This window comes from Myotis yumanensis, unplaced genomic scaffold (genome assembly GCF_028538775.1).
Source record: "Myotis yumanensis isolate MYYU_CA2020_CCGP unplaced genomic scaffold, mMyoYum1.0.hap1 SCAF_23, whole genome shotgun sequence".
In the NCBI taxonomy this organism is placed as follows: Eukaryota; Metazoa; Chordata; class Mammalia; order Chiroptera; family Vespertilionidae; genus Myotis; species Myotis yumanensis.
Window position 1 is genome coordinate 28,363 of NW_027223774.1, and position 66,576 is coordinate 94,938.

The following is a 66,576-nucleotide window of genomic DNA, read 5'->3' on the forward strand; positions in this document are numbered from 1 at the left end:
ACACGCAAATCACCTCAAAAGCCACTTCTGGACAAACGGGGACCAACGCCAGGGCTCCATCCAGCAAAACGGCACCTAGCCCTCAACCTTGGGGACAAGAAGTGCCTCGCAGGGCCTCCCTTTCCTCATCAGGACACTCACCAAAGGGGATCCCTACACACAACCTGCACTCTCTGGGGACACGGCCTCTCAGCCTCACACACAACACAAAGCATGGACTGCTGCTGACAATCAGCTTCAGCGGCTGGGACACATGCCTCCTCACTCCTACATGGTCGCATCTCACTTGCCCCACCACACCTGTCCCTCTTCATCTAGGCTCCCACGAAAACGGACGCCGCTGAGCACACCCTACCCCGACGGGACCACAGGATACCGTTCACCGGCCCTGGGACACACACACCGCCTGTCCTGGCCACACACCACACAACCTTCAGCTTCCTGACATCACTCGACAACCAACCACCTGACCTGACTTGGCTCCTCACAAACGTCCCTGCCATCGGGCCTCACAGGCACGCACCACACTCGGCCCACTCTCCCAGCCCACATGCACCTCGCCCCACCGGACAGGCTTCGTCCCACACAACAACCAGCGCCAGTGCTGCACCCTCTGCACACACACCTCCACGGAAACAAAGGAAGAAATAACAGCCGGCTCCCTCCGCAAACACAAAACCTCACCCTTCCTTCCCTTGGCAAACCTAATAGCATGCAAACAGACACAACTTCCAGCCGCACACCACCATCGCCTGCCCTTTCCACAGCCACACCCACATGGCCTGGCCTGCAGGAGCCACAAACCTCCACCCTCATCCCCTCCACAATGGCCCATCCACAGATCCATCGACCTTTGGCCCAAGGGAACCCCAGCGCTTGCAAACAACAACGCCTTGCAAACACATTCCTGGGAAAAATCTCCAATGGCCTCTCCTGTTTGGCTTTGGAAAGGGATGAAGACTCACCTTCTTAGAAACTGTCAACGTAAAAAAACCATTGAAACATGTAAAGAATTTCTGTGAGTTTATTGAAGCCAAACTGTCGACATAGGCCAGGAAGCAGAACCTCAACGAATTGAGATAGTGCTCCGGAGAATGGCACGGTTACATCCATATTTATACGTGAAATTCACTGGTGAAACATTTAAGGGAAGTCACAAGTGACCCAGACATTTCAAGGGTGTGTTATCATAGATGCAAAAAGACAGATGGGCTCAGTTACAGTAAAGATTGACCTTCTCAGTGAAGATACTGGCCTAGGACGTAACTGCCCACCATAACTGCTTTTACTTAAACTTTCATTTCAGACCATCCTTTGTGGTGATTTTAGGTCTCCAAGGCTGCAAAACTGCCGTGCAGGCCTCTCCTGAGCTGCTCAGGTCAGCATGTGGTCCCTTTCGTCCACACCCCCAATGCCAGAAAAACACCTTCACATGCTTCACTGGGGAAGCCCATCCTTTTCTCAACCACTCACACACCAAGCCTTGGCCACCTCACCCATCACACAATTCCATGGCCCAGCGACAAACCAACCCTCCACAAAACTGACTCCTCGCAACCTGGGAGACTGCTGGGCTCACTTAAAACACGCTGGGCTGGGGGGGAGCAAAAAAAAGGCACACACAGCACAATGGACAGGGAGGTCCACGGGCCTCAGGGCAAATGACAAATGGGAACACACCCTTCTCCTTAGCACCAGCTGAGCTGCGACGTGCTCACACTCAAGGAAACCATTTCGGGAGATGGGGGGCGGGGGGGATGCAGGCAGGCTTAGGCATTTGGAAACATTGGGATCCATGCAAAAAACACAGGGGCACACACTAGACAACGGAGAGGGCCACAACACAACCAAGCCGGGGGCGCTCGCATCTCCATCACACAAGGGAACGCCAACGCTCGCATTTGCATAACACAAACCAAATGCAAATACCCCCACAAAGGTCAAGATTTGCAAATAAAAAGACAACGAAGCCCTGCATTCAGATGCAAAACAACAAAGCCCACACGGAAGCTGGGGGCGGGGGGGCCACCTCACTGGGCCCAGGGCAAGGTCAGCCTTGCAGCCCAGGACTTACTAGGCACACGGATGGCCAACCTTGGCACCTTCCTGTGTCGTGTCGGCATTTGGAAAAACCCCAACTGAACTCTGGGGCCATGTCACATACAGACATTTTTGGATAGTGGCAACCATAGGAAAATAAACACTTCTACTTTTCATACTGACTTTATGGATTTAAATGCCACTTCACAAACAAAAATCGAACAAAAAAGGGACTAAGCGTGTCACCTCTCACACGTGTGTCAGACTTTCGCCATCACTGGACTAGGGGAACCAACTCCAAGGGGAATACGGAACCAGCACAGGGAAGAGCACCCACCACGATCTGCACCCTTCACAGGACACACAGAAAAGGAACCCACTGGGACCCTTGCCACTCTCCCTACCTGCCACTCTGCACTTCTTCTTAAAGACACCTCCACAATGGCTACAACACTTTCTGCCCGGGAATTCATTCTGCCATTCCGGCTGGCAAAAAACACGGCTTCCACGACAAAAAGGATGGAGCCACAGCATCCCCGCTTTCACACACACGCTACAAAGGGCCACCTCTGCCCTCACGGCCCACTCAGGACCCTCACATCTATTGATGTTCTTGGTGAACGGAGGCGCAGAGATGAGTCGGACGACAGGATACGGAGAAGCAGAGGGCTACCGCTCGCTCAGGCGAATAGCAAAGATCCTCTGATCCCTCATGGCTTTTATTGGGGGTGAGCACAGCAAATAACAATGGAGTACAGCAAGTGACAAAGATTAACAAACATGCTTTATGAAATCATCAGAGCTAAGTTATACATTACACTATTAATTTCCTATATTATACAAAGACCCTTTCCACCTGCAGCAGTGCGCCCTCCCTTGAACTTTCCATGCCCTCATGGACTATTCATCACGTCAAGGAAAGTTCTGCCTCGGAACAGTAAGTCTCACATGCAAGACTTTGTTCTGACGCGGCCCGCTTGCAGGCTCACGCCTTCTCCCAGCAGAGCGTCCTCTTCTAGTTAACTTCTTTCCACTTTACCGCTACACACATCCTGCAGGGATGATCACAAGCAAATCTCTCCAACACCAACACACACACACACACACACACACACACACACACACACACATTCCTCCTCGCCTAACTCTTGGCTCCACCTACTGGCCACGAAGGGACACGCCTTGACAACCGCAATCCTCTCACCAACATGCACACAGACATATGGCTTCCCACACAGCTTCCTGGGAGGAACTTGACAACACGACCATGCTCTCCTCCCTCCACACTTCCATTCCAAGGAACAGACTCATTCTCAATGCCTCTGCTTTGAAAAAAAATTCTTCTTTCTGGAGCGTCCTAGTCGCACAAGGAAGGAGTGCAAGAAAAAAACACCGTACTCACATGGACCTTGCAACAAACATGGCTTCTCTTGCCCCAGCTCATTTCAGACACACTGAACTAGGCATAGCAACTTCAAAGGATTCACAACATTCACAAGCCAGGACACACGGATGCGTGCTCATCACAGTCACACTTAGCATGGGGAAAACAACACAACAACCCTACTTGAGCGCATGGACACTTCAACGGCAATGCCTAGGCATGCCACGGGCTCAAAACAGGCACACCAAGGCATCTTTATTTACGCTTACAGTGCCTGGGAACGGTTGCAAATTCACATCTTTCACAGAGAAGACTACCACGAGCCCATGATGCTCGCTGCATCAGCTTCACACATGCACCTGCTACAATCAACACTCTCAAATTTCTTGCAAATGCTTGCCTCTCTAGGACCATGGTGGGCAGAATAGGTTCTCAAAATACACCAAACACCCCAAGGACGAACTGGAGGCTCCACCATCGCGGCCTCATGGCCAAGGACTCATTGCCTCAGCCATGCCTGCCCACAGGGGAACAACTCACATCCTCAACGCACCTGCTCACCAAGCCAGGGCAGCGCTCTCCGAGGCCTCCCTCTGCAGGCCTGCCTGCCTGGCCACAAACACCTCACACATCGACACACGACACTTCACTCCATTCAACCACAAAATCGTAGACCCCTGGACAGCCTCCAACACTTTCTAACATTTCTTTGCGGCCTTTTTTCTACAGACCTTGGCTGGGACCTCACATTTCAGCACCAAGGACAGAAGCACAGTGTGCTTCCCTGCCATGGCCACAAGAGGGCGGCACACGATCGCTTGGCCGCACCAAGGCTCTCACACGCAGCGTCCTTTCCTCTTGGCTCCTCCGACCTGCTCTCTTGCCGCTCCTAAGAAAAGAAAAACGCTTCACAAGGGCTCAACACAAAATGGCTCCTTTACAAATCGGCGCCTTCTCAGGCGCCAGGCCACAACGAACCACAAACACAAACCCTAACCTTTGGCTCCCTTCCTGGAATGCAAAGGGCCCAAGCAAAAACATGGACAGCCTTTTTGCTTTTCAGCAACACCTCTCGGGGCCTTCTTTCGACAAAATACAACATTCAAGCAATGACCCAATTTTCTTGGGGTAACCCTCAAACAACGATAGTTTCTTCTTGCATCTTTCGGAAATCATCCAACACAGGCATAAACAACACAAAATACACATACAAACATCCACCACAGGGAGTCACCTCCAACATGACTTGACTCCTGCACTCACAGGGGACCAAACCCCAAGCCCACACACATACCATACCCTTCACTGACAATCACACAACGGAACCTCACACACGCACCCACACACTCCAACCCGTCACCATGCCAACACGGAAACACATCTGCTTCCTGCCTCACCACATTTATCGCTGCAACAACAACCCGCAATGCCTAGGCTCTGCCTCCACACACACGGAAAGGGGACCACGCACTTCACGACACTCACAGGCAACTGCTAAGCTCCGCAAGGCTGCTCTTCAGCCTGCACCACGTGCTGGCTCCTCAAAAGTCTGCCCACACCAAAGGCTCACCAATGGCCACCCCACCCCTACCACTGCAAAACATTCACACTGCTTGCCACCTTTCACTCACCTACTCTTTCTCCGGGTCCCACCCAAAACCACTTCTTGGCAAGGCATGTCCACGCAAATCATCCAAGGACACATCTTCCTCATCAGACACAATCCATACATGCTTTCACATCATTCAATAAAACTTCTAGGCTGTTCTGTGACAAAAAAAAAAAAAAAAGAGGAACCAAGCAACAATTACACAAATGGACTTACCTTCATTAGGCACAGGCCCACGGGAAAATGTCTCTCAATTTCAGCCTCAAATCGCAAACAAACTTTCCTATATTTACACTACCTTACCCTCTTTCTCTCCCCAATAGGGGCTCTTTCCGAGGCCCTTGGCAAGTTCTTCAAGGGCCCTATGTGCTCGCACTTTGAGACCTCGACCCAAGACTTGGCCTCACACCTGCACTGATACCTTCGTCTGGAGAACATCGAATGACCTCTCTCAAAAGGGAGTAGTCTTATGTTCCTTATGATTGAACCCAGCAAGCATGGACACAAGCCACAAATACCAGGCTTCACATTTCAAACACCACTTTCTAGATAAGATCAATGCTTCAGGGGGGCTCCTGTGGGCAGCCTTCACACCTCCACCTAACACCTTCCTTCAGGATCCCATTCCCCTCCTAAAACCACGTATCCCAGGCACATTTCTTAGGAACACATGGGGGACAATGGAGCTGGACATGTGGAATGAAGTCAACTAGAAGACCAACCACCTGACCTGACTTGGCTCCTTACAAAGGTCTGCCAGGAAAAGCCGGGGGCCTACAAGTGGGCCACGTCAGAACAAAGTCTTGCAAACTAGACTTACTGTTCAGAGGCAGGACTTTCCTTGGCGTGATAAATAGTCCGTGAGGGCATGGAAAGCTCAAGGGAGGGTGCACTGCTGCAGGGGAAAATAATCTCTGTATAACATAGGAAATTAATTGTGGCATGTATAACTTAGCTCAGATGATCTCATAAGCATGCTTGTTAATCATTATCACTTCCTATACTCCATTGTTGTTTGCTGTGCTCACTTCAATAAAAGCCAGAAGGCATCAGAGGGTCATTGCTATTTACCTGAGCGAGCGGTAGCCCTCTGCTTCTCCTTATCCTGTCGCCCGACTCATCTCTGTGTCTCCGTTCACCAAGAACATCAATACTAAAGGAAACTTTTAGAAGCAGAAACCCGTGCTGATTCATTCAGCAACTTTCTCAAGCCAGCACACTTCCAAAGCCAAACTAGCTAGGTTCTCTCTTTATTCTCCTGTGTTTATACCATTTGATTTTAATCCTATCCATTCTATTCCAAAGGTTAGGACGTTTGTTATCTCCATTCCAAGGTCACCACTCTACTCTTCTGTTCAGCTACAAGGAAGTAACTGAAGGAGATTATCCTAAATAAAGATTATGTAGTTTAAGCATCATTGTTCCTAGTTGAGGTGATTAACTACCCGCCTGGCACTTATTTAAGGAGTTTGACTGATTTATTCCCTTCCTTACTCCTGTGAATCCCTAACTCCGGGGAAAAATTCCCACCTGGGGAAACAACCTTTCTCAGAGAGGTGACCCTGGTTAAAACACATAGCACTAAGAAGAGGAGCACACTATGCCATATGCGCCAGGTCCCTTGAAACATATGCTGTGCAGATGTTTCTTCCCTGCAGCGACTCTGTCAGGCAGCAAGGATGGACAATCTTCTGGCAGATGAACTTGTCTTGTCAAACAGGAAATCTCTCAGAGTAGGGCCTACAGCTGCTGGTGCTTATCCTTCTGCATTGGCTTCATGCTCTCTACAACATCCAGGGTTTGCTTCTGAAAACAACTATTTGAAGCTCGATCCCCAGTGTGGGGCTTGCAGGAGGCAGCAATTCAGTGATTCCCCTTCTTCATTAATGTTTCTATGTCTCTCTTCCTCTCCCTTTCTCTCTAAAATGAAAATAAAATCAATGAAACATAAATGCTATCACAGTAGACAGATGTTTAACAATATCTAAGGTTCATTTAATAATATTTATTGAAGAGATCAATCAATATTATTAAGTGCCAGCCATTTCTCAAAGTGATCCTCTGATCCACAGGTGGGGAACATCCTGCCTCAGGTCCATATAAGGCCCCCAAAATCATTTGGTCTGGCCCTCCCAAGGCATAGGGGTCATTTAAAGGCTTGACCAAATTGCAGCAGCCTAATGGTCAATAATTGCATTTCATGTTGTATGGCCCTCAGATGATGTCTTAAATATCCAAATGGCCCTTGGCAGGAAAACAGTTCCTCTCCCCTGTAATCTAATGTATTGACACTTCAATATAGTGCCTGGATTAGACCCACAGGGAACACTCCCTAAAAATCCAATTAGTTTCCCTTTCCACCACTGAAAAGAAATCACAAATTCTCCAATACTTGGGTACTTTTATCAAATTTACAAAAATGTCATCAATCTCATGTGTAAAAAATGATTCTTGTGAACACAATTGTTTTCTTCCCACTGGTAATTAGAGGAGCATCTTTTCCTGTTTCTTTGCTCTTTAATTTTCTTTGCCATAAATAAGCTCTTCATAAAATTGTTCATATTTCTATTGCATGATCCATTAATTTTATGATCTGCAAGTATAGATTTTTCATTGCATTCTAAAAACAAATTACTTTCTGACTAAAATGACAGATATTACATGCTTGCAGTAAATTCCCTTCATGTTCTATAATACAGCAGAAACACTCTATCTACTAGCAAGTACTAAAACATTATTGTTGGCCAAAAGGCAGAGCTAGTCTCCTTCCAGCCTCTGGTCATAGCTTGCTCATCCATCCGTTAGTACATCATCTTCTTTATGTGTGTTTCTATTTAAAGACATCTTAGTTGTGACTGGCTTTTTTCACTTAGCATGACATTTTAAAGTTTTATGTATGCTATATTCTAATGTATGGGTATACCACATTTTGTTTACCCATTCATCAGTTAATGAGTATTACAATTGTTTCTGGTTTGAGGCTCTTATGAATAACTGCACTGTGAACATAGTGTACAAGTTTTTGTGTGAACATGTTTCCATTTCTTTTTGGTTTGTACCTAGAAGTGGAACTTCTAGGCCATCGGGTGACTCTGGTTTTCCAGCGTGGCCCCGCTATTTTACATTTCGCCCAGCAATGTATCTAGGGGTCCGATTTTTAAACATTCTCATGAATGTTTTTTTATTTTATTTTTTTAGTCTTTAATTTCTTTATTAGTTAAGGTATTAAAACTGTGTCCTTATCCCCCTCCAGTAACCCCCCCCCCCCCCACCCCCCGCCCTCCACCATGTTCTCATCCCCCTGTTGTCCATGTCCATTGGTTTGGCTTATATGCATGCATACAAATCCTTTGAATGATCTCTTCCCCTTACCCCAACTCTCCCCTACTTTCTCTCTGGGGATTGATAGTCTGATCACTGCTTCTCTGTCTTTGGATCTGTCCCTGTTCTTCAGTCTATGTTGTTCTATGTATTCCACAAATCAGTGACATCATGTGGTATTTATCTTTCTCTGAGTGGCTAATTTCACTTAGCATCATGCTCTCCAGTTCCATCCATGCTGTTGCAAATGGCAAGAGCACCTTCTTTTTTACCACAGTGTAGTACACTATTCCATTGTGTAGATACACCAGTGTTTTGTTGTTGTTGTTTTTTTTAATATATTTTATTGATTTTTTTCAGAGAGGAAGGGAGAGAGATAGAAAGTCAGAAACATCGATGAGAGAGAAACATCGATCAGCTGCCTCCTGAACACTCCCCACTAGGGATGTGCCCGCAACCAAGGTACATGCCCCTGACCGGAATCGAACCTGGGACCCTTGAGTCCGCAGGCTGACGCTCTATCCACTGAGCCAAACCGGTTAGGGCTGTTGTTGTTTTTTACTGCATTTCTGTGAAATGTCCCTCCCCCCACCCCCGTAGGCATATCTCTGGAGGCATATTCCTACAGAAAGCAGATTACTGACTGCCAGGAGCTAGGGCGGGAGGATCAGGGAGGGGGCACTGGGAAAGGGAGGTGACTGTTAATGGGTATGGGTTTAAAGTCCTACAATTGGCTCGTCTCTGAGGGGGCGTGGCTGGACTTTAGGGCGGACCAAGCCAGCTTAAAACCCCCGCTGAGGCGCGGTGACCCACTCTGTGGTAGCTGTTCAGCGTGGAGGCATGGAGGAGTGCGCTTCCCTCTGCGGCTTGGTCTCTTCGTGGGGATGTCGGTGTCGTCAGAAGCGCCAGCGCCCAGCTGAGATGGCAGCGGCCGAGGGCAAGCTTGCATGCACTTTGAAGATTTCACCTTCTGACCAGGTTACCCACCTTTGTTTGTTTTTTGAATCCTCACCCGAGGATATTTGATGTTTAGAGAGAGTAGGGGAGAGAGGGAAAGAAAGAAATAATCGATGTGAGAGAAACACATCAGTCGGTTGCCTCCTGCCCAAGCCCGGACCAGGGCCAGGCTGGGTAGGGGCCAGCAATTGAGGTCGAAATGAACCTTAGACCAGTGGTCTCAACTTCCTAATGCTGCGACCCTTTAATAGAGTCCCTCATGTTGTGATGACCCCCAATTTCATTGTTACAAATTGAACATAATTAAAGCACAGTGATTAATCACGCAAAAAAAAAAAAATAAAGACATCTTAGTTAATATCTACTTTTTATTTATTAACATTGAACTCATGGCCAATAGCAGAAGAGCTCATTCCTTATGAAAGCTTCTCTAACAGATACATTATCTCCATAAAATATAGCTAGTGCTTTGGCACTGTGGTTGCAGGCTATTTTAAACAGCAGGGGGAAGGCAGTCAATCTAGGATGATCACTCATCATTGATCTTTCTCTATTCCTTTCTGAAATAGTAGAAATGTATATTTCTAAAAAACCCACTGTGGCCCTGGCCTGTGTGCCTCAGTGGGGAGAGTGTCAACCTGCGAATTGAACGGTCCCTGGTTCGATTCCCAGTCACGGCATACACCCGGGTTTCGGACTCGATCCCCAGTGGGGAGGGGGGGGATACAGAAGGCAGCTGATCCATGGTTCTCTCTCATCATTGACGTTTCCATCTCTCTTCCTCTCGCTTCATCTCTGAAATCAATAAAAACATATTTTTAAAAAATACACTGGGTTTCAACACAAAAGTTTAAGTTGAATTTTTTTCTCCCGGTACTAACACATTCCCATGGTAACCCTGCATCTGGATGTGCCATCAATAATGGCAGCCTCCAGGGGAAGGACTGTCTCAGTAATGCCCGCCTCTAGGCTACTGATTGCCTCGATCATTGCAGCCGCAAGGGTACTGGCTGCCTCAGTAATGCCCCACAGAGGCCGTTGAGTCTAGTGGGAATAACACGTTCTCCCGATACCCCTGCACCTCGCTGTACGGACTGACTACCTCCATAATGGTGTCATCCAAGGGACTGGCTGCCGCAATCATAGCGGCCGCCAGGTTACTGGCTGCCTCAGGAAAGGACACCTGTCCGGTACTGGCTGCCTTGGTAACGGGGGCCGCCCCAGGACTGACTACTCCAATCATGGCAGCCTCTAGGTTACGGACTGAATGAGTGAACGCACAGCTTCCACAGTCAGTGCAGCAACCAAGGCCTCCCTTTGCAGGGCTGGGACGGGAAGTGGTGCAAAAGCCAGACCCGTGACTTCAGTGCATCCAGGGAAGGAATAATCACACCCTGGACAGCCTCGATGATTTTGTAGGGTTTTCTGTGAATTATTTTTGTTATTTCTTTTTGGTTTTTTGGGTAGAATTTTTCTTTTTTTTAAAAAAATATTTTATTGAATTTTTACAGAGAGGAAAGGAGAGAGATGGAGAGTCAGAAACATCGATGAGAGAGAAACATCGATCAGCTGCCTCCTGCACATCTCCCACTGGGGATGTGCCCGCAACCCAGGTACATGCCTTGACCGGAATCGAACATGGGACCTTTCAGTCCGCAGGCCGACGCTCTATCCACTGAACCAAACCGATTTCGGCTTGGGTAGAATTTTTCATCAAATTCACAGGACATTAGCTAACATTTCAGCACCACGGCAGAAGCACAAGGTGGTATTCTTGAATGGCCACAAGAGGGCAGCAGAGGATCGTTTTTACAAAGGAATTGGCTGACATCTTCCTTTTGGGGGGCGGGGGGGGGGTCTCGCTATGTTGCCCAGGCTGGAGTGCAGTGGCTATTCACAGGCGCGATCCCACTGCTGATCAGCAAGGGAGCTTTGACCTACTCCGTCTCCGACCTGGGCCGGTTCACCCCTCCTTAGGCAACCTGGTGGCCCCCCGCTCCCGGGAGGTCACCATATTGATGCCGAAGTTAGTGCGGACACCCGATCGGCATAGCGCACTCCAGCCCAGACCTCCTGGGCTCAAGCGATCCTCCAGCCTCAGCCTTCCGAGTAGCTGGGACCACAGGCGCGCGCCACCGCGCCGGGCTGACAGCTTCCTTTAAGGCAGTGGTTCTCAACCTTCCTAATGCCGCGACCCTTTGCTACAGTTCCTCATGTTGTGACCCAACCATAAAATTATTTTTGTTGCAACTTCATAACTGTAATGTCGCTACTGTTATGGATCCTAATGTTAATATCTAATATGCAGGAACATAATTAAAGCATAGTAATTAATCACAAGAAAAATATGTAATTATATATCTGTTTTCCGATAGTCTTAGGCGACCCCTGTGAAAGGAACGTTCAACCCCCCAAAGGGGTCGCGACCCACAGGTTGAGAACCGCTGGTCTAGTGGGAATCCCTGTTTCCCAGAACGAAACTCCCCGCCTACCGCCTGGTTCCTCTCGCTAAGGAAGCGAACACATGCGCATGGAAGACAGTCCGGGACCCTGAATACCATCGGGTGGGACACAGACTCGGTCAGGCGGCAGGAAGGCCGCGTCACCCCAACACCTGCCGGGGCTGGGGGCTCCCGGCCCCCGGGGTCCCTCCGCGACGCCACAGGAATCCAAGCCCTGGACACCGCCCAGCCGCGCCCGAGCTGAAGGCTTCTTGACAGACACTCCCAGGACCCTGGGCAGCCAATCACCGCGGGGGGTTGGGGGCGGGGGGCGGGCTCTTTCCACAGGATTCTGCCCTTGACTGGCAGGAAGGCTGCACCCAGAGCCCCGCCCTTTTCGCGTTTCTGACAGCCCATTGGCGGGCAGGGCCCGGTGACCGCAGCACTGATTGGCGGCTGCCGCTGACGCTCTGGAGGCGGGAAGCTCCCCCCTCGCCGCGCCTCACACCGGAGCGCGCGGGGCGGGAGCGCGGGTTTGAGGGGACCTCCGCCAGGTGGGCAGCGCGGCCAGAGACTGACAGGAAAACGGGGGCCTCGCGTGTGAACCCCTTTGCCGCCGGCCTTCACCCCCACTCTAAGACCCCGGGTGTCCTCCCGAGAGGCTCCCAGGACTGTCAGCCTCCAGGGACCCCAAGTCCGCTAACCCGGAGGACCCCCGGTGTCCGCGCCAGAGGAACGCTCAATCCCCCAAAGCTCAGACCCCAGCACACCCCGAGCCCGGGCTCCCTGACCACGGCACCCCAGAAAGACCACATCCCCAACTCCGAGACCCGGAACCCTGGAGCCTGTCCCTGACACCCCAAATCTCTGCACAGGAGCCCCAAATCCTCTCACCCGAGCACCCAAATTTCCTGGCCAGAGAGACCCGGATCCTGTCCCGCGGGGCCCGTCTCCTCAGCCGGCGACGTCTCTGCCCCTTGAGGCGCCTCCTCCCGCGTCCATTGCTCCCGGATCGCGGGTGCCATTCCGAACCCGGTTCCGTCCCGACACAGCCCCCCAGCCATCAGGGGGCCTCCACCTCCACCCCCAGGGCGCTCAGACCCCCCGACCGCGCCCCTCAGACCCCCCAACCGCGCCCCTCATTCCCCCGACCGCGCCCCTCAGTCCCCCCACCTCACCCCTCATACCCCCGACCGCGCCCCTCAGACCCCCCAACCGCGCCCCTCAGACCCCCCTGACCGCGCCCCTCAGTCCCCCCCACTGCGCCCCTCAGACCCCCCACCTCACCCCTCAGTCCCCCCCACCGCGGCCCTCAGTCCCCCCCACCGCCCCCATCAGTCCCCCCCGACCGCGCCCCTCAGACCCCCCTGACCGCGCCCCTCAGACCCCCACCGCGCCCCTCAGTCCCCCCCACCGCCCCCATCAGTCCCCCCCGACCGCGCCCCTCAGACCCCCCACCGCGCCCCTCAGTCCCCCCACCACACCCCTCAGACCCCCCCCACCGCGCCCCTCAGACGTCCCCCCCACCGCACCCCTCAGACCCCCCCCACCGCGCCCCTCAGACCCCCCCGACCGCGCCCCTCAGTCCCCCCTGACCGCGCCCCTCAGACCCCCCCGACCGCGCCCCTCAGACCCCCCCCACCGCGCCCCTCAGACCCCCCCGACCGCGCCCCTCAGACCCCCCGACCGCGCCCCTCAGACCCCCCCCGACCGCGCCCCTCAGACCCCCCCACCGCGCCCCTCAGACCCCCCGACCGCGCCCCTCAGACCCCCCCCCACCGCGCTCCTCAGTCCCCCCCGACCGCGCCCCTCAGACCCCCCCCCCACCGCGCTCCTCAGTCCCCCCCGACCGCGCCCCTCAGACCCCCCGACCGCGCCCCTCAGTCCCCCCCGACCGCGCCCCTCAGACCCCCCGACCGCGCCCCTCAGTCCCCCCGACCGCGACCCTCAGTCCCCCCCGACCGCGCCCCTCAGACCCCCCCCACCGCGCCCCTCAGACCCCCCGACCGCGCCCCTCAGACCCCCGACCGCGCCCCTCAGACCCCCCCCACCGCGCCCCTCAGACCCCCCGACCGCGACCCTCAGACCCCCCGACCGCGACCCTCAGACCCCCCCCACCGCGCCCCTCAGACCCCCCGACCGCGCCCCTCAGACCCCCGACCGCGCCCCTCAGTCGCCCCCTGAGACGCCCCGGCTGCACGGGAAGGAGGCCGCCCCCGGTGGGTCTCAATGGCCGCAGCCTCGGCCTCTGGTCCCGGGTCCCGGGTCCGGTTCTGTCCCGTGGGGACGCCCCGCCCGGCGGGAGCGGGTCCCTCAGCGCCTCCTCCTTCCACAGGCACCGCGGCCTCGGGCTGGGGTTCGGGTGGCGGCACCATGAACCCCGACAGGGGCCCGCAGGAGCGCCCCGAGGAGGAGGCGGGGAGAGCGGGGCGCAGGCCCAAGGTGAGGGGTCCGCGGGGGGTGGGGGCGGGGGTGAGGAGGTGGGGACGGGGCGCCCCCCTCGGGCCGGGGCGGACGGACGCACGGACGGTCTCTCCTCCAGTCCAGGGCCGCCTGCAGGGACGTGTCCGCCTTCTTCTCCCGGGAGGAGTGGGCGCAGATGGGCGCCTGGGAGCGAGCCCGGCACCGGAACGTGAAGAGCAACTACGAGGCGCTGCTCAGCATCGGTGACGGGGCCGCGGGGGGTGGGGGGGTGACGGGAGGGGGTGACGGGAGGGGGTGACCAGGAGGGGGTGACGGGGCCGCGGGGGGTGGGGGTGGCGGGGGGGGGTGACGGGACCGCGGGGGGTGGGGGTGGGGGTGGGGTGCTCCGTCCAGGGCGCCCCGGGCTCCGCGCTCCCGGCCGGCGCTGACTCTGCGGTTCGTTCCCTCAGCTCTTCGCCCGCAGGACAGACTTTCTTTCTCTCCTTCCAGGTCTCAGGGCCCCTCGCCCCGCGTTCATGTGTCGCCGCGGGAGGACCGCCAAGCCCCGGGCCGAGGACTCCGAGGACTCGGATGACGAGTGGACCCCGAGGCCGCGAGGTGAGGGCGGAGGGCGCGCAGGTGCCTGACCCCGACCCGGGTGCAGGTCGGGCGGCCTCTCGGGAGTTACCAGGGACGAGCAAGAGGCAAAGCAGTTACACAGCCAGGGGCTGTTCACATAAACCCCTTTTTATTAATAATTTATTAGAGAGAGAGAGAGAGAGAGAGAGAGAGAAACCTCCATCACTGCCTCCTGCGGGCCCCCCACCGGGATCGTGCCGGGAACCTGGTCTGGGGCCCTGACGGGGATTCATCCGGGACCTCACGGTTCATAGGTCGAGGCCCAACCACTGAGCCACACTGGCCAGGTTCATAGAACCTCTTTAAATGTGTCACAATAATTATATACAGATTTAGTGTTGACACTATCACGGAGGTCCCCCATTTCTCCCCCTTTGCTCACCTCTACCCAGACCCACCCCCCAAATCTATAATAATAAAACCATAATATGCAAATCCAGGGAGGATCAGCTGAAGGACCCACCAGATGACCAGGCTATGACACCCACTGGCGCCAGGCCAGCCAAGGCCTGTGAAACGCAATCGGTCCGGCACCACCATCCCCCATGATGCCCTGCAGAGGGAGGCCCAGGCCACTAGCCTCTGGGTGATCAATGGGGGCTCCCCATCACCCCAAAGAGGGAGGCCCAGGCCACCAATGCAGAGCTGGGGTTGCTGAACGGGGCCTCTCTCTGCAGGCGATAGATCCCAGGGCTCCCAGACTGTCAGAGGCCAGCTGAGGGATTCCCGCCCCCGCTCCCGGCCACGCCCCCAGTGCATAAATTTATTTTGTGCAATGGGACTCTAATACATAGATAGATGATAGATAGATATAGATAGATAGATATAGATAGATAGATAGATAGATAGATAGATAGATATAGATAGATGATAGATAGATAGATAGATAGATAGATAGATAGATGATAGATAGATATTTGTATAGATATATAGATAGATATACAGACCATATATATTTTAAGCTGTTCTCTCTCCGTGAGCACACCCACCCCTCTCCCTCCGCCCTCCTTCCCCTCTCTACTCCACCCCCCCCCCCCCCCCCGCCCCCGACAGGTGTGCATCTCCTAAACTAAGAGACTCAGGAGACTTGCACCAGGGAGTACGGGCAGCGGCAGCTCATTCAGGCTAACCCCCTGAACCTGTCTCCAAGGCGCATTTTCTATGACTTTCCAATGAGCCAAAGCCACCCGCCTAGGCTGAACTCTTTGCTATAACCTTTCTAGAGCAACACAGCAGCCCCGCCTAGCCTCTCTCCTGCTGCTGCTTCTATCCTAAGTCCTTCCTTGTTTCAATGTCCCCAGCTTTAATTTTTTTTTTCTTCTAAAATTTTTTTAAAACATCAATCAGCTGCCTCCTGCACACTCCCCACTGGGGATGCGCCCACAACCAAGGCACACGCCCCCGACTGGAATCGAACCTGGGACCCCTGAGTCCGCAGGCCGACACTCCATCCACTGAGCCAAACCTGTTAGGGCAATGTCCCCAGCTTTAATAAACATTCTCTCAAAATAAAAATAAATAAATAGCCCTGGCTGGGTGGCTCAGTTGTTTGGAGCATCCTCCCATACACCAGAAAGGTTTCGGGTTCCATCCCCAGTCGGGGTGTGTATGGGACAACTCATCGATGTTTCTCTCTCACATCCATGTTTCCCTCTCTTTCTTTCTATTCCTCTCTCTCTCTAAAATCAATAAACATATGTCCTCAGGTGAGGATTAAAAAATAATAATAGAGGGAGATAAATGGTGATGAATGAGTAATAAAATAATTATATATTAATAGAACATTAATAAGTAAGCATACAAAAATATAAAAGTGAGTAAAAAAATAACTAATTCAGAAAAGTTGTCATCCCATAGAAGGAGGAAGGTCTGACAGGTGAGCCGTGCTCTAAGACCTGCATGGGGGCATATGGGAAAAATATTGCTCATGGCAGTTAGGGGGTGGGGTTGTGGGCCAGGGTAGGAAGTAGTTCATCGCTGTATCAGGTTCCATGTCAGCCATGGCATCATCTGCCAGGTTTCATGAAAGTCTGGTTGGTAGGGTCCGTAGTTCCATGGGTCTGAGGTTGAAACATAGCTGAGGTCACAACGTTATCTCTAACTTCCCCGAAACTCTGTTTCTGTGGTGACTAGACCTGAGTCTTTGTTCCTAAGACTGTGTGATGCTGAACAGAATCTAGTGATTGGGGAAGGTGGGCACAGTCCATATGTGCAAAGGAGGAAGGATAAGAAAGAAAGGAGGCAAGGTGGTCCTGGTGCCATTGGACTGGACAAGGCCAGTGTGAAGACAGAAGACAGAGAGGAGAAGGGGCCAGGTTGCACAGTGGAATTTCTTTGCAGTTACATGACCTTTATTATACTTGTGTCATGAAAGGACAATTTTTTTTTTGGCTTTTTAGGGAAATTTTATTTTTTAAATCCTCACCCAAGGATATTCATTGAATCTAGAGATAGGAAGGAAGGGAGACAGAAAGGGAGACAGAAACATCAATGTGAGAGAGGAACATCCATCAGTTGCCTCCCATGTATGCCCCAATAAGGATCGAAGCCGCAACTGAGCCGCCAGGGCAGGGCTAGGCCAATTTAAATATATATATTGAACAGAGGATGAAGTACAGATGGGGTTTGGTCTGTTTTTAAACATTTAAGAAAATTAGCTGATGCTCCCAAGAAAAGCATAAGCCTAATGAAACATCAAAAAACATTTTCCAATCATCCTTGGTCTGTCCTTGGAATACTCTCTAATTCAGAATTCTGAAAGAATAAGAATCTCCAGATTTTGAAACAATTGCCAACCAAAACTGATTTCTCACCCGGCAGGCGTGGATCAGAGATTGAGCATCAACCTATGAACCAGGAGGTCACAGCTCAATTCACGGTCAGGGCACATGCCCAGGTTGTGGGCTCGATCCTTGGTGAGGGGTGTTCAGGAGGCAGCTAATCCATGATTCTCTATCATCATTGATGTTTCTATCTCTCTCTCCCTCGCCCTCTCCCTTCCTCTCTGAAATTATATATATTATTGATTTCTCAACATCTTTTAGCTAAACCTTCTTCGGTGGCCTTCAGAGTGGAACAGAATAAACATCAGAAGGTGAGTATTTCCCAAATCCTGTTGAAAAGAAAATCTTCCTCCTGGATGCAAATGCAGGGAAGAGGAGGAAAAATCACAGTGCACCCTAGAAACTGCCACCTTCCTTTCCTGACCTCTTCAACAAAATAACCAATATCATCTTAGTCCTTAATAACATCAGCAACAATAGTAGCTACCACGGGTTTTATCTTCACAATGCTTCAGACTCTAGGAATTCTACGTGAATAAACTCACTTACACCTTACCACAACCCTCTGAGGTAGGTACTATAACTATCACCATTTCTGAAGAGGAAACTGAGGTTTCAGACATATACAAGTGTTTGATTATATGTCTGAGATCACAGTATCGGTGGTCGTGCAATCTAATCCATAGCTTCATCTCTAAACCACTTACAAGCTCATTAAAATTTCCATAGTTTTATGCACTTTCCACTGTCTTATCCATCCATGATTACATCTTTCACTGACTGCTGATTCCAAACGCTATGCTGCAGTGAGAGATGCACTAAGACTTCCGACTCACGGAAGCTCACTGACATCTAGGCAGTTTGCACAGTGCATGGTCCCACATGAAGAGGGACATAGGAGCCCCAGCATCAGAGCCTCCCGGTCAAATAAAAGAAAGCATCTCTCAACTGTGGGGAGCTTCAGGCTTGACGATTGAGAAACAATAAACAATAAAGTGACTTAAGGACTTCATAGAGATGACACACTATTCAATAGAAGCTCACCCATCTGGAACTGGTTTTAAATGCTCATTCCAGTAAGAAGAAGTATGGCTTCTTTCTCTGAGCTCTAATTAGGCCAGTGTCATCTTGTTTGAATCATTTGCTCTGCCTGCCTACCTCTGCATTGTGAGCTCTTTGGTTCACACCAGATTCTTCTCAGAAGTCCCAGGCCCAGCTCAGAGCCCCCTGAATGTTTGCTGAATGAGTGCTTTCAAATTTACAAATTAAAATAGAATAGGGTCAAAGAATAATAAAGATAATTTACATGTGATTTCAAATATAGAGATGGCTGAGAGGTACATTGATAGCAGGACTGTAATCTCACATTCATACTATATCAAAGAGCTCCCAGAACACTTTGTTGAACATTATATTTCATGTTCACTATATCATTAAGAATTAGCATGGTATAGGTCAGGAAACTGAAGAGAACTAGCTAGTAGCACAACCTTATTCAAACAGAATTGGTGGGAACCAACTAATCTAATTACAAATATTCTTTCCATGATATAGTACTTTGCACATTTTAACATAATTTTCTTTATTGTCATGATAGGTTTCTGCCAGCCATTTCTTTTTAAAAATATATGTTTTTACTGATTTTAGAGAGAGAGGAAGGGAGAGGGAGAGAAGCATCAGTGAGAGAGAAAAACATGGATCGGTTGCCTCCTACACAGACCCCAACCTGGGATCTAATCTGTAACTGGGGCTTGTGCCCTGACTGGGAATGGAACCGGCAAACCTTCAGTCCAACCAACTGAGCTACACCAGCCAGGGCTCTGCCAACTATTTCTTTCTTTCTTTCTTTTTTTCTTAATCCTCACCCAAGGATATTTTCTCATTGATTTTTAGGGAGAATAGAAGAGAGAGGGAGAAATAGAAAAAAATATCGATGTGAGAGAGACACATTGATTAGTTGCCTCCTGCATAAGCCCAGACCAGGGCCCGAGCCAGGGAAGAGGAGCCTACAAACAAGGCACTTGCCCTTGATCGGAATCAAACTCAGGACCCTTCAGTCCGCAGGCAGACACTCTATCAACTGAGCTACACTGGTTAGGGCTCAACTATGTCTTATTCTCTTCCCAGTATCCTTCACTCTCACTGTTCTATAAAGAAAGATCCTTAAGGCATGGGTTCTAGTCTTCGATTCAAAACCCACATTGGCCATTTCTTTTTCCTCTAATATTCATACTTCCCAGGTATTTCAAAGAGTTGTTGAAGTGTTCATTAAAGTCATGTATATCATAAACACTACATAATTAAATAAATGCGTGTTACCTTTTAATATGTGACTTTCACATTGAAGGCAAAGTCCAGGGCGCCATTAAGTAATGAGTCTAGTTTGAAGGAATTGTCAGGAACAGCAAATTTGTTGACTGCAAGTGGCTCAGAGCAGACCCAGAAACCAGTGCCCCCTCCTGGAGAAGCAAGTACCTCCAGACAGCACCCTAGATCGAAATTGGGTAAGTTAAATACTTTGGAGATTTCAGTTCCACTACTTCCTCTAGAAAGGCCGATCAGTATAGCCTAGGTATGTGGGGTGGACTTTGCATAGGCCTGGATTTGAAACTGGATTTGAAAGCTTCATTAACACTGAAGCTTTGAGCTAATCTTACAACCACTCTGAGCTCCTGAATGCTAATGTGTAAAGTGAACGTAAGGAAACATGGGTCACATATAGTTTGAAAGCATTAAATTAAATCTCAAACAATTGACAGATGCAAGTTGTCCAATAAATCCACCTGTGATAATAGCAACCATATTCTCTTGGTGTTGTGTGCCCAGGTCTTTACTCATTGCCTAACACATAATGTGCCCTCAATACATACTTTATGAATGACTAAAGGTTGGGAGGTTGAACCTCATAATGGGATCATCTAGAAACTAAAATTGAATCAGCCATCGGTAGTCAGTGTGGAGTGCTAGTCTTTTAGTTAACGGAGGAAAATACCAGATACTATAATAGAACAGGTGATCATTTGATGGGAGGACATTGTGTGTTTTCTGACAAGACAGGGACTCATGTTCCAGACCTCATCCCCTCAGTCACCTGCCCTTCTCCCATGTAGACCTCAGGAGAAAGGAGATCGAAGTGAAGATGTATAGCCTACGAGAGAGGAAGTGTCGTGTCTACCAAGAGATCAGTGAGCCCCAGGACGATGACTACCTCTGTAAGCTGACCCTCACCAAGGAGCATGTTATGTGTCCTTGATGCAATAATTTCACCTCGTCTCTGGGTACCCAAATCATTACCTTCCTCTCGTGACCGGGGGTACAGGATTGAGGCTCACTGATGTGAGCTCTTTCTGAAGCTCTTCATGTCCAGGAACATGCACTGTACCCTCCCTAATCCCTGTTGCTCTTGCCTCCAGATTGTGAGAAGTGTCAGAACTTCTTCATTGACAGCTGTGCTGTGCATGGGCCTCCTACGTTTGTAAAAGACAGTGCCGTGGACAAGGGGCATGCCAACCGCTCAGCCCTCACTCTGCCCCCTGGGTTGAGAATCAGACCATCAGGCATCCCTGAGGCTGGGCTTGGAGTGTGGAATGAGGAATACGATCTGCCGGTGGGCCTGCACTTTGGCCCTTATGAGGGTCAGATCACAGAAGATGAAGCCATAGCCAACAGCGGCTACTCCTGGCTGGTGAGAAGTTTACCTCTTCCCTGTCCTCTGGCTTCCCACGTCCCTCCTGTGGCTTGGTGGGCCCCACCTTCTACGTGCTGGGACATGGCTGGGGACAATATGGTTAGTTAGTTCTGTGTACTGAGCAGACTTTGCATGAACATGGAGCTCCTCTCTAAGGATCAGAGGGTAAGTGGGAGCAAAGTGGTACAGACTCCTCCCTTGTGTGGCTCCTGCTTAGTGAACAAATCAACTCAGACGTGTAGATGATGAGTAAGAAAAATATCCTGTGATCACCATTGGCAGTTGAATCACCATGCAGGCTGAAAGAGATTTGATGACAGTAAAGTAATTATTCTATTATGTACACACACACACACACACACACACACACACACACACAGCCTTTAACTTCTTTTCCTGAAATGCAGATCACCAAAGGCAGAAACTGCTATGAGTATGTGGATGGAAAGAATACATCTCAGGCCAACTGGATGAGGTAAGGTCACTGGGCTTCTGGATGCCAGAGAGGACACTCATGCCTCACACGTCTGTCCTTCCCATCATGCCTCCCTAATGGTCTCCCTCAGTCCTCTGTTCCCCTTTTTTCTCCATACAGTGATATTCAACATCAAGACATTTAGGAAAAGAGGAGGCATAAGTACAGCATATGTCCTCAAAATACAAGTCTCCACTTTGGGCACTGGGAAAACCTTGAGGACCCTGGATTACTCTGTGATTTATCTAATGGACATTAGTTAAACACCTGCCATGTTCCAGTTTAGAGGAAGGAATTCATTACTTACACAGATCACACAATCCATGTCCCTAGGGAGAACTTATTGCAAATGGATATGATACATTTTATTTCATAAACATTTAACTATAATTTTCCTATTTTTCAAGAAGTACCCAGTGCCCAGATAGCCTTGAACCAAGGATAGTCTAAACCTGTGAGGGCAGCCCATCATCCCAGCTTCAGTTCTAACTACAACTGGGTGTTGGAGCCTGCAGAGTAATAGTGCTCATGGCCCTTTCCTGAGGGGCTCTCTTGTATCAGGGGAGACAGATTATGAATAAACTACTATTGTTCTGTGTTATTTTTCTAAGACAGAGAGACCTCCACGTTTCTGTGGGAACCTGGGGGAGGCAACTGAATGATGCCTTCAATAAAGTGTGGGGAGACTCGAGAAAGGCCTCTGAAGAGAAGGTAGACTTGGGCTGAGTGTTGAATGATGTGAGTCCTACATCAAGCACCGAGTTCTGTGGTGTCACACAGAACCTGACTTAGAACTTAGGGAAGCTCGAGGTCACCGGGTTTGATGGGAAAGTCTGGAATGAGGCTTTGGAAATGGCATTAGGCAGGATGAGCGCTGAAAGCAGGACTTAGGGACCGGAATTCACGTGACGTTGTGACAGAGGCTCGGGCATTGAACAGAAGCTTCCCCAGGAGCGTGGGTGTGGGTGCCATCAGAGCTGAGGGCCTTAAGCGTCAGTGAGGATATGACAGGTAGTGGGAACTCATTGCCGGTGTTTTTCTTCCTTTCATCTGCCTCAATCCCAGGTATGTGAACTGCGCCCGGGATGACGAAGAGCAGAACCTGGTGGCCTTTCAATATCACAGGCAGATTTTCTACCGAACCTGCCGGGTCGTGAGGAAGGGCTGTGAGCTGCTGGTCTGGTATGGAGAAGAGTATGGCCAAGAGCTGGGCATCAAGTGGGGCAGCAAGTGGAAGACAGAGCCTGTGGCCGGGAGAGGTGGGCACCACTCTTCTTCAACATAGAAAGAAGGAATTCTTAGAAGTTTTCAGGGTCCAACTCTCAAGTAGAGTAGAATGCACTCTAGAGTCAGTAAAGCTTCCAATCAGATGCTTCAGAAATTGATGATTCATCACATAGGTCTTTGATTCTTAGGAACAATTTTAATATTTTTATTTTTGTTCTAATTTTTTAAAATATGCTTTTATTGGTTTTAGAGACAGAGATGAAGGGAGAGGGAGAGGAATATCAATCTGCTGCCTCCTGCACGCCCCCTACTGGGGATCAAGTCCACCACCCAGACATGTGCCCTGACCAGGAATCAAACTGGCTACCTCTGGGTAAATGGGACAATGCTCAACCAACTGAGCCACACTGGCCAGGTTCCATTTTAAAAAATACTTCATGCACAAAATGCACAGCATCATATAGTGCTGAAAGGATTAGAGGCAAAAATAAAAAAAAGTTCTCAGGCACTTAACCAGCTCTCTCATCAAGGCGGGTGGTTTTTTTAAAACACTTTTAGCTGTTTCTTCTTCATTTACTGCATATTTCTAAATGAAATGTGTGTGTTAACATGCATTCATTCATTATTTCAGTGACTTGTCATGTGAATTCCTACTCGGTGCCACACAGGGTTCCGGGAGCTGGACATACAGATTAACACGATGATCAGAATCACACTGCTCCTGAGCAGCTGGCTGGTGAAGGAGGGAAGCCCGGGCATACATATGTGCATGTGCTTAATATTACACAGTGATTAGCGCTTCAGAGAAAACGGGCCCAGGACAAGTGCCTAGGCATCAGTGTGAGGGGAGGGTGGGTGTGTCGGATTCAGAAGGTCAGGGGAGGGCTTTCTCAGGAGATAATATTTACAACACCTGTGGCACAGGGTCCCGAGCAGAGGAAAGAGGTGGGGTTTTGAGCTGGCTGAGGGCCACTCCCGTCTCAGTCTCGGTACAGAGGGTGAGAACGGAGGTTGGACAGATGCCTAGCAGCCTGGAAATGCAGTGCCTATGATCCAAGCTGAGATACTGGGGACTTTCTTGAGTGAGAGGGGACAACTGGGCAGTTTTCAGCTGCAGACTGGCATGTTCTAAAATTATGCTTTGTTAATTTTTTGGAAAATAAACTTCAGTGGGGAATCCCCTCCGAGATTATTTTAACTCCAAGTGAGAGAGGAAGGCGGATTGGCTGGGGAGGGACGGGAGTCAGGAGTGTAAGAAGCAGAGTTGGGGAAATATTTTTGTTGTTGTTGTTAATCCTCACCCGAGGATATTTTTCCAATTTTTTTTTTTTGAGAGAGAGTAGAAGGGAGGGGGAGAGACAGAGAGAGAGAGAGAGAGAGAGAGAGAGAGAGAGAGACATCAATAGCTTGCCTCCCACACACACCCCAACCAGGGCTGGGGATTGAGCTTGTAACCAAGGTACGTGCCCTTGACTAGAATCAAACCCAGGACCCTGGAGTCCCCAAGGTGACGCTCTATCTACTGAGCCACACTGGCTAGGGGATGGTTGGGGAGATATTTTGAAATAGGACTTCCTATTGTATTTGAAATAGGCTAACACTGAAAGAAATCAAGTAGGAATACTGTGTGAGGAAAGACATATCTCCATTTTATGATTTGTGGAAAACTGAAAGAGAAGCAATGGCTAGTTGGGGCCTATGGTTTCTCTGTTTTTAAATATTTTTAGTGATTTGAGAGAGAGAGGAAGGGAAACGAAGAGAGAGATAGAAATATCAACATGGATCAGCTGCCTCCTGCTGGGATCGAGCACAAAACCTGGGCATGTGCCCTGACCAGGAATCGAACTGGTGACGTCCTGGTTCATGGGTTGATGCTCAACCACTGAGCAACCTGGCCAGGCCTGTGGTTTTTCTCTTTAACATGACTTAGAAGATACATGTATATGGAAAGGTCACTATAGCCCCACCCATATAAGGAGTGAAATGGCCTCTGATGGCCCTTGAAAGTCCCTAGTTTGCAACCTGTAAGACCTTTGTTCTTTTCAATCCTCATCCCAGGATATTTTTCCATTGCTTTTCAGAGAGAGTGGAAGAGGGAGGGAAAGACAGAGAGAAATATCGATATGAGAGAAATACATCGATTGGTTGCCTCCTGCACACTCCCTGACCAGGACCCGGGCTGGGGAGAAGCCTGCAACCAAGGCACATGCCCCTGATGGGAATCAAACCCAGGACCTTTCAGTCCACAGGCTCAGGCTCTATCCACTGATCCACACTGGCCAGGGCTGTAGAAAATACTTTTTTATTTTAAATATATTTTATTGATTTTTTACAGAGAGGAAGGGAGAGAGATAGAGAGCCAGAAACATCAATCAACTGCCTCCTGCACACCCCCCACCAGGGATGTGCCCGCAACCAAGGCACATGCCCTTGACTGGAATCAAACCTGGGACACTTCGGTCCGCAGGCCGACGCTCCATCCACTGAGCCAAACCGGTCAGGGCTAGAAAAGACTTCTGATATGGGGTCTCTGGATTTTGAAAGATGAAGTGCAGACAAAGAAAAAGAAAAATAGACTGTGAAGGAACACTTTGTGGGAGACAGAGCTTGCACTGTCAACACAGTAATAATGATTCTGGGGCCAGGTCTTGCCAGGAGACAGAGCGTACGGCACAGGCAGCCTTGCCCACACCTGCCCTGACCAAAACTTTCTCCTTCAGCAGAACCAAAGCCAGAGATCCACCCATGTCCCTCCTGCTCTGTGGCCTTCTCCAGTCAGACATTCCTCAGCCAACATGTGAAACGCAATCACCCCTCTGAGATTCTGCCAGGAGCATCTGCAGGAAAACACCTCCAGTCAGAGGAACCCGGCCCAGAGCGTCAGAATCAACAGCAGCAGCAACAAACTGGTCCACATGACTGGAATGACAAAGCTGAAGGTCAAGAGGTCAAAGGAAGGTCCAAACCTTTGCTTAAAAGGATCAGGCAGAGGGGAACTTCAAGGGCCTCTTTCAGGTCTCCCAACGGACAAATGGGGAGCTCCAGTGAGCGTGAGGGAATAATGGAGGAAGAGCCCAGCACAGGCCAGAATGTGAATCACAAGAACACAGGCAAATTATTTGCGGGAGTAAAAAGGTCAAAAATTGTAACAATCAAGCATGGAGGGTGTGGGCAAGGCCTCAATGATGGGTTACATATCGACACACACAAGAGGACACACTCAGATGAGAAGCCATATATTTGCAGAGAGTGTAGGCGAGGCTTTACACATAAGTCAGATCTCATCAAACACCAGAGGACACACTCAGGGGAGAAGCCCTATGTGTGCAGGGAGTGTGGGCGAGGCTTTACACATAAGTCATCTCTCATCATACACCAGAGGACACACTCAGGGGAGAAGCCCTATGTGTGCAGGGAGTGTGGGCGAGGCTTTACACAAAAGTCCAATCTCATCACACACCAGAGGACACACTCAGGGGAGAAACCTTATGTGTGCAGGGAGTGTGGGCGAGGCTTTACACAAAAGTCATCTCTCATCATACACCAGAGGACACACTCAGGGGAGAAGCCCTATGTGTGCAGGGAGTGTGGGCGAGGCTTTACAACGAAGTCAGATCTCATCAAACACCAGAGGACACACTCAGGGGAGAAGCCCTATGTGTGCAGGGAGTGTGGGCGAGGCTTTAGAGATAGGTCGACTCTCATCACACACCAGAGGACACACTCAGGGGAGAAGCCCTATGTGTGCAGGGAGTGTGGGCGAGGCTTTACACGGACGTCACATCTCATCATACACCAGAGGACACACTCAGGGGAGAAGCCCTATGTGTGCAGGGAGTGTGGGCGAGGCTTTACACACACGTCACATCTCATCATACACCAGAGGACACACTCAGGGGAGAAGCCATATGTGTGCAGGGAGTGTGGGCGAGGCTTTACACACAAGTCAACTCTCATCATACACCAGAGGACACACTCAGGGGAGAAGCCCTATGTGTGCAGGGAGTGTGGGCGAGGCTTTAGAGATAGGTCGACTCTCATCACACACCAGAGGACACACTCAGGGGAGAAGCCCTATGTGTGCAGGGAGTGTGGGCGAGGCTTTACACGGACGTCACATCTCATCAGACACCAGAGGACACACTCAGGGGAGAAGCCCTATGTGTGCAGGGAGTGTGGGCGAGGCTTTACAGATAAGTCACATCTCATCAGACACCAGAAGACACACTCAGGGGAGAAGTCTGGTGTTTGCAGGGAGGGTGAGTGAGTCATGAGCCCTAAATCGCACCTCAGCAGCTGTAGGTCAGTGTAGGCACCACATACCTCATGCCCCAGCTCTGAGGGGCTTCAGAGGAAGCCTGCTGGCCCCTTTCCCTCCCCAAGTTGTAATTAGTACAGAAGTAACTGGTCAAACATCCTCCACTTTTATGAGGAGAGGCAATAGACAAACAGTTCCTAAAGTGCTATGGGGATGTCAACACCAATGTCCCCAAAGGTGTTTTTGGCCTCGTTTTAATAAAGTTTGTGTCCAGACAAACCTGAAGCCGACATGCCTCATCCCCCTTATCACTGAAAGCAGAGTTCCAGGAGGGCCACAGAGAACGCTCAGCCACAGACCTGAACCCGGGAAGGCGGAATCTGGTGTCAGTCCCGTGAGGTTCCTGCCAGGGAGAGGGATTTGAGACAGACTCACCAGGAATGGGAATAGCCCCCCACCAAGCCCTCGGCTTCTCCTGGCTCCTCCCCTGATTCCTCCGACCTCTGTAGGCTCAGGTGAAAGCCAGGGAGGGTGGGCATGTGCACGTGTGTGTGTGTGTGTGCGTGTGTGTGTGTGTGTGTGTGTGTGCGCGCGCGCGCGCGCACGCACTGTGCTGCCTCTTCTGGGCACTGGTCGCCCTCTTCTTGCTGCCTCTGTAGCGTTGGCATCTCGCCTGGGGCACAGCATGTGGGCACCAGGTCCGTCCACAAGGGTTTGAGACTCAGCTCTGCCCTCACAACTGTGTGACCTAAGGCCAGACCCCCGTCTCTGTGCCTCTTTCCAAGCTATAAAGTGGGAGGGTGGCCCACCTTTGGACTGTCATTCAGAGTGGGGTCAGCACCGGCGCCTCTGGCTCAGGGTGGCTAAAACGCGCGTCTCTCGGTGAACAGCGTCTGCCAGGCCTTGAGGTGACAAGGGAGGCAGAGGGCGTGGGGGCCCGGGAGCCAGTTCAGAGCTCGAGCAGCCCCACTGCTCTCTGCGTGGACTCGGCTGCCTGAGCAGGAGGCGTGGCGTCAGGCATGCGCCTCCCCCCAGCCACCCCCTCTCACTGAACCTGAGCAGGCGGCACTGAGAGTGACCAGGACACCAGGCCCGCGCCACCCAGCTGAGAGCTGCTGGGTGCACCTCACCTCACAGTGTGTGCGAAGCCCACCTCGCAGCAGCTCCGGTGCTGGCCTTGTACCTGGGTCCGCGGGTCTAACCCTCCCCTGACCCGTCTGAGATCCTTAATTGCACGTTTCTTACGGGGAGTCTGATGGGCCATGGACCCGCGTGAGCAGAGCAGGCATGCCGTGTCGGTCATTCCTGGACACCGGTTCACAGGCAACATCCACCGAGGCCGGGAGCACCGACCCTCATGGGCCCATGGTGGGAGTCCAGCGAGGCTCCAGGGAGCAGGTAAGCGTCTGCCTGGGGAGGCGAGGGGGCCGATAGCAGCCAGAGGCCCCACTTTTCTTACAGCAGAGCAGACGTCAATGCAGGGAGCAGGCACACCCAGTGAGGGCCCGTCACCCCTCAGCCTGAGGGACCAGCACAGCACCTGTTCCTGGAGGAGGGTTCCTGAAGGGGGCACCCAAACCCACGACCTGAGACCATGACCTTCCCTCTCCCGCCCGGCAGGTGTGGCTCAGGGCTTGAGCTTCGACCTATGAGCCAGGAGGTCAGGGTTCAATTCCTGGTCAGGGCACATGCCCGGGTTGTGGGCTCGATCCCCAGTGCGGGGCCTGCAGGAGGCAGGAGATCAATGACTCTCTCATTGATGTTTCTCTCTCTCTCCCTCTCCCGTCCTCTTGGAAATCAATAAAAACACATTAAAAAAAAAGACCCTTCCCTCGCCGTGACCAGGCTTGTGAAGTGAGTCTACATGAACTAGGTGATTTCAATAATATCCATTATTCTTTTCTCTATTTCATGCTTTTTTCAAGGAAGGAAGGTGTGTGTCTTCAGTTTTGTCTTCTTTCCCTGTGGAGCCCCCACCCCCATCCCCAGAGAAAACACCATGAACTGTCCATGTTCTGTGGCGTCCGAGATGGGCATGGGAGGGCAGATCCTGGCGTCCCTGGGTGAGAAGCTGGGACTGAGATACAGTGGGGAGGGGACCCCACACCACCAGGTGCTGCTCACTCCCCCCACCTCCCCGGTGTGGCCATCTGCCCCCACGGTGGCCCCCCCTCCACCTCTGTCTCCCAGGCCCTTGAAGGGTCCCTCCTTCACAGCAGAGCTGACCTGTGCTGTGCAAATGGCGTGCGGCTCCCAGACCAAAGTCACAAAAAGGCACTTTTGCCTCAGCCTTGCTCACAGGGTCTCAGGGCCCCGTGAGCAGGGAGCTAGGAGTGTGCACCCGCCCCCCCCCCCCCCCCCCCGCCCCACCACTACTGCCCCGCTGGCAGCTGCCGGACTGAGCTCTCGTCCCCGACAGGCAGCTGAGTCCCTGTCCTGTCCCGGGGACACCTGCTGCCTCCAGGGCCACTCCAGCTGCACCCGTTGGCTCCTCAGCTCCTGCACCTGGCCCTGTGCTTGCCCTCGATGGGGCCGGCCACAGTCTCGGGGCAGAAAGGACATCAGCCGCCGAGGCAACAGGACGGCCTGGCCAGCTGCCTCCATCACACCCCCCACTCTGTGTCCCCAGCGGCTGCCATGGGTGTGGTGGGCTCCATCTGCTTTCCCTCAGCTCATCTGCCCCCAGGTAAGGGCACGGCCAGCTTGGTTGGGGACCAGAGCTGGGCAGGTGACGGGGGTCACTCACCAGAACGTTCAGCCAAGAACCCAGACCAGCTGACTGCCCTCCACAGCCGGGTCAGATGAGCCTGGTCTGAAACTCTGCAAATTTGTGTTGACTCCCAAACATGCCCGGCGTCTGGCTGAGCAGCACCCCCCTGTGGGAGCGCACAGATCACCAAGGGGCAGCTCCTGCATTGAGTGTCTGCCCCCTGGTGGTCAGTGCGTGTCATAGAGACTGGTTTTTCCACCATTAGGTCGATTTGCATATTACCCTTTTATTATATAGGACTAGAGGCCCGGTGCACAAAAATTTGTGCACTCGGGGGGGGGGTCCCCCAGCCCAGCCTGTGCCCACTCACAGTCTGGGACCCCTCGGGAGATAACGACCTGCTGGCTTAGGCCTGCTTCCGGGTGGCAGAGGGCAGGCCCAATCCCTAGGTGCAGCCCCTGGTCAGGCTCAGAGCAGGGCCGATTGGGGAGTTGAGGCGCCGCCCCGTCATGCACAGAGCAGGGCGGATCGGGAGGTTGTGATGACACCCTCAGTCACGCTCAGGGTAGGGCCGATTGGAGGGTTGGGGCATCGCCCCCTGTCACACTCAAGGCAGGGTCGATGGGGAGGTTGCAGCGCCACCCCCTGTCACACACAGAGCAGGGCTGATCAGGGGGTTGAGGGGCTCCCCGCTGTCACTCACAGAGTAGGGCCGATAGGGGAGTTGGGGCACCGCCCCCTGTCACACACAGAGCAGGGTGGATCAGGGGGTTTGGGCGCTGCACCCTGTCACACTCAGGCCAGGGCCAATGGGGAGGTTATGGCTCTACCCTGTCACACACAGAGCAGGGCCCGTGGAGGGGGGTTGGGGCGCCACCCTCTATCACCCACAGAGCAGGGCCGATCAGGGGGTTGGGGCGCCGCCACTGTCACACTTGGGGCAGGGCTGATAGAGAGGTTATGGCTCTACCCTGTCACACACAGAGCAGGGCCCGTGGGGGGGGGGGGGGTTGGGGCGCCTTCTCCTGTCACTCACAGAGCCGCAGGGCGATCAGGGGGTTTGGGTGCTGCCCCCTGTCACGCTGATCCCGGTGCCGGGAGCTTCACTCCTCCACTGATCTCGGTGCCGGGAGGCATATTACCCTTTTACTATATAGGATAGAGGCCTGGTGCATGAGTAGGGGCTGGCTGGTTTGCCCTGAAGGGTGTCCTGGATCAGGGTGGGGGTCCCCACTGGGGTGCCTGGCCAGTCTGGGTGAGGGGCTGAGGGCTGTTTTCCGGAAGCGAGTGACTGAAGCTTCCAACCGCTCCTTGTTTTCTTTTTTTTTCTTTTTTATTCTGGGTCAGCTTTAGCTCTGAGGCCTCGCCTCTGAAAACATCGATACAATGTTGCTAAAGCCCGACTGAATGAAAGCCGGTTTCTGGGGTTTTGTTTAGCTTCTTATTTGCAACATAGTACATAGTTGCTTAGAGTTGCAGCTGAGAGGCCGGCAAGTGAGGCGGGGAACATTGGAGTCTGCAGTCACTGAAGCAAGCAAACCTCCCTGCTCGCTTCAGTGCATGGCTGCCGGCCGCCATCTTGGCTGACAGTTAATTTGCATATACTCACTGATTAGCCAATGAAAAGGGTAGCGGTCGTACGCTAATTACCACGTTTCTCTTTTATTAGTGTAGATTAACTATATTTTAAAATTCTGCACACTTTTCCATAACATACCTAGTTGAGGTTGTTTATTATATATGACAATTTTGACATAATTTTCTGAAATTCAAAGGTTTTGGCTATTTCAGACCTCAGGTCTCTGCTGGTGATGTGCAGTCGGGTTTCCAAGAGGTTCTTCTATCTTTTCTTAGTCATGGAGGTAAAAATACCTCAATTATAGCCATTCCTGTTGTCTTACCATTTTCATTCCTGTGCCAAGCTCAATTGTTTGGCATCAACTTTCTTCAGTTATCTTCTCTACTTCATTTCCACAACACTCTAGCTTGTCAGAGTACTTCTTAGTAAGGTCCTTCAACGCTAAACAAAATCCTGTTTTCATCTGTGTTTGGAGGTTTCCAAGGTTGAATTCTGTCTTCCCTTGAAAACTGGGTCAATTTTGCTTCGAGATATTTCTTTTGCGCCGTCCTGAGCCACCAGGACCTGCCGAGTCCACGAAACATGTTCAGCCCCCGTTGCATTGAGGGCTGCACCTGGGGGCTGAGAGGGTGGAGGCGGGCAGAGCACGCCTTTCACGCGATGGAGGAGCTCTGTGGTTGTGGGGAAGCACTAAGACTCGCTGGCAGGGCAATTCCGTGCGAGGCAAGCTTCAGAGCGCAGAGCGGACAGCAGGCACTGGAAGGAGAGGAACAGAACGTTCCGTGGGAAAGGACAGTCTGACGGCTGCTTCCCTGCCCTCCGGCCTCCACAGGCAGCCCTCGAGCTCTCCCCCTCCCTCCCCTTCCCACCGAGCTCTCCCCCTCCCTCCCCTTCCCACCTCGTGGTGCTTTGTCCCCACAGCAAACCTCTGCTCACCGCCAGCACCAAGTGTCCCTCAGCACCAGGAGGGCTCCACCGCTTCAGGTCATCCAGGGACCAACTCCAGGCATCCCTGTCTCAGCCCCCGCTGCTCATCCAGCTAGAACACGGGAACACCTTCCCTTGCTGACTGTCTGCAATCTGTCAAGAAGTGTATAAAAATAGTTCAGTTGATAGTTCAGTCCGTCTCATGATTGAGCCAGAAGTTCCAAGACAAGGGGGGAATGAAAGGACAGAACAGGACTGATAGCTGTGTCCTTAACCCCTCTTCCAAGAAAAAGCCTCAGAATGGATCAGTTACTCAGCCTGCCCTTATCTTGGCCAATGGGAAAGTGGGGAAAACTAGCCCAAGGCCAAGAGTATGCTAGCCACCCCGGTCTTTGTGTAACCAGACCCTAGCTGCACCCTGCCCTTGCGTCACTAGCCCCCAGCCCTCACTCAACCAACCGGAATCGAGTAAATCAGTGGTCAGAGTGTGCCCCCACCCCCCAACCCCAAGCCCTATAAATTCTTTGTTCTCTTGGAACTCGGGGCTCTCTCTTGCATCCAGTAATGGAGGCAGGAGGGGGACCAAGTCCCGGGCTTGAATAAAAGACCCTTTGCTTTTGCATCGGAAAAGGCTCCCTGGTGGTGGATTATTGGGGACCCCGAACTCTGGGCATAACAGTGGGCACTGCAGCGATCCAGGGGGGCGGTGATGGCCACAGGTGCATTTGTTTTAACTTTTTTTGTATTACCTTTCTATTCTGAGTTCAATAAGTAGTTTCATAATTTCAAACTTCAATGCTTCTAATTTACACCTTTCTTTACTATATTTTACGAAAAAGGTAGAAACATTAATACATATATCTGTTGTGCCCAGATTTCAAGATTCCCAAGAAACCACATCAGGGAGCCAATTCGATGTAAAAGCATAAGAATCTGTATTCAAGCTAGCTTGGGCTCCCCATCCACCAGGCTCACCGACATCAAGGCAAACCAAATGGCTGAGCGAGCAAACCCCGCCTGAAGACCGGTTATATAGGGAGGGTTGGAGTAAGGGGAGGAGAAAGAACTGTGCTCTGCCGCCTGGGTGTGGCTAGCAGAGTAGGACGTAGCCCCTACCCTGGGGCAACCTAGCCCTCGCCCTTTCAATATCTTTCTGTTTAATTGCTATTAAAATTTTTTTAAATATATTTTATTGATTTTTTACAGAGAGGAAGGGAGAAAGATAGATAGTCAGAAACATCGATGAGAGAGAAACATCGATCAGCTGCCTCCTGCACATCTCCCACTGGGGATGTGCCCGAAACCCAGGCACATGCCCCAGACCGGAATCGAACCCGGGACCCTTCAGTCTGCAGGCCGACGCTCCATCCACTGAGCCAAACCGATCTCGGCAAATTTTTTAAAAATTAATTTCCAGGGGGTGCTGAGTAATATTTTTTCTGGGAAGGGGGCGGTAGGCCAAATAAGTTTGGGAACCACTAGCTTAGGGAGTCACACAGGCTCCCCGTCATGTTTGTTCTCTTTGTCAAGTTTTGGGTGAGTTTTCCTCACAAGTCTCCCTCCAACTTTCTTGTTGCTGTCACCTTCTCTTAGTCTTTGAAAACTCTCAGTCCATCTTACTGTGCCTCCGATTTCTGTCTCCTTCTCCCTTCTGGTGTCCTCCTGTGTCCCTGTCTGTGCCTTGACTCTCCATGTCTGCACTTCTGGTCCTTGTGAACCTACTCCCTCTCCCCTCTCCCTCCTCTCCCTCCCACCCCTTACTGCTCTCGCTCCCTGTTGCTAATTATTCTGGCCACCGGCCTCCCAGGGCCTGAATCCCCGGCCCGCGGGCTTCTTACCACATTCTCTAGGTCTGAGAGAGCAGAGCCCTTTCCCGCTGTCTTCTGTCTGTTCAGACTGGAGCCTCTCACCTGCAAACTCTGGGTCCCTCCCTGCCCCCCGTCAGTCACCCCTCACTCTCCCCGCTCTCCTCCCCTCTTTATCCCAGTCCCCTCCCTACGCCCTCATTCCTCTTACTCAGGATTTTCTGAGCCCCGGGTTGCGCGGGACCAGAGTCGGCTCCACTGGTTACCATGGACACGCAGGGACGCCTACCGCCTGCCAACAGGAACGACCGTCGCGATGCGCACGCGCGCAGGGAGGGCCCGGCTGACTACACCTCCCAGGAAGCTCCGGGCCCCGCCTCTCCTCCCAGCCGGTGTGCAGGCGGCGCACCTCCGCAAATCTCCGCAGGGGCTGCCGTGGAGAGCGGGGCCGTGATTGGTGCAGAGCGGCTAATCCTCGGGAGGCGTGGGAGGCATGCGCGGTTGGAAGGCAGCGCTGCCGTCGGTTCCCCCCTGAGAAGCTTGCGCACGTCGCCGGGGGCCCGACGCCTGGAGCAGAGGCGGGGAGCGCGGGAAGCGGCGACCGGGAGTGTGACCTGATGGTTGGGAACAGCAATTCCCCGGGGAACAGGGTGGACACAGAGGCGAGGGCTGGGGAAGGGCCCGGAGGCGGTGGGACTGCTGCGCAGTTTCCCCGGGAGACGTAGTGCAGCTGGGGAGGGGAGCCTGCGAGCGCGCATGCTCAGGAGAGCCGGCGCGGCCGCTGCGCGTGGGGGGAGGGCGGGGGCGGTGGGCACCGGGGATTCCGGCCGCCCTGCGGGACCGGGAATGCGGGACAGGGCCCTGGGCGCTCCCTGCTGGCGAGCCCGGCGCTGTCGCCGAAGCCCGTCAGTCACGCATGGCCACGGCGACGGGAGCCCCGCCCCCGGTTGCCTTGGCGGCACCTGGACCTGCCGAGCTCCCTAGAGCGGAAGTTGCCCGCTAAGGCTTCTGGTCAATGTAGTCCAGAAATCTCCGCGAGGACCGGCTGGCTGGAAGATGGTCCAACTTTCTCCCAGGGTTTTGGGGTTGACCTGGGACCTAGAGGAGCGGAGGGTGGGCTCACGGAATCAGGCGGCCGCCGAAACCGAACCCATACCCTTAATGAACAGATTCCTGCACAGAGCCCGCGCCTAACAGCTGCAGGCTCTGGTCGTCCTTATTTGCAGATGACACATTCACCGAGACACAGCGACCTGCCAAGTTTACGTGGCAAATAGCGAGACCAGCCTCCGGTCCGTGGTCGCAGGGCTCCCCTCTCACCTCCCGGGTCCACCTGTCAGGAAGCTGAGACGACCATGATTTGCTCGCGTGATAAGCAGGGCTCAAAGGAGGGAGCTGAATTGGGGGAGGAGGCCACCTGGGGGCTGAGCCACACGGGTGACTTTGCACAGGTGCTGGGGGTGGCAGGTGGAGGGAGACTGCCCTGTGGAACCAAGATGGCAGGGGAGTGGTCTGAGACTGGGTGGAAGAGGGGGTGGTGCCATGATGGGCTGGCTAGGGGGGCGGTAGTGGGGCTGATGCCCCGGTGGTGGGTGTTGGTGACAATCACCTGTGAGAGGGAGAGCTACAGGGCAGGAATGAGGTGATGTACATAGAAAGAGAATTGCCCTGACCGGCTTGGCTCAGTGGATAGAGCATCGGCCTGTGGACTGAAGGGTCCCAGTTTCGATTCCAGTCAAGAGCATGTACCTTGGTTGTGGGCACATCCCCAGTAGGGAGTGTGCAGAAGGCAGCTGATGTGATTTTTCTAACTCTCTCCCTCTCCCTTCCTCTCTCTAAAAAAAAATCAATAAAAAAAATTTTTTTTAAAGGAAAGAGCAGGATTTAGGGGAGAGAAGAGGTGACTTCTGAGCCTAAGAATTCTTTGGGGCTGGGGGTGACCAGAGGTTCTGCAGGCCCGGTAATCACCCCCCTGAGCCTCCGTGTCCTATCCGCCTTCCCCCAAGCAGGACTGAGGACGGGACAGCACAGCATGCAGTCGGCACTCAATAAGCATTCACTCCCTATCGTTGCAGCAGCCTCATCCCATCCGTCCCCAGGGTCAGCAGTAGCCTCGGGGCCACGCCATCTTTCCCATGAGGCCGGCAGCACTGTGCTCCCCTGGGCACACAGCCCCGGAGGACGAGAGCCCCATCGTGGTGAAGCTGGAGGAGGAGGAGGAGGCCACCCCCTGGGATCCCGGCCCAGAGGCTGCGTGCTGGTGTTTCTGGCACTTCCGCTACGAGGAGGCGGCAGGGCCTGGAGAGGCCCTGGCCCTGCTCCGGAAGCTGTGCCACCAGTGGCTGCGGCCGGAGGCGCACTCCAAGGAGCAGATGCTGGAGCTGCTGGTGCTGGAGCAGTTCCTGAGCACGCTGCCCCCCAAGATCCAGGCCCGAGTGCGAGGGCAGCGACCAGGGAACCCTGAGGAGGCTGTGGCCCTGGTGGAGGGGCTGCGTCGGGAGCCAGGAGGACCCCGGAGATGGGTGAGTCGGTTGCCCTGAACATAACCTGGGGAGGCCGTGCTCAGCTGGACACGTGTCCCATGCGGGGTCATGGACACAGGGAGGGATGCAGGGCGGGTGTCGACACAGGACACCCCCAGCGCGTTCCCCGGGGGATGGGTTCCCTGAAGGACCTACTTAGTCCAGACCTTGAAGTCCTGCATTGGGGTCCAGCCCCACCTCCCGGCCTGGGCCCCTAATGAGACAGGGCCCCTCCCCAGGTCACAGTCCAGGTGCAGGGGCAGGAGGTGCTGTCAGAGAAGGTGGAGCCCTCCGACTTCCAGTCCCTCCCGCAAACCAAGCCTCAGACTACGGAGCCTGGGCCACAGACAGCGGTCACCACACAGAGGTCGCCGCCGAGCCCTCAGGTGAAAAAGGAGCCCGAGGACCCAGCTGAGGACAGGCAAGGTAGGCAGGGCCCAAGGCCTCACTGGATGGACCTGGGAGCTGGGCCTGGACATCCTGAAGCCACTGGGCCAGTCACCTAATGGATGGGCCATGGCCATGCACTGGGCCCCTCCCTCCCAGCCAGCAGCTGGCAGGGCCCCTCGCAGCCAAGCCTGACTGTCAGTTGTCTCCATGCTCTCCCCTGGCATGAGACGAGCTGCTGGGTGTCCACGTGTGGGAGGCATGCGGGGTTCCCTCCGCAAGGAGATCCACTGAGGGACGTCAGCTGGTCACAGGAGAGGCGACAGCAGGCTGGGGGGTATGGGTAGGAGCAGATGAGGGAGGACCCCAAAGTGCTGGGGGCCTGACCCTCCCTTGCACACCTCCCGGGCAGGTGCCACAGCTGCCCACCCACTCCACCACTCCTGTGGTCCCTTGGGCAGTGCCCCTCTCCCACCCTCACTGTCTGTGTGCCCAGATCTCACGCAGGCGTGCAGGGCAGACCTGAGCCACCTCCTCCTGGGCCTTCCAGGGGCCCCTGGAGCTACCCTGCAACCATCCCTCCCCACCTGGATCCCAGTACCCAGCGTGCCACTGGGGAGAGTCGTGGGGCGGGAACCGCGGGACACCTAACCCCATCCTTCCTCTCCAGAGTTTCTGGATTCTGAGGCTCCGGTCAACCCCCAGGAGGCCGCTTCCACTCTCCTGCCTGAGGCCCAGGTGAGCCCCACAGGCCAGGAGCCTCATGGGTGGAGGTTGGTAGGTCCCTCCCTGGGCCTCTCGGGGCAAGACGAGCGTGACCACTGTGGTTTCAGGACTGTGGGATGTTGCTGGACCAGGCCTCTCCCCACAGCAAGACTGAGCCTGAGGGCTCCTCGTGGAGGGAACACCCGGGGGCCCTGTGGAACGAGGAAGCTGGGGGCATCACCTCCCCAGGTGAGTGAAGACAGGGCACGGTGGGGCGGGCAGAAACCTATCTGCCTATCCCATTCCTAGCCCTGCTCCCCTCCCCCTGGACCATCCCTCGCAGCATCGACCTTCAGTATCTCCAAGCCTCAAAAGCCCCGCTCTCCACTGACCTCACGCCCCTCCATCCAGCTGCTTCCCCCACCTGTGACACCTCCAAGACTGGGCCTCTGTTCCCCAGCCCACACCTCCCGGCTCTGGCATCCCGTGGCCAAACTAGAGTGTCGGCATCGGGAGGGTCAGGAATGGCAAGGACAGGTTAGCAGACGGGGGGCGGGCAGCACAGCGGGAGTCACACCATCTCCCTGGTGTCCGCCTGGGCACTCAGCCCGAGGCTGGCCGTCACCCAGGTCCTGGTCTCTTCCTGTTTCCGTGACCGTTCCTTCCTGGCTCCTTCCCGTATCCTCAGACCTCGCTCTGAACTCTGGTGTGGGACTTAAGTAACGTTCAGAGACACACCCGTCTACACGCCCCGTCACGGAAGCTTGCCTGGATAAAGGATTCGTTTTATTAACGCCCTCACAGGTTTCAGTATCGCACTGTTAGTGAGCCTTACCCATTTGAAAAGCACATTCCATCGTGGGACACTGGCTGGAATGGTTTCTTTGATTTCCTTCTCATTGTTTCATTCTGACTCTAATGTTTATTGGTGTTCTTTGTGAACGGTGACGCTGAGATGAGCTTGACATGCAGGATGAAGTTTAGAGAAGCAGAGGGCTATTGCTAGTCAGGCAAGTAGCAAAGCCCTCATGGCCTTTATTTGGGGAGTACAGCAAATAACAATGGAGTACAGCAAGTGACAGTGACTAACAGGCATGCTTATGGGATCATCAGAGCTGAGTTATACATTAAACTATTAATTTCCTATGTTATACAAAGACCCTTTCCACCTGCAGCAGTGCGCCCTCCCTGGCTCTCCATGCCCTCATGGACTATTTATCACCTCAAGGAAAGTTCTGCCTCGGAACAATAAGTCTTGCGTGCAAGACTGTTATAACGTGGCCCGCTTGCAGGCCCCCGCCTTTTCCTGGCAGAACGTCCTCTTCTAGTTAACTTCACTCCGCTTGACCAGCTACAATGTTCTTACCTTCTCACTCTGACCGTCATCCCTTTCTTTGTATTCTGTCGTCCAGAGTCCTTCACTGACATCTTCCAGACCCTGTGGAGATGCTCGCATCTGCTCGTTAGTTTTAACTTCCAGGACGGTTCCATTCCCTGAACTTTCGTTTTTATAGCCACTTCCTGTTGTCCTCACAGTTACAATGTCTTTCTTATTTCTCTGAGAATATCAGTAACTTGTTTTAGGTTTTCTTCTCCCAATAGGTCTCTGTTCCCTCCAAGTTCTCTGCTTATGTTTAAGACGGGGACCACCAATCTGGGGGCTCTGAGCAGGTGGGTGAGGGGCTGGGAAAGACATGGAGGCATCACTCCCCAAGACCCACATCTTGGGGGATATGAGTGGGGAAAGGGGGTGTCAGTGGGTGCCAGTGAAGATCTGTCAGGTACTCTGGCTGGACTGTTTGGGGCACCCGAGCCCCCCAGGAAGGCACTTCCAGCCTTTTGCCAGTATCCCAGGAGAGGCTGCTGCTCAGCACACAGTGTGACTTCACTTAACCCCTAACTTCCTCAGTTGGTCTCCTGCCTCAACCCCGCCTTTTGCCAAGATGGGAGGAGACCCAGAATCCAAGCGACAACAGAGCCCGCTGTCTGCTCAGCATCCTGCGCAGACAGAGCCTAGAGCTGGTCCCTGACCTGCATGGCAGCCCTCACCCTGCACGGCCAGATGTACCTGGTACCTCCAACTCCTGAACTTTCTGAATCTTCTTTGGGGTAAAACAGGTTGATTCTGTTTGTTTCCCTCCTGCTGACTTAGTGTTCGCCTTCTCCAGTCTCTACAGTCACCTGCCCCTCTGCTTTCCAGAGGACAGAACGTCAGTGGTGTTTCCTTTTCTCTTCATCTTTGGGGATTTGATGCCTTAAAAGAAAAGCAAAAAGGATTTTATGCTGTCCTACTGTTGTTTCAGGATGGAGCAAATTTTTTTTTTTTTTTAAACTTTTTTCATCAGTTACATAAGGAAGGTTTTTTTTTTATTTATTTATTTTTATTAAATATATTTTATTGATTTTTTACAGAGAGGAAGGGAGAGAGATAGAGAGTTAGAAACATCGATGAGAGAGAAACATCGATCAGCTGCCTCCTGCACACTCCCCACTGGGGATGTGCCCGCAACCCAGGTACATGCCCTTGACCGGAATCGAACCTGGGACCTTTCAGTCCGCACGCCGACGCTCTATCCGCTGAGCCAAACCGGTTTTGGCATGGATGGAGCAAATTTAAATTGTTTCCCACTCGTCCCCGTCGGCTGTTACCAGTAAGGATCCTAACTCACTCTTTTTTCATATCTTTGTTTCAGAAATACTGGTCCCTCTTTGAGGCTTTGGAAATAATTTAGCTTCCTTCCCAGACTGGCTAGTTAGCTCAGTTTGCTGGGCTGAGTTCTCCCACTAGCTGCACGGTTAGCAGCGTGCCCGTCTGGGCTGTAGGAACTTGCTTGTCCCTGCACTCAGCCTAGTCCTGGGTGAGGGGCTGCCACAGGGCCCATCGATACCCTGTCGTGAAGGTGCAGCCAGGCCCCAGGCCACTCAGGGCGCTCCCTCTGCAGCCCAGGCCTGTGGGTGGCCTGGGCGGACCCACCCTGACCCTCAGCCCAGGCTCTATAGCTCACTGCCAGCTGTGGATCCTGGGTCTCACCAGCCAGTCTTTCTTACTTGGGCGTTGCCCAGGGTGTTTTTAAGTCACGTTCTGTGTTTTGGAGCCGAGAGCAGGATCTGGCACCTGCCGTTGCTGCTGTTTAATTCTCAGCTGCCAGCGAGGCCCAGCCTGTGCCACGTGGCTGTCTCCCCCTCTCGCTGGGCCTGCTTCTCAGTTCACCGCCCGTCTTCCCCGCCCACTGGCAGCACCACCTCACAGCTCCATTCTCTCCTCAGGCTGCACTCCCTAGACAACCGCAGCTCCCACCTTCAAACACTGGTCCCTCAGCCACCTGGGTCTCCCCGGCACCTCCAGGGAATATTTTCTGTGTAGCCAGCATCTTCACCATGAGAATGTTCCGAGTAACTCACACGCTAGAAAATTCAAAAGGCAGAGGGAGTCCTCAGTGAGTGCCCCTCCTGCCTGTCACACCGCCCTGCTCCCCCGCACCAGCAAGACGTGTCCTTCCAGAGCACGCACATACAGGAGCAAACACGCTCAAATGCACCTGCTCCACACCTGGCCTCCCCTGTGCAGCCCCACTGTGCGCACACTGTGTCCGTCCGGGCTCCTGCTGATGTTGGGGTTACTTTTCAGTGGTGAACTGAGAAACCAAGTACGTAGGTCACTTCATGGGAGGAGCACAGCTGCAGGACCACAGTGTGGGAAAGGTGCCACCTGGCGTCTCTTGCAATACGGGCTTCCCGTCTGTGTCCACCAGCAGTGCGCCAAGGCCAGGTCTGCAGTGAGGGTGGGAGACCGCAGGTGCCTACAGCTCCTGCGTACAGAAGGGACTACGTGTATTTTGTGGGATTTCGGTGTTAGTCACATTTCCTTCCCTGTTGGCATCCTTTGCCCACGTGGATCAGGTTGTTGGTCTTTCGTGTCGGTTTACCAGAATTCTTAGATTAATCAGACCTTTGCCTCTGTGGTTTCTGATTCTCGTTTGTTTGTTTTTTTGACTCTTAAGTAGCTTTTGCTGTGCAGTTATCTCCTTTTATGTGGGTTAGCTGCCCTCTGATCACTTAGGGTTTTCCTGCTGCCATTGAAGCCGCTGCGACGCGGTCTCCTCAATCCGCCCTCCTCTGGGCTTCCTCTTCTCCAGCCCCTGCTGCTCAGTGGCCTTTGCTTGCACCAGGCCAGTTGCCCGGCATCTCCTGCTCTTCAGACACCTCTCCACTCCCCCTGTCCGATCTCATGCAGGCCCAGGGCTCCCTGTGCCATGCACATGTCGCAGCACTCACATTCAGGTTTCCATGAAGACAGCCCCGACTCCTGCACCCACAGCCTGCACGTACTCACTGCCCCTCAGAGGCCCACTCAGCTCTGCTTTCTGAAAGCACTCCCGCCCACCCCGACGGTGCAAGCGCCGCCGTGCACCACAGCCCTTCTAGAATGGTGATGTTTGCAGCCTGAAGTAAGACCCGGAAAGCTTGTCCGGCTTCTCAGTCTTCCTCGTCATGCAAGATCCGTCCCCTTGTCACTCCCTGGGGAAGCTGCACAGATACAGTCCCTGCCCTGCCCCGGCCCTGTTTGCCTCCTTGGTCAGTCAGGAGTCTCCAGGTCACACTGTGGACCCAGGGCTGGATGCCCGGGCACAGCGGGCTGGCACTGAGTGGGCCCCCTTGTGCAATACAGGGTCTGCGCCCCAGATGGACAGCGTCCCTGCCGGCCCGGGCACTGCGAGCCAACGCCAGTCACGCTCCCAACAAGGTGGCTCCTCGCATGCGCTTGCGCTCCCCGAAGACCCGGGAGACGAGCGGGACCGCACAGACAAGGATGGCCACCGGGGCACTGGCCGCATCGTGCGAGGTGGCCGTTGCGACGTGTGTGGAAAGGTGTTCAGCCAACGCAACAACCTGGTGCGGCACCAGAAGATCCACACGGGAGAGCGGCCGTTTGTGTGTAGCGAGTGTGGCCGCAGCTTCAGCCGAAGCTCGCACCTGCTGCGCCACCAGGTAACGCACACGGAGGAGTGGCACATGGAGGAGCGGCCGTTCGTCTGCAGCGACTGCGGCCAGGGCTTCGCGCACAGCGCGCGCCTGGAGGAGCACCGGCGCGTGCACACGGGCGAGCGGCCCTTCCGCTGCGGCGAGTGCGGCCAGAGCTTCCGGCAGCTCTCCAACCTGCTGCAGCACCGGCGCACCCACGGCGACCCTCCCGGCCCGGGCGCCGGGCCCCCCGCGCCGCCCGGTGCGCCCGAGCCCCCGGGCCCCTTCGCCTGCCCCGAGTGCGGCCAGCGCTTCCCGCGGCGCGCCAACCTCACGCAGCACCAGCGCATCCACACGGGGGAGAAGCCCTTCACCTGCCCCGAGTGCGGCAAGGCCTTCCGCCAGCGGCCCACGCTCACGCAGCACCTGCGGGTCCACACGGGGGAGAAGCCCTTCGCCTGCCCCGAGTGCGGCCAGCGCTTCAGCCACAGCGCCAAGCTCAGCCAGCACCAGCGCGTCCACACGGGCGAGCGGCCCTTCGCCTGCCCCGAGTGCGGCCAGACCTTCCGGCACCGCGTCAACCTCACGCAGCACCAGCGCATCCACACGGGGGAGAAGCCCTTCGCCTGCCCCGAGTGCGGCAAGGCCTTCCGCCAGCGGCCCACGCTCACGCAGCACCTGCGGGTCCACACGGGGGAGAAGCCCTTCGCCTGCCCCGAGTGCGGCCAGCGCTTCCGGCAGCGCGCCAACCTCACGCAGCACCTGCGCACCAACCCGCACGAGAAGCACTTCGGCCAGAGCGCCCAGCTCGCCCCGCACCAGCGCGTCCACAGCGCGCACTGACCCGGCCCACCTCGGGCGCTGTGCCCACGCGGGGCGGGGACGGTACACCCGCCGCACGGGTTGTGAGGCCTCCGCCGCAGGGCCCGGCCCCGGTAGATGCTCAATAAACAGTAGAAGGAACCTGGTCTGGGTCTCCGCGCACGCGATGGTCCCCCTCCAACAGCTAAGTCCACACACCCACCCTTCCCACTGCGACCTCTTGGCCCCCGAGAGCCACGACCCCTGAAGAGGTGGCTCCTAGCAGCGCCTGCACGTCTCTGGGTGCCTCCTCTTAGGACTCCAGCGCAGTTTGCCCAAGACACACACATCCGCTGCCCGAGCCCGGTGCCGGGAGGGCCTGGAAGGCCTAGTTCTCCTTGGCTGGCAAAGCTCATCGGATGCAATAGACGTAGGAAGCCGGTGCCCAGCAGCCCAGATACGGCCTGGCGTGTGTCTGTCAAACTTTAAACCTGGGAAGACATCCCTGAGGTGAAAAAACTGGAAGGTTTTATCTGGAAATACACATTCTTGCAGGACTTCCCCGCATCCTCCTACGGGAACAGGGTGGGGGCAGGCCCCAGGCCAGTGCCCAGCCCTCCAGCGGTCACTCCCACCCCCCGGGCTGCACTTCCACCCTCATCCTCTCCATCGTGTCCTGCCCTTCCCGCAAGGCTCTAGCCCTGGCTTCCCTCGGGGCTTTTGCAGGTGCCAAGCGCTTGCTGCCTCCCAGAGGCTCAGGCCCCTCCGCAGGCAAACCAGCTGTGCCCTCTGCCACCTCTGGTGGCCGAAACGGTGACAAAAAAGACGCAGCTGCACCGCTTCCAATCCAGCCCCCGCCTGAGTTCGGCCATCCCCTCCCTCCCTCCCTGGTCCGGCCCCCATGGCCTCCTTTACCCAGGATGGTTTGCACGGTTGAGTCGAAGCCATGACGATAGTCCAGCTTTGGCCAGTCCAGCGTCACCTCTCCAAGGAACCCACACCCTATGCCTAGAGGTGGACACGCGGGCCAGGCTGGCCAGAACCGCCACCCCTGAGACTCTGGCTGGGATAAGGATGGTCATCCACCCCCACGAGGAGACCAAATGACAAGAGCAGAGCGGCCAGCAGGAACGGGGAGGGAGGGCCCGAGGGAAAGCGCTCAGTCTGGAGGCCCCTGACTCCAAGGACCAGTCCCGTCTGCAGCCGGGGAACGCCGGTGTGCAGCCCCGCACATCGCCAGCATCCCGCTCTCCTGGGGCTGGAGGGGGCCTGTGGGTCGGCGGCACCGAGGACGGCCAGGCCGGGAGGAGAGGCAGTTACAGAAAGACAGCCGGGGTCAGTCCAGAGGGCCCGGGCGCCGAGGGTCCCGGCACTCACGGGGCAGAGCCTCCGCGGAGGCCGCGGTAATTCGCCGGTTGAGGGAGGGTGTGTGGTGGACGCCGGGCCGTCCGAGGACGAGGAGGGCGTCCAGGCGACTGCGCCGAGCTGAGATCCGCGCGCCTGGGACCGGCGGCTGCGTCTCCCACAATGCTCCGGGCGCTCCGTTAGAGCTGCCCACCGCGGTCCTGCCCTCGCGACCCACCTCCTCACCGGCCGGAAGATTTCTGCGGTGACGCCGGAAATTGCGGAACCACTCACGTCGCTGCCTCCCGCCCTTCGGAGCATGCTGAGCTGTGACTCGGGGAGAAGCTGGGCCCGCCCACCACGCCCGTGGCAGCGCCGCGGGGCCTCGCCCCCAAGTTCCCCGCATAACACTTCACCGTGCTGACCGTTCTCTGGTACAATAGGTGTTTGGTTACTTCAGCTCAACTAGCATCTCCGCGAGCGGGTGGTTGGGGTTTGCGATGGGACATGAGGGTGCTCCACCCCTTACCCTCCGGACAACACCCCTGGCCTCACCCCGACATCACCATGTCCCTGTCTGACCTCCGGGACAAGGGCCTCATTTGACCACGCCCCCGCCGCGGTCTGCAGTAGGGCAAGCGGGAATGGCCGGACCGCGAGTGAGGCGGACTGCATCTGCCCCACTTAAAGATGGCGGCGACACCGTCCCCTGCCAGGAACCTCGAACGTTTCCGGAAGTGACCGAGGGACGCCCCGCACGAGCGGAAATACTCGAGCCCAGCCGAAGGAACCCGAACTCAGCCCCGTCGCTGACGAACGCTGGGCGGGGACAGGGGCGGCTGCGCAGGCGCACAGCGCAGGCCGGGCGGGAAGAGCCGAAGCGCGGACTGGAGGCGGAAATATCCGAAGTGGTGGGGCGCCCGAGGCCGTTGCGGACCTCCGCGCCGAAGCCGCTGCTGCCGCGGAAGCCGGCGTCTTCCAGGACACGGCCACCGCCACTGCGGTCGCCACCGCCTCCTGTCACCTCGAGCCGCATCCTCTTCACGGAGGGAGCGAGAGAGCGAACAGGCGGTGCGGCCCAGCGAGCCCGCGGCCGCGGCCGCAGCGGGGCCTGAGCGACCGGAGCGGGCGAGGGGGCGGAGGGAGCGGCCGGTGGGGGCGGGGCGAGCGGGCCGAGGACAGCCGAGTCGGCCCGAGTGCTGCCGAGCGAGGCCGACGCGCCGGGCCAGGCCGGAGCCGGACTACGGGAGCCGACGCGGGCCGCGCTGTGGGCGCGGAGCGGCGCGGCAGGCCGGACGGGCCGCGGCAGCAGCGGAGGAGGCCGCGTCGGCCGGTCCGAGTGGCGGAGGCGGCGCGGGCAGCGGCGGGGGGCCGGGCGGCCGGGGTCCCGGGCCCCGCGGCGGCGGCGGCGGCGGCAGCAGGATGATCAAGCTGTTCTCGCTGAAGCAGCAGAAGAAGGAGGAGGAGTCGGCGGGCGGCACCAAGGGCAGCAGCAAGAAAGCGTCGGCGGCGCAGCTGCGGATCCAGAAGGGTAGGGGTCGGGGGGTGGGGTGGGGTCGGAAGTCCGGGACCAGGGGGTGGGGGGTGACGAGGGAGTCGGGAGGGGGGCACTGCGCGCGCGGGGGTCGGTGGGGTCGGAGGTCAGGGCCTGGGTGATGGGGGACCAGCGGTGGGGTAATGCAGTCACCGGCGTTTCAGAGATTGGGGGCACCGGATGGGGCGTTCGGGGTGCTCAGAAAGCCGGGCGCCTGTTATTGGGGACCAGGGCGGGTGTCCGGCGGGCACCTGGATGGCAGGCAGAGGAGAGGGGAGAGCAGTGGGCTGCGCTGGAGTCCCCGGGAACATGCGAGTCGGACGGGGGAGTAGGTTTCAGGGTTTGGGATTCATGTGGTCAGAGTTTGGGTGACAGGAGGAGGAGGCAGGGCTGGCGGGTGCCAGAGAGGATCGGACAGGAGTGGTAGAGGGTGGGAGCCGGGGCCTCACGGGTCGGGGGGTCAGAAAGGAAGCTGGGTTTGGGGTGACAGGCAGAGAGAAGGGAGGAGGGATGGTTGGGACCCGGGATTGGTGAGGGGGTGATACAGGGGATGAGGGGCAGGGTCCCTGAGTTTGGGTGGACAGGTGGGGACCAGCAGAGTCCACTAGATAATGGGTTATGGCTGCGGATCCTAGGGTTTGAGGCAGTCAGAGGCTTTGGGGGAACACTTGGGAGTGGGGGCTGCTAGGAGCTGGGTTGGGGGGCCTAGCTGTTGAGTAAAGGGATTTGGGGCTGTGGGTCCAGAGGGCTTGGAGTTTACGCTGGGCAGACGCTAGGCCACAGCCACCTTTGAATTTGCATGTTTGGGGTGTGTGTGTGTGTGGATCCAGAAGATCCTGCTTGCAGACTGGGGAGGGGAACAGGGAGAGGGTTGGGGGTGTGGGGCACAGGCCGGGACAGAGCCCCAGGGTCCAGGAGGGACCGTGGGTCCTGCTGAACACCCTCCTCTCTCCTCCCCCTTCCTTGCCTCTCTTTGTTCCCCTTCTCTGCCGCACGAACCCAGACATAAACGAGCTGAACTTGCCCAAGACGTGTGACATCAGCTTCTCAGACCCAGACGACCTCCTCAACTTCAAGCTGGTTATCTGTCCTGATGAGGTGAGGACACACCCCGCCCGACACCCGGGCACTGGCTGGGCCCTGGCCCGTCCTGAGGAGGGAGACCTGGTTCACTTGCCAGGCCCTGCAGGTCGCACTCTAGGGCCTTCCTCCTCTCTTCCCTCCAGGGCTTCTACAAGAGTGGGAAGTTCGTGTTCAGTTTTAAGGTGAGTCTCGGGTGGGCTGAGGAGGCAACGGCTGAGGCCCCGCCAGACCCTGCTGGGCGCCTCTCCACCTCCCCTCTCTTCCCGGAGCCAGGTGGGCCAGGGTTACCCGCACGACCCCCCCAAGGTGAAGTGTGAGACAATGGTCTATCATCCCAACATCGACCTCGAGGGCAACGTCTGCCTCAACATCCTCAGGTGAAGGCCCGGCCCCCCCTGCTCTCCCAGCCCTGCCGGCCGGGCCCCTCACGGCCTCGCACTGAACCAGTGTCCAACCCTTTCCTCCCGCTGTGGTCTGTGTCCCTGTGTCTCCTCATTTCTGTTTTCTTCCTTGTGGCTTGACCTTGACTTTCTCCCTGGCCTGTGCTGCTCTGTGTGCGCCCTCCCCCCGGCCTCCGAGCCACCCTGTCCTGTGCCCTGGGCCTGACCTGTCCAGTCCCAGCGGGGCCTGTGGCAGCCACCCACCCACCGGCCCCTGAACCTCATGCTCTCTGCCCACAGAGAGGACTGGAAGCCAGTCCTTACGATAAACTCCATAATTTATGGCCTGCAGTATCTCTTCTTGGTGAGTAGGGGCGGTGGGTAGGGCTTGGAGAGGTGGGCGCCTCTGCCCCTCAGGCCCGTTGACCACCCCCACCCCCACCCCCCCCCCCCCCCCCCCCGCCCCTCATACTGGCCACAGGAGCCCAACCCTGAAGACCCACTGAACAAGGAAGCTGCTGAGGTCCTGCAGAACAACCGGCGACTGTTTGAGCAGAACGTGCAGCGCTCCATGCGAGGTGGCTACATCGGCTCCACCTACTTTGAGCGCTGCCTGAAATAGGGTCGGCGCACACCCACCCCTGCCAGGGCCACAGCCCCGGCGTCCCCTACAAATATTTATTGGGGGCCACAGGTGGAGGGATTGGGGCAGCAGGCAGGGTCATTCCATGCCCTAGCCCTGCCTCCCCTTCCTGCCACTGGCTCCTAGTTATTTTTTTTTAACCACCATGTGATTAAGGTCGGCGCTGCCTCCTCCCGACCCGCTCAGCGATGGGAAATGAATTGGCTTGTCTAGCCCCCCGCTGGGTGCCGCACAGCCTCCCACTCTGGGCTCTGGGGTGGGTGGCCAAGGGGACTGGGTGGCTGGGGCCCCGCCACCCCATTCCTCCACCACTGGAGGTCCCGCCAGGCTATTAAAGGGGAATGTTACTGCATGGCCTCCGCCTCTTCCTTCTGTGGGGCGGGAGGGGCGGGCGAGGTCCACCTTGGCTCCTGGGACGAGAGTGTGGTCGCAGGGCGCCCGGTGCTGAGGGCTGGGTGGGGCCGTTCCACTCGGGTCCCGCTGCCAGGCTCCGCCCCGCCCCCTCTGCCTTGGGGGGTCGGGGGAGGACCCTGCCTGCTGGACCAGGTGCCTGAGAGCCGGGGACGTCAGGGAGGAGGCAGAGTCCCTGAATTAACGGACCCTCGGTGCGTGGGGTGGCGGGATGTCGGACCTGCGGGTCCCGCGCTCCGGGCGTGGCTCGACTGCGCGAACCTGTGCACACCCTCCGCCGGTCGCGGGGAAATGGGAACCAGTGCGCATGCGCCTGGGCGCCGGCCAGCGTCAGGGCGCGTGCGTGTTTTTACCGCCTCCCCGGCTTCCGGGGGTGGGCGGGCCTGTGACGTCAGAGCGTTTAATCCGGAAACGGCGGCGGCGGCGGCAGAGGCGACTGAACCGAGGGGCTGTCGTTGGTGGGCGCTCCCGGGATTCGAGCGAGAGGCTCGTAACCCGGAAGCGGAAGCTGGTTCCCGTCCCAGCTCCGGTGAGTGGCCCCTACCAGGCCTCGGGTCCCGGGTGGGCGCGTGGGCGGCCAGGTACGAGGGGGCCTCGCCCTTCCCCGGGACCCTGGCCTCACGGTCGGGGCGCCCGCAGCCGCCTTGTTTTCGCGCACGGGGCCCCGCCCCCCGTTGGCGTACAGAGGCCCCCGACGCCCCCGTTTTCCCTCCGCAACCGGGTTTCCTTAGCGTTCAGGCCTCCCGATCGGAATGCCGTCCCTACACTGTCAGCTTGGCACTCGGGGCCCCCACTACTGCCCTGAGCCCAGCGTCCAGGGGACCCCCAGCCGCCCCCTCCAGTCTCCCTCCGGGTCCGCCGGCGTCACCCGGCTGCAGAGCTCCGGGCGCTGATGGTCCGCACCCTGCTGTCCCCGGTGCCCCTGGGGCACCCACCCCCACACTTGGGGCCGCGCGCTTTGGCTTCCATTCAGCCTCCTTCCCTGTTCCCCCTTCCCGTTTTGAACACTCCCTCCTGTCTGGCCCCTCCATTCCTGCTGCCTTTGCCGCCGCTCTGGGCCCCATGCCGACCGCAGCTAGGCTTCCCACCAGGGGCGGGCCCGCCGCCATGGACCTGTTGTTTGGGCGCCGAAAAACGCCGGAGGAGCTGCTGCGACAGAACCAGCGGGCCCTGAACCGCGCTATGCGGGAGCTGGACCGTGAGCGGCAGAAGCTGGAGACCCAGGAGAAGAAAATCATCGCCGACATCAAGAAGATGGCCAAGCAGGGCCAGATGGTGAGCTCAGGGGGGCGGAGGCTGGGGCGCCGGGCGAGGTGCTCGGGCACTGGGGGCGGCCAGCAGCCGACGGGTGTCACCTCCAGGGAGGCAGCTGCTCCCAGGAAAGCGGAGGGAAGGGTGAGCTGGGCTCCCCAGTCCGGGGGCCAATAGGGCCGCCTCCCTGGAGGTGATGAAGATGAAGAGCAGGTGGCGATCCAGGCAGCAAATGTCAGAGAAGTGATGGTGTGGGAAGGGGAAGGGCTGATTGCAGGAGACGCAGGCTGACCCTGCCTGAGCCAGAGTGAGCGGAGCCTGTGTGGCTGAGGAGCCGGGGCTGAGGCTCAGGCCTGTGGAGATGGAAGGGCAGCAGGTTCTTGGCCTCATGGGAACTCGGGAAGTGGTGGTGTTAACGTTAAGCGCCCAGCCTGTGTTGTCGTCCGGGCGCCTAATGTGTTAAGGGGGGACCTCAGGCACAGGGTCCGAGAAGTGAGGAGCCGTGCAGTGGCTGGTGGGAGCAGTGTGAGCATTGGGTTTAGCCACAGGGAGGTCCCAGAAGTTCCCCACTGAACGGTGGCTCCCTGCCACCTTTGTCCCCTCAGGATGCTGTGCGCATCATGGCCAAGGACCTGGTGCGCACACGGCGTTACGTGCGCAAGTTTGTGCTGATGCGGGCCAACATCCAGGCCGTGTCCCTCAAGATCCAGACACTCAAGTCCAACAACTCTATGGCGCAAGCCATGAAGGGTGTCACCAAGGCCATGGGCACCATGAACAGACAGGTGCGTCCCTCCCGTCCCCCTCGCTGCCCCACACCTCGGGACCACACTCACCCTCCCCCCATTGCAGCTGAAGTTGCCCCAGATCCAGAAGATCATGATGGAGTTTGAGAGGCAGGCAGAGATCATGGACATGAAGGAGGAGATGATGAACGATGCCATCGATGATGCCATGGGAGACGAGGAGGATGAAGAGGAGAGGTTTGTGGACACCAGGTGGGGGAGGGGATGGAGGCCTGGCCCTCAACGGGACTGACCCTCGGGTTTTCCTTCCCCAGTGATGCTGTGGTGTCCCAGGTCCTGGATGAGCTGGGGCTGAGCCTGACAGACGAACTATCCAGTGAGTGTGTCCGGCCTTGGGCCCTGACCCCACCCCAACCCCCCCCTGCCTTGCTGCTCTCACAGGGACTCCAACCCCTTTCCCTGCAGACCTCCCCTCCACCGGAGGCTCCCTCAGTGTGGCTGCTGGAGGGAAGAAAGCAGAGGCCTCGGCCTCCGCCCTGGTGGATGCTGACGCAGACCTGGAGGAGCGGCTCAAGAACCTGCGGAGGGACTGACTGCCCCGGGCCCCCCAAGGGCCTGCTCGCTGTACCCTTTCTGTAATAAAAGCGATTGGACACTAGTCCCTGGGCCTGTGTGACTGGCCTCGTGTGGGCCAGACCGGAGTCCCTTGGGCAGGAGTCACTCAGGGCTGGTCAGTATGGCTGCCCACGGGATAAAGAGCCAGACGTGCTGGGGGGTGGGCTGGGAGAACAAGGATGGACTGACCCCTTCCAGGCTTCCAGCACCTCAGCCTCCACAGCATCATCTCCAGATGGGTGGCTCCTGGGAGAGCAGAGGCCTGTCTGCCAGGTATATAGTGCCCCACTCGGCTTGGCCAACAGGAGTCAGCCCACCAAGCTCAGATGGTTACAAGCCAATGCAGGACAAGCCTCGTGTGTGGGCCCTCCCAAAAAATGAGGGTGCTCCTCCATTACCAGGGCTGAACATGGGACAGCTGTGAACAAGTGGCCCCAGCCCTACTCGGCCCACAGAGCTTGGGAGGGATAGATGTCGGCAGAGATCAGACCCAGAAAAACTGCCCCCACCAACCAGGACACAAGGAACTTGTGACGTTTTTATTAAATCCACAGAAGTAAAAACCATATTGTGAGGGGCCGGGGAATGGGGCTACCAAGGAATGGGAGCCAGACCACCAGAGGGGAAGGGCAGGGCTGACAGGACACACCCAGGCTGAACCGGCTCAGGGGCCATCACCAGGGCCACTGGACAGCTCCTGGGAGCTCAGGCCGGCACCAGGCAGGCTCAGCGGTGGGGGCTCCACCAGCACAGCAGAGAACTTGGTGTCACCAAAGGCCTCATTCATCCGAGTCTCAAAGAAGCGCTGCAGGCCGATGATGGACTGCACGTCCGCCTTGTCCTGGGCACACAGAGTTGGGCGGTGGGTTCCCACTCTCCCCCAGCCCCAGCCCCAGCCTTCGCACAGACTCACCTCTGTCAGCTTGTTGAACTGCTTGAACATTCGGCCCACGTCCTGGGCAAACTCTTGAGGGGAGCTGTAGGGGGGCGACAACTTCTCCTGGAGGCGGGCGCGGATCAGGGTCAGGTCCAATGTGCCACCAGGCTGATCCTAAAGGCAGAGGTCACAGGCTGAAGGTGAGGCCAGGCAGCCCATGCCCCCCACACCCCACCCCAGGTCCCAGGACTCACCACAGAAAAGCTGGAGTCGGTGGCCAGCTGGTGCAGGGGCCGGCAGGGCTCGTGGCAGAAGAGGGCCAGCAGGACACGCTCACACTTCTGTGGACAGTCGGGTAGGACTCATCAGAGCACAGTTGCAATTGGGAGGGGAGCATGCAGCTGCTGAGCAGCCAAGGGAACGGCCCCCCCTCACCTGCTGGTTGGCTGGTGAGAGCTTGGCCACCACACCGCTGCTGTCCCCACCGTCCAGGCTCAGGCTGCCATCCTCCTCCTTCAGGTCAGGCAGCACGTGGCAGAGTGAGCAGCTCCACTCCTCCCCGGGCACATCCTGCAGGGCCGGCAGGTGGCAGTCCAGGTGGAAGCAGAATTCGCACTGGTTGCACATGACCAGGTCGCCTGGCTTCTGACAGACGCGGCAGATGGTGGCGCTGTCATCCAGGGCACCAGGGCCACCAGCTGAGGCTGAGGTGCCCTCTGGAGCCACCACCTCCAGGCCGGAGCTGGTGCTGCCACTGGGGGAGACCAGGCGGGGACCCTCCGCACCAGGGCCCTCTGCCAGAGCCATCAGCACAGGCTTGGTCTCGGGGCCCTCGGTGGCAGGTGGGGCTCCGATGGCAGCCTCTGTCTCTTCCTCCTGGAAGGAGATGCTGGGGTTCAGCAGGGTGCAGGCCTCAGCAGAGGTCCTTTACCAGCCACGTCAACTGGGGACAGGCTCACCTTGACAATGGCCAGGCCAGGCAGGGGCTGGGCACCAGGGGTGCCAGGCGCAGTCCCCGGCTGCCCGGCAGCAGCAGCTGCAGCCCCGCGCTCAATGACGATCAGGTTGTAGTCCTCGGTGGTGCTGCCTGGGAAGACCTTGAAGACTGGCGGCTGGCTGTCAGCTGTGAGGTCAAGATCCAGGCGCTCGAGGCTCACCCGGGGCACCTTGCGCATGAGGCCGCTCACTTCACCCTCACCTGAGCGGGACCTGTGGGTGCAGCTTGGTGTAAACACCCCTACCTATCCCTATGCCCACCGGCTCCAAAGGACAGCCACACTCACCGTTTCATGCCTGACACATGGGGCTCTGCACTCATGTAAGAGTCATCTGCTTAGAAAACAGAGGGGGGGGATGGTGGGTGGGTGGGTGGAGCTGGGGCACTGGAGCTCTCCCATCTACCCACAGACCAGACCCAGACCCAGACCCAGACCCAGACCCAAACCCAGACCCACTCACCTGATGCGAAGCCATAGCCTTCCTGCACCTCCATGGGCTGCAGACAAAGCAGATCGGACTTCAGTGGGCAGGTGTCCCAGAGGACCACACCCCCTCCCCCCTCCCCAGGGCCCCTTGCCCTGCTCACCTGGCTGCCGCCAGAGCCCTGCTTGCTGCTCAAGGGTCCCGGAGCCCGGGGAGGGGCCATGGGCGCAGGGCCAGTTGAGTTGGTGCCAGGACGCTCCGCCACGATCTTGCCTGCAGGAAGGAGACACATGAGGCACAGTTCCCGGAGAGATGGTCAGGGCAGCAAGAGGAAGACAAGGACCCACCAAAGGCCTCGGCGCTCTTGGTCCAGGCGTTGAGGTCCCACTGGAACTTCATCTCGCCATGGGGCTCCACCGGGTCCACGATCATCTTGAGAGCCCGGTGCAGCTGGAAGTAGATCTGAGGGTGGAGGGTGGGGCAGTGAGCTCCCGGGCATGAGGTGTCTGAGGCCCCCCCACGGGCACCCAGCACACACCAGCTTCTTGGAGAGCAGGAGGGCCGTGTTGTTGTCGCTCTCCAGAGCCCACGAGGCGAAGCGCAGGATGTGCTCCTGGTGCTTCTGGATCTTGGTCATGGTCCAGTGCTGCCGCTCCAGGCGCTCCTGCTGCCCCTCCGTTACTTTCTGTGCAAGGGGGGGGGGGGGGGTCAGGAAGGGAGATGGCCAGGGCCCTCCCCATGCAAGGATGGCGCCAGCAGAGGGTGCTGTCCCCAGAACCCTCCCCCGCAGGTATACCTGGGCATCGTTGACCAGCACGCGGCCCCGCTTGTTCAGCTCCTTCATGATCTGCAGAATAGCCATCTTCACATCCACCTGCACGCGTTTCTGCACGTCGGACACTTGGCGAATGCTGGGGGAGGGCGGCCAGGTTAGGTCTGGTCAGGCAGATGGCAGATGCTCAGGGACGTCCCCACGGCCCTGGCGTTCACTTACGAGCTGCGAACCTCCTTGGTGTTCTTCTGCAGGGTGGCATGCTTGTCCCCAAGGCGCTTCACCAGCGAGGCCAGGAGCTTGCGCTGGTTCCTCACGGCGTCCTCCAGGAACTGGTACCTGAGGGCAGACAGAGGTGAGCCTGGACGCTGAGCACAGAACAGGCAGGGCCCCCACCCCGTCGGGACTCACTGGTGGTCCTTGTGGGCGTTGAGCTGGCAGTCCCGGCAGGTGAGGGTGTCGCAGCTCTCGCAGAACAGCACGAGTGGCTCGTGCTTGTGCACATTGCAGTACACTGTGCGCTCCCCATCTCGGGACTTGGCTGGCCCTGGGGAACAGGTACCGTGAGGACAGCGCATCCTCAGCACCTCCAGCTCCGGGGACCTCACTCCCTGCCAGTCCTGCAACCCCGTCTATTGTGCAGCCAGGAGGGCCCTGCAAGTGTGGCCAGGGAAGGGCACAAGCGCCCAAGGCCAAGTCCTTGCTCTCAAAACCCTCTGCCCAATCCCAGCTGAGACCCCACACACACAGGTCAGCCCCACTTCCAGCTCCTCCAGGAAATGCAGTGTGAGGATGATGGACACGGAGAGCTTCTCTGCCTCCAACAGCCCCTTCTCCTCCACTCGGCTCGCTCTCTGTCCAGCAAGGGAGGGGATTCCGGGGGCTGTGGCAGCTCAGCACAAAGAATATTTGCTTCCTGGCACACACAGGCATCAAACCAGGGCCCAGAGACCACTGCTCAGGGGTGGTGCCCTCCCGGCTCCTCCTACAAGCACGAACCCACAAGGGGCCTAGTGAGCCTCTGAAGCTGGGAGGTGAGTTGTCAGCCCTGGATACTGGGACAGGTGCAGGCCCCTTCCTGTGAGGGAGGATGCTGGTGCTCAATTAATCCACCCAAATGGGGACACCTTCCTGTCCCCCCTCAGAGCCTGTCACCACGAGAAAGCTGTTTGGGAATCCGTTCCTTTCCTCCCCAAAAACCACAAACAACCCAACTATACCAACCCTTCCTGACAGACCAGCCAGGCTGGGTTCCTCCAACACTGCCTCCTCCTGCGCCCTGACCTTTGCCTGAATCCTAGGATCCCGAGACCTCCCTCCACCCTCCACCCTCCTCTCCCCACCAGCACCGTCCTGAGCCGGAGCAGCCCCGGTAACTACCAAAGGGCCACTTGTGGGGAGTTACAGACCAAAACCCAGGGAGACTCAGGAAGGAACCAGCCTGTCTTCACGCCACTGGCAGCAGCCACAGAAGGTGTGGAAGCCCCGATGACCTTACAGATAAAACCCTCCGGGACTCACTGCGGGTTGTGGCCTGAGGGCTCTCTCGGCTAGTGAGGCAGTTACGGCCACAGGCCTCTCGCCCAGAGTCCTGAGCCGGGTGCCGGGTGCCGGGCAGTCCCAACCCCAGGTCCAGGAGGCCCTCACTTCCCAGGCCCTCACACCTCAGTGTCTGTACCTGCCAGTCCCTCCACCGCCGGCTCTTCCCCTCCCTGGGGCTTCGCTGACCCACTGAGGTCCCTGCCCACTCCCCCACCCGCTCCGGCCGTTCCCCTCCCACTTGGACCAGTGGAGCCCCCACTTCTGCCCTGGCCTTTGCAGTCCCGTCCCCTAGAGGAGCTCCAGGGCCCACCACCCGCAGCCCCGTCACCAGCGGTGACAGCAGGCCCAGGGCAGGGCCGCCCCGCGTACCGGTGGAGCGCACGGTGTGGTCCTTGGTGTACTTGACCCGCTGGTGCGCCTCCACGCAGGTCTCACACAGGGGCTCCGAGCACTCCACGCAGTAGCTGGTGGCCGGGGCGTTGTCCTCGCAGCTGGTGCAGCACTGGGGGCAAAGGCAGAGTCAGGGAGGCCCCAAAGGCGCCCCGTTACACCGCGGGAAGCTCAGGGGCTGGGGCGGCTGGTGCCTCCGCAGGCGGCGCAGAGCCTCCTCCCGGGAGCGAAGCCGGAGCGGGTGCCCCTCCCCACGGCCGGCCTCGGGGAGGCTCGGGCAGCACCCACCTGGTTCGCGTCCTGGGAGTCCGTGGGGGCCTTGCTGCCGCTGTCGCGCATGAAGTAGTTCTCCACAATGTCTTTGGAGAAGCACTGCTGCTTGCACACGGGACAGTCCACGACTGCTGAGGGCGGGGGCGAGCCAGACACTGCAGGTCGCAGCCGGGAAACCGCCCCCTCCCCGCCAGCCCCGCCCCCCCCGCAGGAGCCGGAACCTTCCATCGAACTGGAAGCGGACCCTCCCCCCGCCCCCATCGCAGCACCCGACCCGACCCGACCCGGCGCTTCCCAGCCTCCACCCCTGTCCTCCGGCCGAGGCGGTCCCCCCACCAACGCCGCGCTGAGAGCGAACCCCAACCTGCGCGCAGCCGGGGCTGCAGGTGGGGGAGGGGCCCGACGGGACTCACCGGCTCCGTCGCCCGCCGCCCCGGCGTCCCCCGAGCTGTTGGCGGCGGCCGGCGCGGGGGGCCCGAGGCAGGCGCTGCAGGCCGAGTGCAGGCAGGGCAGCAGGCGCGGCTCCCGCTCGGGCCGCAGGCGCTCCCGGCACACGCCGCAGTGCTCCAGCAGCTCCAGCGCCTCGCCGCCGCCCCCCGCGGGCGACGACGCCGAGGCCGAGGCCGAGCCCGAGCCCGAGGCCGCCGCAGGGGCCGCCGTCGAAGCCGCGGCCGCGGCGGGGGCGCGCTTATCGCCGCCCGCCGAGCCCTCGCTCGGGCCCGGGCTGCTCGAGGCGGCTGTCGCCGCCGCCGCCGAGGCCGCTGCCGCCGAGGCCGCCATTCACACGCCGCCGGGGGCGCCCAGGGGGGGAAGGAGGGGCTCGGGCCCGCCGCGCAGGCGCAGACACGCTCGCCGCCAACGGCTGGGTCGGCGCCGCCGCTGCCGCCGCGAGGCCGACGCTGCCGTGCGCCGCCTGGGACGCCGCCCGCTGCGCGCGGGGCGCTGCCGAGGCCCGGTCCGCCGCTGGCTGCTCGCGCTGCGCCGCCGCCGCCGCCCGCGTCCGCTCCTCAAAGGCCGCCGAGACCCCGGACGCGCGCCACGCGACCAGCCGCTCGCCGCGCGCCCCTCGCAGAAAGAGCCGAGGCTGGGGGGCGGGACAGAAATAACTGGCGCCGCCGCCGCCGCGCACGCGCACTGGCAGGCTCGCGGCCGGGGGCGGAACCCAGGCGGGGGCTGCGCACCAGGACGCCAGTGCGCACGCGCCTCAGCGGGGTCCGCCCACCGCCGCCTGCACCGCCTGGCCTGGCCCGGGAGGAAAGGGCGGGGCCTGCGTGATGTCGTCCCTGCCTGGGGGCGGGGCGCGCGCGCCGCATTTAAAGAGCGTTCCCCGCCCCTCCGCCGCGCAACCCGCCGCGGGTCGGCTGGATCCTGTCCGCGGACTCCGCCTCCACCCCAGGCCCCGCCTCCACCTAGGCCCCGCCCCTTCGGCGGCCCGGAGACGTCACCGGCATCGCCAGACGGGGCGGGGCCGAGACTGGGAGGGGAGGCCGGCCGGGGAGAGGGGCGGGGGTCCCCATCCCAGAAGGCCGTGCTGTCCAGAGCCCCGAGGCTGTTTCCCATTTTTATTGTGTTTTTTTTTTTAATGTATTTTCACCGATTTTACACGGGGAGGGAGAGGGAGAGAGAGAAACGGCCACGATGAAGAAAGAAAACACCGGAGGCACCAGTGAGGAGAGGGCGTCACCCAGCGGCGGCCTCCCGCACGCCCCGCACGGGGGATGCAGCCCGCAGCCCGGGCCTGGGCCCTCCCGGCTCCTAGGCCGACTCAACCTCCCAGACTCACCGGCCCGGCCCTATTTTTTAATCTTTTTGTTGTTTAAGGTCAAACACACGGGAACCGGCCCAAGCCCGCCGGCTCCCAGGAGGCAGCACCGGATCGGGTCTGCAAGGCCGTTCCGGGCGGGCGAGCCGGCCCTCCCCGCGGGCCACGTTCCCGGGCGGGAGGAGAGTCGGGGAGGATCCGGTGCGAAGGGGCTGCCCGGGTGGGTGCGGAGCCGCCGGGCCTGCACCTCCAGCCCGGACCCGCCCGCCTCCCGGGCTCGCACTCGCCTGAGCCGCGGGCCCCGGGCGCGGCCCCTCCGGCCCCTCGGGCGCCCGCACGTGGCGGCGGGGGCGTGGCGGGCGATCGGGGCCGGGTGCGGCCTTTGTTCCCCGCGGGGCCGGGGGCCCTGGGCTTTGTGCGCGCGGCCTTTGTTCCAGCCCCGGCGCCGCCCCCTCCGCCCGCCGCGGGGTCCGCCCCGTCGGCCGCCGCCCCCCCCAGCTCGACCCCGCTTCCTTCCTGGGGTTCCTGGACCCGGGAAGGAAAGTGGGTGCTGGCACCGCAGTGGGTGAGCGTGGCGTCCTAACAGCTGCTGGGCTCTGCACGGCCCCATCGGCACTGGGCTTTCCGGGGGGTGGGGGGGGTCCGGGGACCAGCGAGCCCAAAGGAGTAGGTGATGGAACAGAGTGTGGGCGGGCACCCCCTGCCCCCCGCCCCCCACCCCCAGCACCTGCGGGAGGGGCAGTGCCAGCAGAAGGAAGGAAGGGCAGAGGCCTGAGGCTGGCGGCCCCAGGGTGCAGGTACTGAGGGTGGGGGTTCGGGGGCTGCACAGCCGCCTGGTGTCCCTTTTACACACAGGTCCTCACTAGCAACTGGTCCTGTGGCTTCTTTCTCTTTCTTTCTTTTTCTCTCTTTCTTTCTTCCTTTTCTTTCTTTTTCTTTCTCTCTTTCGGGGCAGGGTGAACATGCACGAGGGTCTCTTGGGGCTCCCAAAACTCACAGTGGCTGCCGGCCCAGGAGCCCCTGTCTCTGGCCACCAGGCCTGCAACTCTCTAAACAGCCCCATTCCTCCCTCTGGGCCCAGGACCTTCCCTTCCCAGCGCAGAGCCCCCAAACCAGCAGAGCTGCAGCAGCGGCCTGAGGGCCCCTCACACCCCGGCCAGGCCGCGCCCAGCCCCTGGCATAAGTGGGGCAGCCAAGCCCCCCGGGCGGCTCAGAGGTTGGGCCTGGACCCATAAACCAGGAGGTCGGGGTTCCATCCCCTGTCAGGGCACGTGTCCCGGTTTTCGGCTCAATCCCCAGGGGGGCCGGGCAGTAGGCAGCTGATGGGTCCATGATTCTCTCTTACCATTGATGTTTCTCTCTCTCCCTCCCTCTCCATTCCTCTCTGAAATCAATAAAAATGTATTTTTTTGAAAGTCCTAACCGGTTTGGCTCAGTGGATAGAGCCTCAGCCTGCGGACTGAAGGGTCCCAGGTTCGATTCCGGTCAAGGGCATGTACCTTGGTGGCGGGCACATCCCCAGTGGGGGGTGTGCAGGAGGCAGCTGATCGATGTTTCTCTCTCATTGATGTTTCTAACTCTCTATCCCTCTCCTTTCCTCTCTGTAAAAAATCAATAAAATATATTTTTTTTAAAAAAGAAATAGAAAAAAAACAGTGACAATCATTGACACCCAAAGAATCCACCCTATCCATGAGTCCTTGACGGTTCTCAGCCAGGAAAGTAGCCCATCTGTCAGCATCCGACGCCCCTCGCTCTGAGAATCCGGCACAGATCCCGCCTCCCAGGGGAACTGTGGTCGAGGAACACATGGGCCGGTTCTGCTTTAGGTAATGACATGCTAGGATTTGGAAAACATCCTTCCCCAACCGATAATGAGATTCCTGAGCAGGCCAGGGTTATCTGTGTGGACACTCTGAGGTGAACAGGGGGTCATGGGGCCAGTGTGGCCATCGGGGAGGGGCACATGAGTGGGCAGGGGCGGCCAGGCTGTGACTGCCCCCAGTTAGGGTGTGGGAACCCTAAAGAAAGCACGCCGATGTTCAAGGCCAGTGTGAGCGTGGGGGACCTGTCCTGGGTGCACCGGGGGCTCAAGGCCAAGGCCGACTTTACCAGTTGCAGGTGCAAAAGCGAGGACACACGATCTTACTGTCCGACCCAGGCGAGCCCTTCCATGGCCCACAGGCTGAGGTTCAGCAAGAAGCCTCCTTTGTCTAAATTGGTACAAAGTATGTTACTGACCAGCCGGTATGTGGCTGCTTGGTCCACTGCTAGGTTTGTTTGTTTCTTTTAAAATATATTTTATTGATGTTACAGAGAGGAAGGGGAAGGGAGAGTTAGAAAAAAATCGATGAGAGAGAAACATTGATCGGCTGCCTCCTGCACACCCCCTCCTGGGGATAGAGCCTGCAACCCAGGTACATGCCCTTGGCCAGAATCGAACCCAGGACCCTTCAGTCCAAGGGCCAACACTCTACCCACTGAGCCACACCAATTAGGGCAGGTCTGCTCAGCAGACAGACTATCGGCCCGGCCCGAAGACTGAAGGGTCCCAGGTTGGCTTCGATTTCCGTCAAGGGCAAGTAACTCGGTCCCAGACTCAATCCCCCGCCCCGGGTCGGTGCACCTGGGAGGCAACCAATCGATGTGTCTCTCTCACATCATGTTTCTCTCTCTCTCTCTCCCTTCCTCTCTAAATCAATAAAAATATATTTTGAAGAAAAAGAAGAAAAAGCCAGCCTAGAGTCCTTTAAAACCTCTGACTCCCGGTCCCTGGGTACTGAAGCCATTTTGGGGCTCATCTCATAATAATAAAAGTGTAATATGCTAATTAGAATGCTAATTAGACCGGATGTCCTTCCAGACAAAGCGGGGGAGGGCAGGGGGGTGCGAGGGAAGCCAGGGTCCCAGGTGCCAGAGGGAAGCCGATGCCGGTACCTGGCAGCCGGTTCAAGGATTGCCTACTCTTTTTAAAAAATATATATTTTACTGATTTTTTACAGAGAGGAAGGGAGAGGGATAGAGAGTTAGAAACATCGATGAGAGAGAAACATCGATCAGCTGCCTCCTGCACACCCCCTACTGGGGATGTGCCCACAACCAAGGTACATGCCCTTGACGGGAATCGAACCCGGGACCCTTCAGTCCGCAGGCCGACGCTCTATGCACTGAGCAAAACCGGTGAGGGCAGGAAGGCCTAGTCTTGCTCAAATTTTGTGCTTTTATAATCCCTCACCACTCTCGGCCTCCTCATTCCTCCTTCAGCGACCCTAACACAAATTGATGTCTCTCTCTCTCTCTCTCTCTCTCTCTCTCTCTCCTTTCCTCTCTCTAAAATCAATCAATAAAATAAAAATTAAAAACACTTTTGGGCTCAAATTTTGCTTTTAGTAAACTAAATACAGGAAACACACACACAAAAGACAAGGAAAATAAATTGCTGGTTTGTGGATGAGAGTGTCCCAGTGTGTGCTCCATGTTTCCTGGCCTTTTTAACTTTTCCAAACCAACCCCAGCCCTAGCCAGTTTGGCTCAGTGGATAGAGCGTCGGCCTGCGGACTCAAGGGTACTGGGTTCAATTCCGGTCAAGGGCATGTACCTTCGTTGCAGGCATATCCCAGTGGGGGTCGTGCAGGAGGCAGCTGATTGATGTTTCTCTCTTATCAATGTTTTTGACTCTCTATCCCTCTCCCTTCCTCTCAGTAAAAAATCAATAAAATATATTTTTAAAAAAATCAACCCCAACAGCCCAGGTGTGTGGGGACCCTGGATGGCGGAGGTACTGTTAAAATAGAGATGATTTCAAGGCAGGTCTCCTGCCCACCCTGTTTCCTCAGGCAGGTCCAGGAGGCTGAGAGGACATTCTTGATCTTTGCGTTTTACATATGAAAGCAAATTAAACCTTTCTGTGTTGCAAATATTCCTCACCCCCGCCCCGCCCGACTCCCTCATGGGCGATCCTCTGATACTGGATGCTTCCTTTTTCCTAAATCTCTTCTCCATCCGATCAGGGAGGCTAAACACCTCCCTGCTGGCACCTCCCTGCTCAGGGGCCACCCTGTCTCAACCCTGTCCTGGTATCAGGATGCATTGTTTTTTAAATATATTTTTATTGCTTTCAGAGAGGGAGGGAGAGGGGGAGAGAGATAGAAACATCACTGATGAGAGAGAATCATGGATCGGCTGCCTCCTGCACGCCCCCCACTGGGGATCGAGCCTGCAACCCGGGCCCATGCCCTGACCGGGACTCCCCAACATGACTTCCTACGGCCACACAGGCTGGGCCCAACATGCGTTTGCAAGGGGACATGCCCTTTGTCCCAAGGGAGGCTCCGGGCCTACTGAGGTGTGTGTCTGGGTCCTGGAACCCGCATCCCACACCTGGCACAGCCAGAGGGCTTGGTGACCCGGTGGCTGAGGGCCGGGCTGCAGCCACAGGCAGTGGGTGCCTAGAGGGGACCCTGGCTGGGAAACCAGCCCGCCCGCCTCACGGCAGCGGATGGTGCAGGGAGCTGGGAGCCCAGGCTGAGGCCTGAGGGGAGGGAGGGGCCCTGCCTCAGCTGCTGAGTCACCTCTAATGGTCTTTTCTGTGAGTCTGTGATCCGTGGGGCTTCCGCAGCTCTTCCCTGGACGCCCAGCCTTGTCCCGGCCCCTTCTCACCCCGAATGCCTCTCGAAGATTCTGACAGGCCTGGAATTTTCAGTCCTTCAGGCCACACCGGCCCCTCCCTGGCTCACTAAACCTGTGCCCCAGGCGGCTCTCTCTAAGGGTCACATTTAAGCCTCCTCGCCGCCCTGTTACTGGAACAGAGGCCTGGCCCTCGGTCATGTCTGCCTAGGGCTGGTCAGTAGTGTGTGGATTCTTGACTTCCTGCAGGAAAAATTTCACAACAAGACTCCAGATGACTGAGGGAACATTTCTTAAAGGCGGGGACGATCAGACAAGAAAGAATCAACAGGAGAGCTAAGCCGGGCTGTCCTAGCTCTCGGGGAAGTCGGAGAGAAGGGGGCCTGGGGACCAGGTTCAGGGGTGAGCCTGGGACGAGCTGCTGGTACCCAGGGCTCCCCTGGTTGCAAGCCTCATGGGATCCTTTACGGTTCTGGAGACGCAAGGCTGCGGGGGAAGAAATGGAGGAAGAAGAGGGGACAGGGAGTGGCCGGGCTATAGGGAGGGCACAGCCTGGGTCCTTTGTCCTGAGTCTTCTATCTGGAATGCGGAAATCCTAGGGGAGGTCTGCGGGGGAGGGTTTCAGTGTGTCAGTGTTTTAGGGGTGCTGCTTCAGGGCCGGGGTCTCCTAGGATTGGCCAGTGGCAGGGGAGGGAGCTGTCAGTCATCACAGCTGGTCCTGGTGCCACCCGCCTGGTTCGGCTGCTTTTCTGGGTCTGGAGCTCAATGTTATTTCCAGGGAGGCGGCCTTCCCTGTCGGCTGTAAATAGCTCTGCCTTTGTTGAGCTCTCGGTCTGTTTCCCATTCATTCTGCTCGTCCTGGCTCACCGGCTTCCTCGCCTCTGTGGTTTAATTTTCCTTTTCTTTTTTCTTTTAATATATTTTATTGACTTTTTACAGAGAGGAAGGGAGAGAGAGAGAGAGAGAGTTAGAAGCATCAATGAGAGAGAAACATCGATCAGCTGCCTCCTGCACACTCCCCACTGGGGATGTGCCCGCAACCAAGGTACATGCCCTTGACCGGGAATCGAACCTGGGACCTTACAGTCCACAGGCTGACGCTCTATCCACTGAGCCACACCAGTTACGACCTTTTCCTTTTCTTTTAAATCATCAATGCCAAAATACATACAAATAAAGCATCCATGCTTGGCCTGTGCGGCTCAGGGGTTGAGCATCGACCTATGAAACAGGAGATCACAGTCAAGGCCCGGTTGCGGGCTTGATCCCCATTGGGGGGCGTGCAGGAGGCAGCCGATTAATGTGTCTCTCTTATCATTGATGTTTCTATCTCTCCTCCCTTCCTCTCTGAAATCAATAAAAATATTAAAAAATTAAAATCCTTATTGATTCTAGAGAGAGAGAGAGAAACATTAATGGAGGAAGAAACTGGCCTGTTGCTTCCTGTACCATCAAACCCACAACCTGGTTATGTGCCCCAACCAGGAGTCGAACCCTCAAGCCTTTGGGGTTTAGGACGGCACTCTAACCAACTGAGCCACACTGGCCAGGGCTGCCTTACTGATTTTCTAAGAAATTTCTCTCTCTCGCCGAAACCGGTTTGGCTCAGTGGACTGAAAGGTCCCAGGTTCGATTCCGGTCAGGGGCATGTACCTTGGTTGTGGGCACATCCCCAGTAGGGGGCGTGCAGGAGGCAGCTGGTCGATGTTTCTCTCTCATCGATGTTTCTAACTCTCTATCTCTCTCCCTTCCTCTCTGTAAAAAATCAATAAAATATAAAAAAAAAATGTCTCTCTCTCTCTCTCTCTCTCTCTCTCTCTTTATTTCACAGAGGAAGAGGGTGAGAGAAGCATCAATGATGAGAGAGAATCATTGATCCGCTGCCTCCTACATGCCCCACACTGGGAATCGAGCCCACAACCTGGGCACGTGCCCTTGACCAGAATCAAACCCGGGACCCTTCAGTCTGCAGACCAACACTCTATTCATGGTGCCAAACCAGCTAGTGCTGAACTTTCTCTTATGATTTGGAAAAAAAATAAATAACCAAAAACCTGTGCCCTGGGCTGCACTATTCCCCCAAATGCCCCCATAACCAGGGTGGCAAAGGCCTTTGGAGAGAAAAGCAAAACATGTTTTCTCTTGCCCTAACCAGTTTGGCTCAGCGAATAGAGCGTCGGCCTGCGGACTCAAGGGTCCCAGGTTCGATTCCGGTCAGGGGCATGTACCTTGGTTTCGGGCACATCCCCAGTGGGGAGTGTGCAGGAGGCAGCTGATTGGTGTTTCTCTCTCATCGATGTTTCTAACTCCCTATCCCTCTCCCTTCCTCTCTGTAAAAAACCAATAAAGTATATTTAAAAACAAAACAAAACATGTTTTCCCAAGGCCTGAGCGGAGTCAGGGTTGGGGTTTTTCCTTCCTGTTCAGCACCCTCCCTCCTCAGCGTCCTCACACATTCCTTTCCACCTGCCCTGATGCTGTTCCAGCCTCTATGTCTGGACAGTTGGTTCCCCTCTGACCCCCAGTCCCCCTGCACGTCGGACCTCATAGGATGGGAGAACGAGACCCGTGGAGGTGCCTGACACGCTGGTAGGCAGAAAGGAGACGTCTGGCCTGAGAGAGGCAATGGGTATTGGTTCGATGGAAACAGTGGCCTTGGTCAGACGCTTACCAAGTGCAGGTCCCGACTGTCTGTATTTGATTTTAGGGAGAGAAGTGACAGGGAAAGAGAGAGAAACATCAGCTGCGTCCTGCACGTCCCCTACAGGGGACTGAGCCGGAAACGCAGGCAGGTGCCCCGACCAAGCGACCTCTATGCCTGGGACAAGTCCAGTCAACGGAGCCACACAGGCCAGGTCAGCTGCTTCTTAACCGAGGACCCCAGACTCCGTAGCTTCCAACAGCACCCACCTCCTAGCTGCAGGCCAGAACCCCAGGCTGCGGCCTTGCTCGGTCTCACAAAGTGTGGGCCGGGCAAGGCTCTCCTGGAAGCTCTGGGGAGAAATCCACTTCCCAGCTCATCCAGGTGGTCGGCAGGAGGAATCCAGGTCCCTGCGGTTGTAAGACTGAGTCCCTGTTTTCTCTCTCTTTTTTTTCTTTTTAAATATATTTTTATTAGCTTCAGAGAGGAAGGGAGAGGGAGAGAGAGAGAAACATCAGTGATGAGAGAGAATCATGGATCGGCTGCCTCCTGAACACCCCTCACCAGGGACTGAGCCTGAAACCCAGGCATGTGTCTGCAACTGGAATCGAACCTGAGACCCTTCAGACCACAGGCCGATG

General features: G+C 56.7%; 5 protein-coding genes and 1 long non-coding RNA gene across 13 annotated transcripts; 4 read left to right on the forward strand and 2 right to left on the reverse strand.

Moving 5' to 3' along the window:
* Window positions 1-14,125: 14,125 nt before the first annotated feature.
* On the forward strand, window positions 14,126-27,234 carry LOC138999978 (histone-lysine N-methyltransferase PRDM9-like). Its single transcript, XM_070402216.1, has 10 exons — window positions 14,126-14,194; window positions 14,295-14,418; window positions 14,666-14,773; window positions 17,839-17,888; window positions 19,925-20,081; window positions 20,688-20,789; window positions 20,991-21,262; window positions 21,673-21,740; window positions 22,806-22,999; window positions 25,691-27,234. The coding sequence occupies exons 1-10, from the start codon at window positions 14,126-14,128 to the stop codon at window positions 27,232-27,234; spliced, it is 2,688 nt and encodes an 895-aa protein (XP_070258317.1).
* A 4,356-nt stretch (window positions 27,235-31,590) lies between these two features.
* Window positions 31,591-34,365, reverse strand: LOC139000006 (uncharacterized). Of its 2 annotated transcripts, none has more exons than XR_011469502.1 (3): window positions 34,280-34,365; window positions 32,451-32,594; window positions 31,591-32,270 (listed from the first exon to the last, which is right to left on the reverse strand). It is a non-coding gene; the product is annotated as an uncharacterized lncRNA (long non-coding RNA). The 2 variants fall into 2 exon arrangements; XR_011469503.1 differs by having other exon boundaries at window positions 32,441-32,594.
* A 285-nt stretch (window positions 34,366-34,650) lies between these two features.
* Window positions 34,651-43,785, forward strand: MZF1 (myeloid zinc finger 1). 2 transcript variants are annotated; one of them, XM_070402222.1, is made up of 6 exons: window positions 34,651-34,866; window positions 36,322-36,768; window positions 37,008-37,194; window positions 37,826-37,893; window positions 37,989-38,109; window positions 42,530-43,785. In XM_070402222.1, exons 2-6 carry the CDS (start codon window positions 36,382-36,384, stop codon window positions 43,663-43,665), a joined length of 1,899 nt encoding a protein of 632 aa, XP_070258323.1. In that variant the 5' UTR covers window positions 34,651-34,866; window positions 36,322-36,381; the 3' UTR covers window positions 43,666-43,785. The 2 variants fall into 2 exon arrangements, with proteins under 2 accessions (XP_070258323.1, XP_070258324.1); XM_070402223.1 differs by having other exon boundaries at window positions 36,325-36,768.
* A 2,341-nt stretch (window positions 43,786-46,126) lies between these two features.
* UBE2M (ubiquitin conjugating enzyme E2 M) lies at window positions 46,127-48,961 on the forward strand. Its single transcript, XM_070402253.1, has 6 exons — window positions 46,127-46,498; window positions 47,505-47,599; window positions 47,728-47,766; window positions 47,858-47,961; window positions 48,265-48,328; window positions 48,446-48,961. Exons 1-6 carry the CDS (start codon window positions 46,390-46,392, stop codon window positions 48,584-48,586), a joined length of 552 nt encoding a protein of 183 aa, XP_070258354.1. The 5' UTR covers window positions 46,127-46,389; the 3' UTR covers window positions 48,587-48,961.
* Window positions 48,962-49,413: 452 nt separating this feature from the next.
* On the forward strand, window positions 49,414-51,673 carry CHMP2A (charged multivesicular body protein 2A). 3 transcript variants are annotated; one of them, XM_070402243.1, is made up of 6 exons: window positions 49,414-49,547; window positions 50,094-50,293; window positions 50,875-51,054; window positions 51,122-51,252; window positions 51,330-51,391; window positions 51,481-51,673. In XM_070402243.1, exons 2-6 carry the CDS (start codon window positions 50,126-50,128, stop codon window positions 51,606-51,608), a joined length of 669 nt encoding a protein of 222 aa, XP_070258344.1. In that variant the 5' UTR covers window positions 49,414-49,547; window positions 50,094-50,125; the 3' UTR covers window positions 51,609-51,673. The 3 variants fall into 3 exon arrangements, with proteins under 3 accessions (XP_070258344.1, XP_070258346.1, XP_070258345.1); XM_070402245.1 differs by having other exon boundaries at window positions 49,460-49,547; window positions 50,110-50,293; XM_070402244.1 differs by having other exon boundaries at window positions 49,461-49,547; window positions 50,098-50,293.
* Window positions 51,674-52,155: 482 nt separating this feature from the next.
* Window positions 52,156-57,739, reverse strand: TRIM28 (tripartite motif containing 28). 4 transcript variants are annotated; one of them, XM_070402214.1, is made up of 16 exons: window positions 57,320-57,739; window positions 56,922-57,034; window positions 56,613-56,745; window positions 55,113-55,248; window positions 54,924-55,040; window positions 54,726-54,840; window positions 54,468-54,614; window positions 54,277-54,391; window positions 54,093-54,202; window positions 53,966-54,002; window positions 53,791-53,839; window positions 53,467-53,716; window positions 52,943-53,383; window positions 52,762-52,848; window positions 52,544-52,681; window positions 52,156-52,471 (listed from the first exon to the last, which is right to left on the reverse strand). In XM_070402214.1, exons 1-16 carry the CDS (start codon window positions 57,684-57,686, stop codon window positions 52,295-52,297), a joined length of 2,532 nt encoding a protein of 843 aa, XP_070258315.1. In that variant the 5' UTR covers window positions 57,687-57,739; the 3' UTR covers window positions 52,156-52,294. The 4 variants fall into 4 exon arrangements, with proteins under 4 accessions (XP_070258315.1, XP_070258313.1, XP_070258314.1 ...); XM_070402212.1 differs by having other exon boundaries at window positions 56,922-57,037; XM_070402213.1 differs by having other exon boundaries at window positions 53,791-53,836; window positions 56,922-57,037; window positions 57,320-57,738.
* Between the last annotated feature and the right edge of the window lie 8,837 nt (window positions 57,740-66,576).

Bases quoted from the DNA above. Each gene is read 5' to 3' on its own strand.
- MZF1 (XM_070402222.1), top strand. From the start codon at position 36,382: ATGAGGCCGGCAGCACTGTGCTCCCCTGGGCACACAGCCCCGGAGGAC. The intron at 36,769-37,007 runs GTGAGTCGGTTG...GCCCCTCCCCAG, and splicing joins CAGGAGGACCCCGGAGATGG to GTCACAGTCCAGGTGCAGGG. The intron at 37,195-37,825 runs GTAGGCAGGGCC...CTTCCTCTCCAG, and splicing joins CCCAGCTGAGGACAGGCAAG to AGTTTCTGGATTCTGAGGCT.
- CHMP2A (XM_070402243.1), top strand. From the start codon at position 50,126: ATGGACCTGTTGTTTGGGCGCCGAAAAACGCCGGAGGAGCTGCTGCGA. The intron at 50,294-50,874 runs GTGAGCTCAGGG...TTGTCCCCTCAG, and splicing joins TGGCCAAGCAGGGCCAGATG to GATGCTGTGCGCATCATGGC. The intron at 51,055-51,121 runs GTGCGTCCCTCC...CCCCCATTGCAG, and splicing joins TGGGCACCATGAACAGACAG to CTGAAGTTGCCCCAGATCCA.
- UBE2M (XM_070402253.1), top strand. From the start codon at position 46,390: ATGATCAAGCTGTTCTCGCTGAAGCAGCAGAAGAAGGAGGAGGAGTCG. The intron at 47,600-47,727 runs GTGAGGACACAC...TCTTCCCTCCAG, and splicing joins TGGTTATCTGTCCTGATGAG to GGCTTCTACAAGAGTGGGAA. The intron at 48,329-48,445 runs GTGAGTAGGGGC...TACTGGCCACAG, and splicing joins GCCTGCAGTATCTCTTCTTG to GAGCCCAACCCTGAAGACCC.
- LOC138999978 (XM_070402216.1), top strand. From the start codon at position 14,126: ATGAACCCCGACAGGGGCCCGCAGGAGCGCCCCGAGGAGGAGGCGGGG. The intron at 20,082-20,687 runs GTAAGTTAAATA...TCTCCCATGTAG, and splicing joins GCACCCTAGATCGAAATTGG to ACCTCAGGAGAAAGGAGATC. The intron at 23,000-25,690 runs GTGGGCACCACT...CTCCTTCAGCAG, and splicing joins AGAGCCTGTGGCCGGGAGAG to AACCAAAGCCAGAGATCCAC.
- TRIM28 (XM_070402212.1), bottom strand. From the start codon at position 57,686: ATGGCGGCCTCGGCGGCAGCGGCCTCGGCGGCGGCGGCGACAGCCGCC. The intron at 54,203-54,276 runs GTGGGTCCTTGT...TCCTTCCTGCAG, and splicing joins CAAGAGCGCCGAGGCCTTTG to GCAAGATCGTGGCGGAGCGT. The intron at 53,717-53,790 runs GTGAGTGTGGCT...CTGCACCCACAG, and splicing joins CATGTGTCAGGCATGAAACG to GTCCCGCTCAGGTGAGGGTG.